Here is a 72,089-nt window from a genome sequence, read left to right as displayed (position 1 = left end):
TCCCCAAAAACTATAAAGGCTAGGAAATGGGGGAAAATTAGTAAAAGAAATTGAAAATGTTGACTCTGATATAAAATATGATAGGGTAGTTTGTTACACCTATAAAGAACCTCATGATTAATTTCTCCATTACTCAATCAAACAAAATCATCATTCATATATCATATTGTTGCTGTTTTTCTTCTTCTTCTTCTCTTTTTCACTTTTGCTCTGGTCTCCAATATGAAAATATAGTGCACAAAATACATTATTTTATTGTATTTTTACAAATGTATAAAGTTATTGACGTTTTCATAAATTACAACAAGTTTGCGTTGAAGTCACACACACATATGTCACACACAAAAATGGAAAGTTTAAAATATTTGATCTCAACCTTCTAACCTAACCCTAATTAATTTTAATACCAACATTTACCTTTAAAAAAATGTAAAACCACTCTAGTGGAATTTACAAACAAATAATGATATTAGAGTGTTTATGTAACATCAACACCTCTAAAAAAATACATGTCTGTGTCTGTGTTTGTATTGTGTCGAACACTTATATCGACATTTGTAATTATATTTAATTAATTAATTTTTTAAAAATTATTATCAGTATCATCGTGTTAGTGTTAGGATGGTTTTCGACGTGTTTGTGCTTCGTAGTAGAGTGTTTGTTTAATATATCTAATGCATGGAGGAATCTAAACCAAACTTTAGGCTAAAAACTACTTTATTCTATATTTGCTAGTTAATTAATTAATTGTCATGATTTGTTGCAGAGTTGAATGTTTTTAGTTTGGTTGGTGAAGTTCAATTATTTTCTCGATTGCTATGAATATATTTCAAACTATATGCTTCATTTCAACACCCAACAAGTTATAGAAAGGAAAAAAAAAATACTACGTACAAATATGTGGCGAAATTATTGATAAAAATAATATAATTTGCACATGGATCCCATCAGAGAGGAAAATGAAATTTGGATATTTCCCATGCTAAAGACAAAAGTCTTTATCTAGGCTGATTAACTAATAATCTCCCATGGCGTAAAATGCGGATAAAATTAAGTCTTAAGTAGGGTATAAAACTTGGCAATTTAAATTGACTTCTTGTTTGATAGATGGTTAAAATATAAAGTGATTTGAATTTTAGAAATTCATCAAGATCATAATCAATTTAATAATTTAAAGAACACTTGAAAAGATATATTTATGAATCATTCATCAAAAGATCACCAAAAAATTCTCGGAGTGTTAAGTAAAACGAAAATTTGAGAAATTAAGACTGTTCGGGATAATATCAGTCGTAATAGAAAAAAGAATATCATCCCACCATTATCTATAATTTATGTCTAAATCAAGAGTTGCCACCTTGTCGGTACAATGATATTCTTCACAATAAAGAGGGGAAACCATTAAAGACATTTTAGAGATTAGAAACAAACAATTGGACCATTTGTTTTTAAGCTTGTATGGAACAATTGAGATGGATGTAAACACAAGTGTGACCAATTTTTTTCAAAATATTGTAACAAGTTTCTTTTGATTGAAATTGTTACTCCATATGAAATTTCTGAACAAAAGTTCAATAGATTAGCTTACAAACAATGAATAGATTTAAATGTTGTACAAAAGCATGTTCTAGGCCGCAAACTTGACTAATTAAGATCTATCAGCCATTGAAAGCAAACAAAGACTTCCAATTGTGAAGAGAAGCTTTGTAAAGTGTTAAATTTTGATGAAGGCAAAGTGACAATTAAAAAGGAATAAGTGTTCAAGAAGACTTGCATGAAGTGCTAGTAATCAAGACTTTGAGATTAAATCTTTGATCAAGGTACCTCAAGTTTCAATTCTCTTAGTTATATGATTAGATGCTCAAAGAAAACTCCATCTCATTTGTTCTTAAGTTTCACAAATAATTCTTGTGCATACTCTTTCAATTCATGGTTTTTCTAAGGGAAAAACTCAAGTTTTCCACAAATACAATCGGTTACACTTATATGTCAATCAATTACATTTGGTTCTATCTTGTTCAATTTTAATTTTTTTAACCCAGTATAATCGGTTACACTTATATGCCAATCAATTACACTTTATGCTAACCGATTACACTAGTTCAAATTTGCAATTTTTGAACGTTGCACTGAGTGTAATCAATTACACATTTTTGCTGACCAATTACACCTACTACAATTTTGAAAAATATGTTTTTTTATCATACCTTTTCATTCCATTAATTCATTATACTTTTTTCTGAATTGTTACCATTTGCATCATGAATATTTCTAAGCATTGTCATTGCTTTGAAGAGGTATCTTAAGCACTATATAAACCAAAATTTTAAAGTTTCAAATCACCTATTCCATTTTCAAATTTTCTCAAGCAATTCAAATCTTTCGTACTTTAACTTTTTCTGCATAACTTTCATATCAGTGAGAAAAGTTTCGGAGTAATCTAATTGTATTCTATTTGAATTGTTCATGGGAGAGAAGATCAATCTCTATAGAGAAATTGATTCAATTGCAAAAATTTATACAAATATCTATTCTCTAAATTACGTTTTTGATTTAGTGATCATTGTGTTGTATTAGTAAGTAGTGTGCTTTCTATTCAAGTGTAAACTCAGAAGGTGTTGTGCATTTGTGATTGTGTTAGAATGTAAAGAGAGTCATGTGGATCGGCTGTAACATTTCTAACATAGTAAAATCTCTCGCGGGTGTGAGTGAACTAGACGTACCCTTGCATGGAAAGTGGAACTAGTATATATCTTGATGTTCTTTACTTTCAGCATTTATTTTTCAGCATTTTACTTCTCAAACTCTTCAAAAAGTTCAAGAAAAATAAGAACACTCAAACCCGTTGTCTAAAATTGAAAAAATATTGATAAATCTAATTTAGCCCCCCTTTTATATTACAATCTATATTTAAAATTGGCTTTAGAAGAGGTTAAGGTAACTTGCTCCTAAGACCCAAAAGTTGGCATCCGCAAATTCGATTTTTAAAGGCGGTGGTAGCAACAATAAGCCTTCTTTGTTATGTGACAAATACTATGATTTTTAGAAGATCTGTATACAAGCACATCTTGAAGCACAAGGAGATGAAGTTTGGCATTCTGTAGAAAATGGTCTGTTTGTTCCCACAAGTGTTATCAATGACATTGGTACAACCAAGATCAAAAGTTCTTGGACTGATGATGATAATAAAAAAGTTTTATATAACAAGAAAGCGAATAACTTGCTTCAAGCAACCCTTAGTATGGATGAATTCTTCCGTGTCTCTCAATGAAAAATAACAGAGGAAATATGGGATACGTTAGAAGTCACTTGTGAAGGAATCATGAAAGTGAAAAGATCAAAACTAAATACATTATCTCAAGAGTATGAAATGTTCAGGATGCAGCCCGTAGAATCAATTCTTGACTTACAAAAAAGATTCTCACACTTGACAAACCACTTGGCAGTGATTGGTAAGTATGAAACTCAAAAGAAGAGTCTAAAAAACGACGTCACCAACATTTGATGAACTTAATCTTAAAATCCTTAGATCTTTAACCAGGGCATGGCAGCCGAATGTGACAGCAGTATCAGAAAAAAGAGTCTATTCTGTAAAGTCACTTGTGAAGCTTACACCGATTTGGCCATGGGACAGTTGTGGAGCTTATTCTGTAAAGTCTTGCTACGAGAAACTCATGCAGGGACAAAAGACCTCTATGCTTGATTCCACATGCAGACATTGTTTGAGTGTTGTGTGGGATTCGAAAATTCCGCATAAGGTCAAAATGTTTGGTAGGCGGCTGTTGCAAAACAAATTAGCTACTCGTGAACAATTGAATCGAAGAGGAATCATGGAAGGCGAGGACAATTGTAGGTGTGCTTTGTGTAATTCAGCTTACGAAAGTAGTGATCATTTATTTTTGGGATGCAATTGGGCAAAACGCATATGGGCTGCGGTTTGGAGCTGGTTAGGTGTTCAGCCAATTATGGATAACTCTGATATTAATTGTCGGAACCATTTCTTAACTAATTTTCATGTTTTGGAAGGGAAAGTTGGTAAGGGTAGGGAAGTTTTGATTTGGTTGGCAACAGGGTGGTGTTTATGGAATGCTAGGAACGAGATAATTTTCAATAACGAAGTCTTAGATATTGATGAGATCATTTTCAAAATCAAGATGATTTCTTGGTGGTGGTTGCAAATAGGTTCAATTCGGTTAAATTGCAATTTTTATGAATGGTGTAAAAACCCATTGGACTTTCTGTAAATAGTTGGTTTTGTTTTGTTTGTAGGTTAAGTCTTGCCTTCTTCTTTGTATTTGGGTTTGAGTTCCCCTAGAACTCAAAGTTTGAATACAATTGTTGCTTATCAAAAAAGAAAAGAAAAAAGAGTCTAAAAAACGATGTCACCAACATTGTTCGGAAAACTTCAAGAGCATGAGATTGAACTTATAAGACTAGAGAAGTATGAAACTCAAGAGAAGAAACAAAAGAGTATTGCTTTAAAAGTTGATTCAAGGGAAAAAGTGGAAAAGACATTCTGGATGAAAATGAGAACATCACTCTTCTTGTGAAAAGGTTTGACAAATTTCTCCAAAATGATAAAACTTTAAATTTTAGCAAAAGGAGGAAAATTTTCAAGAATAAGGAAGCATCTACTTCAAATAAGAATTTTACATTATTTAATTTAGTTAATATTTTAAAATTACTTCAACTTTTAGTTATTTTATTACCTCTAAAAATACAGTTTTTTCCTCATTGTTGAACCTCACAATTTTAATCTGTTCTCTTTTACCGTAACTCTAATTTGAATGGAATCAACGCCAAAGCGACCGTAAAATATTACTAATATTATCCACCAATTTAATTTCTAATTTGAGATACGTTTATTTGGCCTAAAATTTGAAATTGACATTTTGAGGTGTATTCTCATATTTAATTTTATACTGTTAAATTGAATTGTTTGAAAGACGACGATTCAATCAAACAGAAGATCTTTGTCGGTGGATATGGATTCGCGTGAGAAAGAATCAAAATAATTCTTAAATGAGTCGTATTCGGGTGAATTGTAGCTGGTCTTCTAAGTCTCTCCACTAGATCCTCCATCATAATTCTTGTCTATAAATTTTCAACTAGACATAAACCATTCACTTGTTTACATATGAAAACTAAATAAACCCTCTTACGTACCTTATGGAGACAAAGTAACATCTATAATACTCACCCTATGTAAAATTATTGTTTTAAGTATAAAAGAAACCCTTAACTAGTTGGATGGAGTATATTTATTTTTCTAAGTTACAGAACCTATCTATTTTAGTACTTTTAATTTAACAAGATGCTCTCCTTCAACTCTTTTAATGAAAAAGAAGAACATAAACCTTAATATAATTGACTGCATCTTCCGGTTACTTGATGCTCTAAAGCAACAAATGGAAGAAGTTTTCTAGTTCATCCTTTCATTAAACCTTTCCAAGAAACAATATTTATCTATCATTTTGTTGTGTGTTACTAAAAATTTAATTTTCTCATGGATTTATTTAGTTACAATTTTGCTAATATAACCTTCAAAATATATATTAAGCTTGAATAGTTTTTGGTCACTGTATGTTGGCGTATTTTTTATTTTCGTTCATGTATTTTATTTTTCTTGAAAATGGTCCTTAAATGTTAAAATCATTTTAGTTTTCGTTCTTAAAATTGAAATTTAACATTTGAGGACTTTATCCCTAAAAATAAAAATATAGGGATGAAAAACAAAAACAATCCAACTTACCGGGACCAAAAGACTATTTAAGTCTATATATTAATTTAACATCCAATAAGCTTACCTTAAATGAATTACTAAAAAAGTAAATTAAGTGCCATATCATTAGTTTAAACGCATCATATATTTTTTATGCTAGCAAATAAAGCAGTTGCTACTCTGTCCCAATTATCATTAACAAAATATGATATTCTTATCTCAAATCCACAAGAAACACAATCTGATTTTAAATTGTTTGGATTCAAAATGAAGAAAGCAATTTTATTCGAGCATGTTACTTGAGGAATTTCATACACACACGGTTGGTGATTATATATCAAAAGATGAAAAAGATTCAATAATATTAATTAGTTGCTAAAGAAGACAATTATTCGTTGATTGATCTCAATTAACAAGCATAATAAAAGGTTTGTGCAAAAAAAGTGCAGATTAAAATATTGCAAGTTGAGTTTTGAGTATATTAGCTTTACATATAAAAAGAACTATTAAACAAAAAAATTAAATATAAAATCCCACTTGGACTTTTTGGCTAGTCATTCTAAGAACTTTCTCACTACTTTGTTTTATTTTTTAAAAAAGTAATTATTTTGAATGGATAAAATAGATCAACTAATATAAATAAGTCGTTGATGTTAATAAAAATTAAAAGTAACTAATTCATAATTGAACAATTATTATCTTAAGTTGAAATTATAAGCTGGCCATGGTGATCTTTATCCAATAGTTTTAATTTATCATCTAAGCATACTTGGATGTGTTTTTAGGATATGTCTATATCATGGTCCATAGTAAGCTAGTGCTTTTGGAATGACTCGCTCTTACACTAGATTGTGATTGATCTAGTATTAGTATGGAACAATTGGTTTTAAGCCTTACATTGAATGAGTTAGATCATGTTTGGGTGTTTGACAACATTGGAATTGGCGTGGATGATATTATAAATGACAATTTTTTTTTTTGGAGTCACACTCATTTGTACCACACCTTTTTTTTATAAATAGAAAATGCAACTTCATTAATAGGCAAATAAGTAAGGATTACATATGTTTGGAGACAATTGAAATGGAACATACTCCATATATAGTCTAAGTACAATTTTAAGAGAAAACACTATATAGTCATAAGAGTTATTATATATAGAATTTTTAAAAGTTAAGGCACAACAAAACCAAAAGCAACAATATATCAGTCAATAATCCACTCTCTTGCAAACACCAATAATGACAACGTGGAAGTGAGAATCCATAGTCTTTTTCCAAATTCAATTAAGGATGATTACTTTGACTTGTGTTTGCACATTTCGACATTTTTTGGTCTCAAAACTGCCCAACTTTTTTTAGTGTTCACAAATTAATAGATGACTAGAGATAGTTATGAAATGGATGTTGAACTCATAAACTTCCTAAATCACTATTAAATGCCAATAGACACACATAACCATGCTACAAGCCACAAAACTCTTTTAAGACATTTTGTAAAACACCAAGAGTGCATCATTTACTGCTAAAACACAAAAACAACAAACAAAAATTAAGAAAACAAAATCCAAAATCTCTGTTAGAATTTGCATACTACATAACCATGGCGGCTTTGGTGGTGGACAAAAACTTCTGGGCAACAGGGTTGTAGGAGCAGCTACCGTAAAGAGAGATGCTTCCGTTGTTGTCGCATTTGAGATGTGCAGAAAACCCACAACAATTTGTCTTTTCTTGGTGGTGGTGGCTCTAGTGGCGGCCGTAAAGAAAGAAAAGGACACTTTACGGTTGGTAGTGATGGAGAGAGGGAAATTCTGGCGAGAAGCTTAGTCATGGTAAGGACATGAGAAGGAAGATGGATGGAGAAGAATATGCTTTCGAAAGAGAGGGAAGTGACCACCATAGAGGTGGAGGGAGATGACCACCATAGAGGTAGAGAGAAACCACCAAACCCTAGAGGATTGGGGGAAATTTTTCTAGAGAGAAGGGAGAGCATCTCTCTCTAAAAATATGTCTGACAACAACACAGGTCATTTATACCACACCTCGAAACTTATTCATTTTGTTGAAAAAAGACAAATTTTTTGCCTTCGAGTCCTTTTTTTAATTTGGTGACGAAGTTCCAGTTGAGTTTGTATTTTCTTTTTTAGTGGATGTCACACATTTTTTATTTATTTTTATAGTAAATTTGAAATGCCTTTAAATTCAAATGCTGAGTCAAATTTCGATATGCAAATTGACCTCAAAATTTGGTGATGGGTTGATGACGTTCTCTCTCAAGGTGGCTTTTGGTATGTCTCATCTTAAGATGTTGCTCCCCTACTTCTCCAATTAGTGACCTACGAGTGTATAGGAATTAATGAGTCGTATGCGTGTTGATCTAAGCCTCACCACAAGAGTTTAATATTGTACATATTTGAGGTGTATGGGTCGGCCCAGCAAGTCGGCATGCGAAGGAAGGAGTGATAGCGGAGTAAACAATTAAATCCAAGGTTGGGGGAACCCTCAACTTAACTCGGCACCAACATGTAGTCGGAATGGGTCCTCAACCTGGACATTAGTGCCTAAGCCAGTTTCGGGTGGGCGCTACGAGTCGGTACGAAACATTACAAGTAGACCATCGATGTTCCACTAAAGCCAGTCATAACCGCCCCACTGTTATGGAGGTTACAGTTCTTTAAACGACCAAAACGGCAGGGGTTACAACGACTCGCTCATTATGTAGGGAATTCAAGGTTCCTCTATCAATAAGAGCAATAATAACTCCAACAGCTATAAATAAGGCTCCAAAGAGGGATAAGCAAGATGCATATTTTCTTGAGCTCGCATCAGCTGTGCTGCTCAAATCCCTATAATTATTCATCACAAACTCATGTGTGACCTCGTCGGATTCGCTTCCGGGAGGTAATCAAAAGTATTCTACAGGAATAAATATTATGTCTATATATTTCTCAATCTCGTGCACTGCTTTCTCAATAACAAGAGAAATTTTTTTCACTTTCACTACTTCATCTTCATCTTACCCATTTTCACTTTTTTTCCCCGCAAAACACAAAAACATACATTATTTACTTATACTCTAGAACTTTGATCCTCTCTTTTAGTTACATACGTCTTCGTTAATCATTTCACCAATGTCTTTGTCTTTTTCGTTTCCATCCTATTTTTGGTGAATATTCTTCTGGTGATTTATTTTCCATTTTGCGTTTTAGGGTTTTCATCATTGTAAGTAATGATAGTGGGATATGTTTTACCCCTTGAGAACCTTTTGCATGCATTGTTTATCATAGGTGCATGGCAGTGGTGGTTAGACTACTTTTGTTCGCACTTTCACACAAGGGTCTGAATGTGAGAAAAATACACAAGAAGGTGGGTTGAATTGTGTATCTGGTAAACTTTTGCATTTTAGAACAACAACTTCTGAATCTTTCTAAGTTCAGATTCCAAGGAAGAGTAAGTAGCAGCGGAAATATTGAATGCATAAGAAATAAGTAAAAACGCACACACAAATTATCCTGATTCCTCTCCAAGTGAGAGTAGTCTAGTCCCCTTGTCCCACAAGAGCTTTTTCACTATAATCAAGACCTAATTATAATCTGCTTAAACACATCAGTCCAAGATTCCCTTGCTCAATCACACATGAATGAGACATGCTTGCTCAAGCAACCTAGCTCAAGACTTCCTTGCTCAATCAAACTGAAAGAGACTTCCGTCCATAAACACACTAGTTGAGGACTTCCTTACTTAAACACTCAATCTAAGACTTTGACAAGTTCTAAACAAAATATTTAGGATTTACAACAAGTTGTACTTGATATACAATCAGAGGTATAAAGAATAAAACACAAATAATGACCTTGTTACTTGAGATTTCTAAGATATACAAGTGTAAGAAATCTCAAGTCTATTTAGAATACAACAACTATGTACTAAAGCTTGGTGATCAAATTGATTCTAGTTTGTTGTTGTAGTTTCTTGTTGTTTGATGGTGTTACTTCCTTTGAATCTTTAGTACCTTATATAGATGTAACAAAAGAGTCATTGGAGGATAACTTGTATAAGTTTCTTTGTTAAAGAAGGATTTTCCAAGAGAGAGACGTTGAGAGTTGGTACTGTTAGGATTTTCAACGTCTGAATAAACTCATTGTCCATTGTGTCTTTCTCAAGTAAGGAAACCATAGGGATGTTGGAGTAGATTGAAGAAGTCGTATCAAACAACCTTGAGCCTTGTGCTAGAACCCCTAATTAACTTTCTCCATAATCTGGAAGTTGACAAGATGGATCCGTTTTAATACAGAGTATAGACCAGAGGCGCAATACTATGTGTCCAGGTCATTAGAAGTTGAGTCATTTGATGTTGAGGTTCCAAGTGATGACCAGATCCTGATCCATCAGAGTCTGAGTCATAAATACTTCTCTTTATAAGTTGTTTAACTCGGTTATAACTAAGTTAATTATGAGCTTAATGATCCTGCACACTAAAATAAATGTTAGTATACCCAATTGTTCTTTAAGTACTTTGTTATCATCAAAACCAAAGAGTATAAACAGATTTTGTTTCAACAGGGTCAAAGGATGAATTGTCGGAGTTAACTTTAACTCATTCTTTTATTCTATGTAGATAGATTAAACACGAGGAAAAAGATTTCATATTCACCAGAACGATATATATATTTCCTCACTTTTTCTTTTTTGCAAAACACAAAAAGTATCATCTTCATAAATTCTTTGCTTGTACTCTAGACTCTAGGATGCTCTCATTCATTATCATAGATCTTCATGCATCATTTCACCAATGTCTTTGTAATTTTAGCTTCCATCATATTTCTGGTGAATATTCTTCTTCTTCTTCTTCTGGTGATTGATTTCCTATTTTTATGTTTTAGGGTTTTCCTCATTGTAGGTAATGCTAGGTGGAGGTGTTTTACCCCTTAGGAACCTCTTGAATGCATTAATTATCATTGGTGCATGGTTGTGGTGGTTAGATTTTTGCTTATTTCGTGTTTTTATCAAGAGGAAATCATGTTCATACTTTCACACGCAAGAGTCAAAAGGTGGATTGTTTGGGTAAACTCTAACTGAATCTTTTCTTTTGTGTGGATTTCTTAAACACTGGAAAAAAGATTTCATATCCACCAGAAGGCTATATGTTTTTTCACACTAAAAAGTATTATCTTCATAACTTTTTTGCTTATACTCTAGACTTTTGGATGCTCTCCTTTAGTATCATACTTCTTCATGATTCAATTCACCAATGTCTTTGATTTTCCGCTTCCATATTATTTTTTGTAAATATTCTTCTTCTTCTTCTTCTTCTGGTGATTGATTTCCTATTTCTAAGTTTTAAGTTTTCTTCATTGTATGTAATGCTAGCTGGAGGTGTTTTACCCTTAAGAACCCCTTAAATGCACTGTTTATCGTCGGCACGTGGTAGTGGTTATTAGATTACTTTGCTTATTTTGCTTTTTTTTTATTAGGAGGAAAACTTGTTGGCACTATATCACTTGGGTTAGAGGGTTGATTGTTGGAGTTAAATCTAACTCACTATTTTTTCCTGTATGGATAGATTAAACATGGGAAAATGGTGAATGTCTAACTCGCATGTCCTCACACAAATGGCAAGATCTATTGAATTTCACGAGCACGATAAAGAACTTCTTATTTTTATGGTAACTTAGAGTAATAAGGCAAGAGGATGATGATGATGAGGTTGAGCCATCAACTTAATGAGTTGTAGGTTAGAGATGACAATGCTTATCACTTGTGAAACATATATTTTCTTGGCCTGACAACGGGACATGTTGTCTGACCACCACATTGTCAGAAAGACTTTCGATACAAGGAGTTGGTCCCTTAATTGAATCATCGACTCTGATACCACCGCTGAATTATCATGAAGAGTTTCCACATTGAATTAAAAGCAACACACATCTCATTTATAAAGTGTTCAACCTCTACTTTTCTAAATAATATGGAACTTCAAACTCAGGATAACACTAACATGGTGTTGAAAAAGCTCGTGCTTTTAGAGCGACCAGCTCAAATGTGACAAATGTTATGATAAAAATGCAACATTACAATTTTAATAAAAATGAATAACGCGATTTTTTTTGTGTGTAAAAAAAAGAAGTAAACATATACACGATATACACGATGCTACTTGCCTTTGTTTGCTTTTGATGTGAAGGCACTCACCCAAAAATTGCTTCACTAAGATTGTCATACTATTTTGAGCAACAACAAATTCAATCCAATTACCAAAAGGAAGTAACTACTTTATAAATAAATAGGAAACTAGGATTATGAAAAAAGTGGAAAGAAAAATTGATGAGAAGAAAGGGACTTTAATCATTTTAATACACGAATACCTTCTCCATAATTCAAGGAGAGGTTCCTATTTGCCAACCTTTACTTTGTTCTTTAATTTCAAAGACAACTATGTTATCAAATTATTAAAATCCCATCTCTTCTGTTTTCTTGTCTCATTTGTTATTTTTTTAATGGAAAATATTATAATCTAATACAAAACTAATATATAAAAAAAAAAACAAAATTAATATTATAAAAGGCCATACAAATAATATATTAATGAATAAATTCACATGGTAAATTACTGTAAGATTAGACAAGACTCACATAGTAAATTAATTAATCAGTCTCAATCACTCTCACAAGAAATTCAGATCTCAATCTCTTACTAATTTAAGTAGTAATCCTAATTTTTTAGATTTAATTAGGTTTTAGTGTTTGTTTTTTCAGAAAATAAAATATATTATTGTTATATTCTATTATTTTTATATTAACCTTTCTGTTGAATATTTCCACAAGCTTTATATTTATAAGTTGGTGGGAGGATCACAGTTTCAGTTAAGTACTCGAGCCAGTTTTGATATCAGTAAATTCAAAGAAGCAAAGCTTGTAAAAATACACTATGGCCAAATTAGATCCTAATTACTATGGTTTGTATCAAAATCACAGCAAGAGAAAATTCTAAAAATAAGAAAAATCATAATTATAGGAATAAATGTACATATTGTTGTTAGTTAGTCAATTCTAAATTGTTAGAAATTAGTTAATACGATAGTTAAGTAGTTATAACTAATTTTATATGTGATTATTATTAATTGACTGTATGACTAGAATTTAGTTATTTAGTAATAAGATGAATATTAAATTTGACATAACTCAATCTTAAAAAATCGATTTGTAAGGTGAGATATTACTTTACATAAAGTCTTTTCAAAAAAAATTCGTATCGACTTGAAATTTTTCCAATACATCTCTAACACCCAATACAATTGAACATACAGACGGTGTAAGTTCTGCATCTGATACTATATTGAATGATTATACAAGAATCACATGATAAACTCAATTAATTAATCTCAATCTTCCAGTTTTTATTGACAAAAATGTTATTGTAAGATAAAATAAAACTCGCAATCTAAATTTAACCTATTTCATCTCAACCCTTAACTTGTATCGATTAATTTAAGAAGATCAATCTTACCGTTCATATGCGGGAAACTCCCCTTAAAACACAATAAAACTCTACATGAATTTGACCCAACACATGAATTATTTATAATTAATGAGATTTAAATCTAGGACATCGAGAGAAACACACTTAGGCCTCAAGTCTTCATCACTCTATCAACCTTAGAGTATGTTTGGATGTAGTATTTTAATTAGGGAAAGTAATTTTTTTGAGAGAATTGAAAATCATTTGAACAAAATCTATTGTTGGGATAAAAAAATATGGAAAATTATTAAAATAATGTATATTTAAGATGTATTTTATTCAAGTCAAATTTAAGGAATTTCAAATGACACCAAAAAGTAAAGAATTTGAAATTGCCTCTTCATTCTATATAATGTACTCCCTCCGTCCCAAAATACAAGAGAAAAAATGCATTTTTCTTGTCCCAAAATATAAGAGAAAAATCATATTTTATTTTTTTCAAGGTAAAATTAAATGCAAATTGCATTTAACTCACATTCTCTCTCATCATTTCTATAACCAACAACCAATTAATTTTTTTTACATCTTCCAAAGCACTTTACTTAAAGAAAACCATAAATCAAATGATTGTGTTTTTACTTTTTTTTAATAAGCGTGATTTTGTTTTTTTCTTTTATAATTTGGGACAGAGGAAGTAAATGTTAAATTGGTTATTATTAATTTTTTAAAATTTGTAAGAAGGTCCTCAAATTTTATGAAAGTTTTAGATTCACCCACCAAATTTTTCAAAAATTGCAAATAAATTCTTAATAATTTTTAAAATTTACAAATTAATCCCTTCAAATTTTCAAAAATTGCAAATTGATCCTTATTTTTCATTTTTTTAAATTTGACCTAAAAGTTTTAGAATTTATGAAAATGATCCCAAAAATTTAACAATCAATCATTTTAATATTTCATCCAAACAAATAATTTTAAAAATGAACAAATTTCAATTAAATCATTTGAATTGTTTAAAATTTTAAATTCCTTAAAATTCTCAAGTATCCCATCCAAACACACTCTTAGGATTATTTCACTAACAATAATATTATGAAATTATTTTAAATTGCACTCACACAGAAAATAATAAAGATGTCAATCTTAATTTATCTCTCATTAACTTAACTAAATATTAATCTTTACCTTTAATTAGGTTTTTAGACCATTATATATTTTTTGAAGTCATTTATGTTTATTTTAGAAAAATAAGGTTTATTATAAGGATATCAAATGGATTCGGCTCGTCGGTATGTCAGTTTTGTTCGCATTTTTATGTGAACTAATCAAAGTTATAGACCTTCATCATATAATATGTCGGTACCATTCTATCCCATTTCTTTGCAAAGGTTTTGTAGATGCGGACATCCAATTCTTCACCCGTCCTTATTTTTTTAGGACACACTAAAATTTTAGGTTTCCACTCTCAACTATATCTGTCTCACTCCATCTATATTTATCGAGTCGTTGTAATTTAAACGCGATAAAACATACTAGTTTCCCACCTCTAATTTATTAATGTATTATTGTAATCCCACATTATTCACATGTTATTCCATTTCATATAATTCACTACTTTACACATTACAATATACATAAAAAAAAAAAAAAAGCATTTTCAATTAATAAATGATTATATCATTCAACAATTGTCCTTATTATTCCAAACCCAACAATATAAATAATTGTCCTTCCCCTTCCTTTCCTCACCACACATTTTCTCTCCCCTTTCCACCTCTTCTTCCTCAACCCAATCATGAACAAAATAAAACAATCCCTCGCCGGAATCTCAAACTCCGGCAACAACAACATCAACAAAAAACTCATCTTCACCTTTTTCACATCACTTCTCATCATAACCACCATAGTAGCCATTGTCGCAACAACAACAACATCCAAAAACAAAACCAAAACCAACAAAATCACTTCATCTTCTCTCTCACTCTCTCACCATTCCCACACCATCATCAAATCCGCTTGCACCACCACACTCTACCCTGACCTTTGCTTCTCCGCCATTTCCTCCGAACCAAACGTAACTCACAGAATCACCAACCACAAAGACGTTATCTCAGTCTCTCTCAACATCACAGCCAGAGCAGTCGAACATAACTTCTTCACCGTGAAAAACCTCCTCACGTTGAAAAACCTCACGGAGAGAGAGAAAACCGCTCTTCATGATTGCTTAGAAACCATTGACGAAACGCTAGACGAACTCAAAGAAGCTGAGAAAGATCTCGCGTTGTATCCATCCAAAAAGACAGTATATCAACATGCAGATGATCTGAAAACGCTCATCAGCGCCGCCATTACCAACCAGGTTACTTGCTTGGACGGTTTCTCCCACGACGGCGCTGATAAGAGAGTGAGGAAGGTTCTAGAAGAAGGACAAGTCCACGTGGAACATATGTGTAGTAATGCATTAGCCATGACGAAGAACATGACAGATTCAGACATAGCAGAATTTGAACAGACAAACGGTAGGAAATTATTGGAGGAGGAGAATGGAGCTGTGAGGTGGCCGGAGTGGTTAACGGCTGGGGATAGGAGGTTGCTGCAAGGGGGAGCGGTGAAGGCGGATGTGGTGGTGGCGGCGGACGGGAGTGGAGACTTTAAGACGGTGTCGGAGGCGGTGGCGGCTGCTCCTTTGAAAAGTAGTAAGAGATTTGTGATAAAGATAAAAAGTGGGGTGTATAAAGAGAATGTGGAGGTGCCGAAGAAAAAGATAAATATAATGTTTTTGGGAGATGGTAAAACTACTACTATTATTACTGGTGATAGGAATGTTGTTGATGGAAGCACCACTTTTCACTCTGCTACTGTTGGTAAGTATTTTTTCACCTTGCTATTTTTTTTAGAAAATTATTTTTGAAAATTATTGGAAAATGTTATTGATATTTTAGTTGGTGAGTGGGTTTTGAAAAAAGAAATGGAAGATAATATTATATGGTAACGGTCGAATATATGAATGAATATTTAAATGTTCCCTATATGGATACAATGAAATGATGTGCATGTGGTGTCCTTTTGAATATGGTATGTTTGATGATATATACGTTGGAATAATACAAGAAAAACTTAGTTTATGTTTGAATATGGTATGCTAGTTTATGTTTGAACATGGTTTGTTTGTTGATATTACATAGTATAATGATACAAAGAAAAATTTTGTTTCAAATTTACAAGCAAAAGCCAAAAATAAAACAATAAAAAAAATATAATGGAATAAAATGGATATATTTGAGGTTACATACCTAATACTTTTCTAAAAAAATAGGGCAAAACAAACTTGTAGATATTAAATCTTTTAAGTTTAAAAATTATAAAATTTATGTAAAAGTTCTTATAAAATTTATGTAAAAGTTCGTCTCCAAAAATCAAAAATAATAGAGCAAACAAGACATTCAAATTAAAATATCCGAGTTTAAAATCCTAATACATCCCATGCAAATTCTACGCAAAAATACAGATAAAACGAACATGACAAACGTGACAAATCTATTTTATCATCTTTAATGATAACCATTAAAAAGTCACGAACAATTGTGAGTATCAAAAATTTAAATCTTAATAATGATATCTAATTTAATAATATCCATATTTTTTTTCTCTCACCTGTAGAAATTAGTCACAAGGTAAATTAGGAAATTTTTTTAATATTATATATATTTTTATATACTGACAAAAGTGTCCCCCTATAAGTACATTTTACAGTAGAAATATTGAAAAAGTTGTTTAGCAAGTTGAATGAATGAAACATTGAAGTGTGAATATGAAATCCAATAAGGCAAAAAGGTATTGGTGTACTTTTCAAAGAGCTTGAATTATAGTAACTTCACATGGCTGGGCCTAATATTAATTACATATTGGTTGGTACCACTAATTAACATATATTTTATTCATCAGATTTTAATTTTAAAAAATCAACAAAAAATTATAAATGAGCTGTGTTAGCTTTTATGGATATGAACAACAATTCTATGTTCATCATAATTATATTTAGTATTTTTTGTCAAAAAGTTTCATCATAATTATTATGATTAAGAAAATCTGTTTCTTTTCCAGGGGTCAGTGTGCACATGGATATTTATTTGTTGTTATGTGTTCTCTGATATTAGATATTATTTTTTGGTCAAATATATGGTCTTTTATTGTGTTCCTGCTTTGGTTTCATGAAATATATATTAATTTAATAATTTCCATGTGCATGTGAAGTGATGTCTTACAAAATAAATACTAATATTCAAATGCATTTTGTAAATTAAAAATATTCTGCAAGCAAAACATAAAGTATCTTTTATTTTTCACTTCCATCAAAAACAAAGTTGCCCCTTTTGTCATGTTCTCTCATTTTCTGATAAAAGTGATGGCTCTTTGTAATATGTAGTTTGTACTTTATGTTATAGTAAATATTATTTTCTATATATACTGCAAATGTATCTGTCATTGAAGTAAATTAAATGGTTAAATATATTTTATTTACTAATATATACTTAATTTTAAATTTTAGATCCTATAAAAAATTTATTCATTTTTAGTCCTCATATTTTTAAATATATTACTGTCAAACAAAATCCATATATTTTAGTTTATTCCCACAATGTTGTTTCGTTTAAAATTTAAAATTTCTATCTTTTTAGTTTATTCCCATAATTTTTTTTTGTTAAAAAAGTAATACTCTTTATATGTATAAGACTAAAATAAGATAAAAAAAATGTTATATGTGAACAGAGAAAATGGATTGGAATCCAGCTAGACAAATTTGGGTTTAATACATATTCGAATTAGGTTCTGAGTCTCTTTCAGTTTTTTAATTTGCTTCAGCTTCAAGTTTGAATTTTCAAGCCATTATACTTTTTAATTTGCTTCAATCATGCATGGCTAGTGGCTACCTATACATTATAAACATAATCTTGCATGACATTTGGGCTATTAATTTAATCCTAAAGTCACTTTCACATTAAAATCTATTGCTCTCCTGTCATTATCTTGTATCCTATAAAACATCTTAGAGACTAATCTTATCATATTCTTCAATTATACCTAAAATCCAAAATATAATCTTATATATCGCATATCATGCCATAACTTATGCAAATCCCACTTCTCAAGTTGTCCTCTAATTAGATGTCTTTTCTAGTATATCAAATCTTAGTTTAACCAAATAATATCTAAACATATTTTTATCCTAATATGTTAATTTTAAGTGTCTATTCTCACAAAACATAGCATAATTTTGGATAATTCAATGCACACAAAAATTTAGTTTTTTTAAAATTTATTATTTTAGTTAACATTAATCGTTTATCTACATATACTCAAAGAAAATGAGCTTTTAAATATGCTAATTGGCTATCTAGATTTTCGAAAAGACCAAATTTAAACGTAAAAATAAGTTATTGATAGACTATAAGTCAGAATAAACTTGACAATTAGCTCGGCCAGTTTATTCTCGCCGCAGTCTTAGTCACCTTACACTTTTATTACCTAATCTATGGAGCATATTCAACCATAGTTGGCAAGAAAAATGTAGTTAATGACTAAGGACATAACTCATCAATGTCCTCTCAAGTCTCTAACTTGCATTAACAAATTAGTTTATTCATGACAAATTAAGTGTCATGCTAGCTTTTAGTTGTTCAACTTAATTGCAACCAATTTTGTGTTCCATTTACTAACTATTAGAGATGTTAACCATGACACACAATATTAGTTGAGCACAACTCATTCTCCACCACAATTCACAAACACTAACAAGTGAACACATCCTTTTTGTATTGTCAATTTCAACATCCTAAATAAAAACAAACATATGTAAGTAAAACAAAATCTTAGTTTTTCTTTTGCATAGATTATTTGTCATCACATAATTTGATATTTTCTTTTTAGCCAATTAATTTTTTGAACTTTATCACAAACTTAATCATCATATTCATTCATAACTTTTCTATACATAAAAAGACTAGTATACTTATGTTATATCTGAATAGAGAAAAGGGGTTGGAATCCAGCTAGAAAACTTTTGCTTTTTTTATTTTCGAATCAGGTTGAGTCACTTTCAGCTTTTTTGCTTAAGCTTCAAGTTTGAATTTTGAAGCCATTATGCTTCCTAATTTGCTTCAATTATGCATGGCTACCTAGACATTATAGCCATAATCTTGCATGACATTTCGGTTATTAATTTAATCCTAAAGTCACTTTCACATTAAAATCTTTACCTCCCTTTTCATTATCTTCTCATTTCATTCTTTAACTATTATAACTAAAATCCAGCGTCTAATCTTAATTATATACCATTGTCATGCCATAACTTCATGCATATCTCACTTCTTAAATTGTCCTCATGTAAAATGGCATTTTCTACTATATGTTTAACCAAACACTCCCTTTAATATTCAACAATAATTTACAAGAAAATATAGTTAATTATTGTTTTCAATGTCCTCTCAGTAATTTACAAGAAAGTAATTTCACATTTCATATAAAAAGTGATTTAATTGAATATCGTGTCATTAATTTTTTTAAAAAAATAAAAGAATAATTTAATTAAATATCGTGTCATTATTTTTTATCGACCAGTAGAAATAAATGAGTGAATATTTTGTATCGAAAAATCTTATCTCAATTAACAGAAACTATATCATCAAAATTATAATTAAAATATTTTATATGTAAGTTTATAGTCGTTATTACTACTTTGTTTACGTATAAAAATAAAAATATGAAATTTCACATCAATTTTTTCTCTTCAAATTATATGTTTCCTAGGACTACATCCTTAATAAAGTGGCTAATCATGACCCACAATATCGGTATCCTATGACTACAATCCTTAGTAAAGTGGCTAATCATGACCCACAATATTGGTTGAACACAACTCATTCTCAACACTATTCACAAACACAAACATGTGTTCACATGTTTTTTTTTGGTTCCATGTCTTGCTACCTTATTGTATTGTCAATTTCAACATCCTAAATAAAAACAAAACACATGAAACTAAAACAAAAAACAAAAAACATTTTTTCTTGATTCTCTCTCCATGCATTTTTGCAGCCATAGTAGGAGCAAATTTCCTAGCAAAAGACATAACGTTCCAAAACACAGCCGGTCCAGCAAAGCACCAAGCAGTGGCCCTAAGAGTTGGCGCTGACCTCTCAGCTTTCTACAACTGCGACATCATAGCATACCAAGACACCCTCTACGTCCACAACAACAGACAATTCTTCGTCAACTGTTTCATTTCCGGAACGGTCGACTTCATCTTTGGAAACGCAGCGGTCGTCTTCCAGAACTGCGACATCCATGCAAGACGTCCTGACTCGGGACAGAAAAACATGGTCACTGCACAAGGGAGAGTTGATCCCAACCAGAACACTGGCATTGTGATACAGAAATGTAGGATTGGTGCAACTAAGGATTTGGAGGGTGTGAAGAGTAGTTTTCCTACTTATCTAGGAAGGCCTTGGAAGGAGTATTCTAGGACAGTGATCATGCAGAGTGTTATTGGTGATGTTATTGAACCTGTTGGATGGCATGAATGGAATGGGAATTTTGCTTTGGATAGTTTGGTTTATAGGGAATATTTGAATACTGGTCCTGGTTCTGGGACTTCTAAGAGGGTGACATGGAAAGGGTTTAAGGTTATTAGTAGTGTTGCTGAGGCACAGAGTTTTACTGCTGGGAATTTTATTGGGGGGTCTAGTTGGTTGAGTTCTACTGGGTTTCCTTTCTCTCTTGGGCTTTGAATTGGGCCCAAATAGTTATTTTTTTCATTTTTATTTTGTTATTTATTAAGGGGGAGAGAGTAACAAAGTTGACCAGATAAAAGTATATATATAAAGAGAGCAGAAAAATGGAAAGTGAGAGAGAGATATTAATGCTCAAGATCAAGTTTTTTGTTTTTGGATTTGACTTGAATTTATTGGATTTTGGTAAAAAGGCCATGATCTATATGTGGCTTGGGTTGAATTATTGTGATATTGGCATTGTTTAAATGGAAAGAAATGTATTTTTAATTTATTAAGCCTTTGGTTTGATCAAGAATGTAATTTTGTTTTGGTTTTATAGTTTAGATGTAAAGCTGCTTTGTCTTATGATCAGGTTCGTAAGTCTTAACAAAGACTAACATCACAATTAACTATGGAAGAATATTAATGGATACCGGTGATAAAACGGGTCTGAAGTATCGGGCAAGTCTGTTTTACTCACATATTTTGGAGGATAGATTAAGATTTTAAGCCTGCTCCCTGTAATATATCCGCCTCTGACTCCGTTTCGTTTTTTTTTTATGGATTTTTGTTGACGTCGGATATTAATATACAATTTTTTTCTTTAAAAGTGCAATGTCTGCGGTGCCGTCCACCCTCATTATTTTGTGGGGCAGGTTAAATAAGATTTAGGACCCTCAAATATACTTGTCTCGCTATGCCCTATTTTTACGAGTAGGCGTAAACGGAACGGACGCGCTCATTTAACAATCTCAAAGAGAGGCAAAAGAGTATTAAGTGAAATAGCTATACAAGAGGCTAATGTCAGAGTCTTAAAACCATTACATTGATCCTTTGGTCTAGTGTGTGGGATAGGGCGATTTCTTCAAAATTGTCGAGGATGTTGTGGAGAATGTTTCACAACGAAATCCCAACCAAAGACAACCTTGTTGGAAGAAGGGTGATCGATTAGGGCGTGAATAAATGTGTTGGAGAGTGCGACAATGAAGAGTTTTGTATCTCACTTTTTTGAGTGTCTAATTTTTTAGGTGTGTGGAGTCACACCTATTAATTACTTAGATTATCACTGTTATGCATAATGATTATTGGAAGCATTTAGTGCAATCCGAAGGGCTTTTGGATAGACGGAGTCAGACGTCTTTGAAGATTATGGAGATATGGTTTGCTTGTGTGGACAATTTAGAAGGTTAGGAACGAAAAAGATTTTTCAAAAAGAGAAAATTATCATTGCAAAAATCATTAAAGAGGCAAAATTTCTATTCTAAAAATAGCTTCAATTCAAATCAAGTGAGATTGTTGATAGTATGTCTCAGTGGTTCAAATAAAGTCATTTTTTATTTCGGCTTGTGTTGGTGATGTGTTAGAAGTATGTTTCGGTTGTTACAAGTATGCTTCAATTGTGTAAGGATCATCAGTTGCGGTAGTTCTGACGCATACTGTATTATTCATTGAGACCCTCCTTTATCACTAAACCATTGCATTGCTTGTGAAAACTTGTGAACGTTATAGATTATATGCGTTCATTATCATCAGATGTAGAATTTTATTCAAAAGGTATTTTTTTATCAAATGACATGAACTTCTCTATAAATAGAGGCACTTGGAAATCATAAAATACATATGAAAATAGAAATATACACACTCATTTTCACCATTTCAATTATTCTAAAATCATCCTTTACTTTATTAATGCATAAGTAAAGTGTAGGAAACATTTTTTTGTAACCTATTATCAAAAGATACGTCGAGTGTGTTTGTGCAATTCCTATTAAGGAATTCAAAATATCCTAAAGGAAATTTGCTGTTAATCTCAATTGCATCCAATATACTATAATTGGTGGAGGCGAATTGATCCTAAAGGTTAGTGTGAAATTCACACGCTTTGAATTTTCAAGTACGATTTTCATCGACACTTTCTTTGTTCAAGGGCTACCACATATCCACTAACAACCACAAATCTCCAACAATTAGGATCAATTTTTTACTTAATCAATGACGACATCACTCAAAGAAGTGACATCTAATTTTGTAAAATTAAAAAAAATTGATGGAGGTAACTTTATTTGTTCGCAGAAAAAGATGAAATTTTTGCTTACAACTTTGAAAGTAGTATATGTTCTGAATACAACAAGAGTAGTGGAAAGGAAAGAAGAATCCATCGTTGAAACAAGAGAGAGACAAAAATGGGGCAATAATGATTACATTTGCATGAATGATATTCTAAACGGTATTTTAGATTCCTTGTTTGTTATCTACCAAAGCAGTCAGTCTAGTCTTATTTATAAAATATATTTAATAAATAAAAAATTAATATATAATCTTCTAATTAATAAACATTCTAATAATGCATTGACCTCTTCGAATTAATTTCATAATAATTGACATATTTTTATTGATTTATTTTTATCTATTACAATATATTAATTAAAATTATTATAATTAAATTTAGCATAAAAATATATCTTTTCATTCATTATAAAATCTTTCAAATGTATAAATGACATAAAAATAATTTTAATAAATTTTTGAAAAGAAAATTTAATTATATTAAATCAGCTCAATTAGAATTAGTAGTTATATAATAGAATATCTACATATTTAAATTCACCATATCTCAGTTTTGAAGAGTAAAATTCGGTCAATAAACTAATAAATTAATAAAACAAAAAATTAATTTAAAAACACAACTTAATTTATAATATTCTATTCTTAAAACAATATACTAACTAACAATGCTTTTTAACATTTTCTTAAATTTGAAACTTTTGAAGAATTAAAAACACAAATTTAAAAAATATATTTTATATTTAAGAATCATGCTAACGAGTGCCCAGGAATATTGGTTAAACATTTCAAATAAAAAATATTTTAAATTCATTATATTAAATATACACAATATTCTTTAAAAAAATTAATTATTTATGTTTTTAATGCATTGAATACATATATTTTAGATAAAAATATTTTTTTTATTTTATTATACAATATTCAACTTATTTTTTTAATCTCTTAATCAGTGTTAATATTACCCTATATTTAATATTACCCTATATTTAATTCAGAAACATATCTTAGTTGAAATAGTAGTACAGTATCAAATATCTCATCCAATTTGCTTATTCAACTTTCTTGTTTTATATTTAAAATAAGATTTTGTTAATAAGTACTCCCTCTGTCCCAAATTATAAGAGAAATTTACTTTTTATATTTATTGAATATTTAATGTATCTAGTCTATATATAGACCAAATACATTAATTATTCAATGAATCTAAAAATGAAATTTCTCTTATAATTTGGGACGGAGGGAGTAAGTAGACACGCCGGGAACAAGAAACAAATGGCATGCATGCGTTTTAGCGCAATTAGCGGACGCGGCCTGCTGTTCTGAAATTGCCATTTGCCTGTTTCCAATACTATATGAAACTTACGTTGAATTTTTCTTTTTGTATTGGAAAGAGGTTTTTTTTTAATGAGAGAAAATAAATTTCAGGATATATTTGGACGGTTGATATGTTATAATAAAAATTTAATAAAAAGAATGGTCAACTCTCTTAATTTTGAGGTCTGTCTTTAAGACATCCAAACTTTTTCTTTCAAAAACATGAAATAGAGTGAAGATTTTACTCGATTGTTTTAAAAATATGTTACAGAAAGTTAATGGAATCAATTGAATAGATTAATTATTTATTCAATTTCATTTTGCCTAATGTATGAGAAGACAAATCATGATAAATAATGAAATTGTTGGTAAAATCGATAAATAAGACTAAGGGCCTAAAAATGGCATGATTAAGTAGAATTAAAAATTGAAGTTCCTTGCAAAAAGGAGGAAAGAAAGAGTGTGAGAGAAACATTTGGTGATAAGAGATTCTCACGGTAGCTAATGGGGTTGAACCGGCATAGACTAAAAAACCAATAGAGGAACAAAAATTGGAAGATGTTATTGATGACTCATATAGATCTTCAAATTTCAAGTACAAAACGATGTGGTTCCTAAACTCAGGTTACAATAATCACACTAGTAAGATACCCGTGTTTCCGCACGGGTAAATCTATTTGATATTGTATAAAATTTAATTAGAAATGTATTAATTTAAAATGAATTGTTTAATTATAAATGAAAAATATGATATAAATTCAATTATATTAAATAATTAGATAAAAAAAGTTGTAAGTTGGAGAAAAAAAATAAAATTTTAACATTTAAAAATAAAAATTATCTCTCAATTAATAGTAATTGTTGATTAAAATAAAATAGATATTGTATTGATAATGACCCATTCAATAAAAAAAAAATATTTGATGCGATATAAAATATATTTAAATACAAATGTAAAATGAACAATAATCATATAAATTTAATTGCATTAAATAATCATAAAAAAAAAATTGAGATGGAGAAAATAAAAAAAAATAAGGATATTATCACTCAAATAAAGACAATGATTGATTAAAATAAAATAGATATTGTGTTGATAGTGACCCGTGAGAAAACAAAACTTTTAATTTTATTAAAATTAAAAAATAGATTTTTTTAGGAATAATAAATAAATAGAGACAAAAATTAAAAATGAAAGTAACAAAGTGTGAAAAAAAATGTGAGAGAAATTTAAAATTTTAATTAAGATAGAGAAAGTGTGTGATGATCAATTAAAGTAAATTAAATATTGTATTGAGAGTGACCCGTAGGTTAAATAAATATTTAATTTTATTAAAATAAAAAAATAGATTATAATTTTTGTGATAATAAGTAAATGGAGAAAAATTAAAATGAAAGTAAGAAAGTGTGGGAAAATGAAATGTGAAAGAAATTTGAAATAAGAGAGAGAAGATGTGTGTTGGGGAGAAAAAGTTGAATCCTAAATATTGCAATTGACATTTGGTAAAAGTCTTCATTTTCATTGGACAATAGAAAAGTGATAGGGTGATTTTGTTAATTACTATTTTGTCCAATTTGTAGTGTAATATTTTTTAGTGAGAAGGATAATTTTGTCATTTTGGTCAATTTCTTAGTAATATGTAGATAGTAGATGACTGAGACCTTTAGGCAAGTTGTGAAGCTTGGTACCATATCCAAAATGAAATTTATTTGAAAGGGAGACATCAAATTGAAAGTCAATGGATGTTTTATATTCCTAAACTTAAAAATCACTTGCGTAATGTTGGTTAATTAAAAGAGAGAAACCAAACCATTCTTATTCAACATGAAGTGTGTAAAAAATAATATTCCAACAAGAGGATTAGCCATAAAGACTCAAATGTCTTCTAATATGATGTTTGTGTTTCTTACCTTACTACCAACTAAGTATCAAGCTCCAAATATTATATGTTTTTAAACTACACCTAAAGAGACAAATCACTTATGGCACAAAAGATTTAGGCATCTTAATATCAAAGGTTAAAAAATTTGTTATCCATGAATATGGTGAAGAGTGTGCCTTCTCTCAAAGCTTCTTGAAAATTATGCATTGATTGCATGGTAGAAAAACATCATCGAGAATCCACCCCAAATAAAATTTTGTGGAGAGCTTCTCAAGTACTTCAACTTGTACAATAACATTTAAGATCCTATTACATCGGAGTTTAATAGTCGAAAAAGGCACCTTATAACCTTCATTAATGATTGTAGTAGATAATTATGGTCTTATATTTTATATAACGGGTCAGAAACTTTTGGTGTGTTTAATAGTTTCAAAAAGCTTGGTTGATAGAGGCGAAGGGTTTACCTTATTGAAATTCAGCTAATTTTGCAACTCATTGCATCTTACACCTCACTACAAAATGAGTTTGTCTAGCGAAAGAAATGAACAATCATGAACATGGTACATTGCAACTTGTCAGGGAAACTTTTTATAAAGAGTTATGGCCTTAATTTGTCGATTGGACAATTGATGTCCTCAATCGATTCCATACATTAATGATGAAGGATAGAACTCCAAAGAAAAAAACATGGTAAGATTTTAAACCTTTTGTTTCCTATTTTATAGTGTTTAGTTGTATTGTTCATATACATATTCCTTACAAAATACAAAAGCTTGGCGAAAAGAGGACGGGGAGTGGTTGTTAGTGCATGAGGCATAACAATGAGACACTCCCGAGGCCAATATGGCGAGGAGTGAACGCCGAATTCACATCAGAATGAGAGAGATCTTGAGGCTGTGTAGGTATGGGAGTGCATGGCTGAAAAAGACTTATAAAGATTGATTGGTACTACCTTTACAAACAAGATGCGTCTTCTTTTCAATAGCATAACAGATAAGAACTTCATAGTTAAACGTGTTTGACTTGGAGTAGTATTTGGATGGGTGACCTTCTAGGAAGTTTCTCAGAAAGCGTGTGAGTGAAGACAAAACATGATGAAAAGACATGTGCTTGAGTTGAAGTAGTATTTGGATGGGTGACCTTCTAAGAAGCTTTTAGGAAAGAGTGTGAGTGAGGACAAAATATTTTGAAAAGACTCGTGTTGGTTTGTGGGTTCAATCATTAATCCTGAAAATAATCTAGGGCATTATAAATGGTATCATAGTCAGACCTCTCCCAGTATGATGTGGTTCGGGGATGAACCAAGTGGAAGCTGGTGGGCATGTAACACCCGAGGTCAATGAGGGCAGGGACTGGTTATCAATGCACGGGGCATAACAACGAGACACTCCCGAGACCAAAAAGGTGAGGAGTGGTCGCCGAATTCACATCGGAATGAGAGGGATCCTGAGGTTGGACAGTTATGGGACTGCATGGTTGAAGGAAAGCTTATAAGGATTGATTGGTACTACCTATACCAACAAGATGCATCTTCTTTTCGGCAACCTAACAAATAAGAACTCCACAGTTAAGCGTGTTTGACTTGGATTATTATTTGGAAGGGTGATCTTCTAGGAAGTTTCCCAAAAAGCGTGTGAGTGAGGATAAAACATGCTGAAAAAACCTGTGTTGGTTTGTGGGATCAGTCGGTAATATTGAAAGTAGTCTATGGCGTTACATTAAAACCATTTTTATGATACGTCTTCTTCAGGCTTGCTATTCAAGGCTATGTTGGTTCAAGTTATGGTGCTTGAAGATTGATCAAGTTATGGTGCTTGCTATATTTATAAAGTGATGGTGTTTTGTATATAGATTAAGTGGTGGTGCTTGATATGTTTACTAAGTGATGGTGCTTGAAGATCAACATAAAACATGAAGATCATTTAATACAATGATCAAGTGAATGTGATTAAATATCAAGTTGTGGTGATAAATATTATTATACTTGAAGATCAAGTTATTTGTGGCTATGTATGGAGATAACACCTTATGTTAAGCGATATTTGGTGAAGTCGGTAAAGATCTTTGATTAAGCAATTTGTGTGATGACGGAGTTTATCATGAAGATTTATCTCAAGCCTCGTAAGAAGAAGATGCAAAGTTCTAATTAAAGTTCTAAAGTCAAAGATAACTTGGCGAGAAACCATAAGCTTGAGAGTTATGAAAGAGAGGAAGTGTGAAAATTCACTTGTATCTGTCGAGTGATCAGTGTCTGTAAAGGTATAAGACTAAATCTGAATTATAATAAGGAGAATCTCTCTCTCTCTCACTCACACACACCCACACACACACACACACACACACACTTAAACCTTTTGAAAAGCCTCTCTTGATTTTATAAAATCACTTAAAAATGTTTTAAAAGCCTAGCAAATTGATTAAGGAACTGAGCGATCAATTAGAAGCATGTTTTACAAAGGGTTAATCAATTAGACCTTTTGGATAATTGATTATTTCACTTTGTAACATCTAAAATTGATTGGAGAGGTCCCATAAATGATTGGAAACTACTTGTAGATCTTCGTACTTAAAACTCTGTTGTTGGTTGGGAAGTTAGCCATTAAAAAACTCTAATCCTTGTAAAAGGAAGTTAATGGGTATATTCAGTTAAAAGCTCTTAAGATAGTGGAAACTCTCAAGAAGGATTTCTTAGGGAGAGGATTAAGTCACTTCATTAGTACCAAACCTCTTTAATTTTGGTGTTTTCTCTTATCCCTTAACTCGTTAATTTTTATTCATTTATTTATGTTGCTTTTACTCTATTCATTTTACAAAAGCTTTTTTAAATTTGGTGTTTGTAAAAGATTTTGTTTTGAAAATGGATTTCAATCTGACAAAATTCACCCTCATCTTGTGTTTGAAGTTTCATGTCTAACATCCAATTGTTCAATAAGTCAAACTTGTGAAAGATGAATGTAATACAAATGTTGATGTTGTTGCTTATAATAAAATGGGGTGCACTCTCTTATATTTAATTACCACAAAACGAGACCTGGCATATTTGGTGAATTTAATTAGCTAATTCATGAAGAGGCCAACACAATTGAAATAACAACTTGCAAAAAGGACCCTTTGATGTTTAAAGGGAATTGTAAAGTTAGTGATTCTTTAAAAGAGAATAGAGTTTAATGGCCTATATGAATAATGAATATGCCTAAAATATCGAGGATCGAAAGAGTAAGTCTAAATATGTATTCTTATTTAGTTCATGTGTTGTGGTTACTGGTTAGGTCCTCAAAGAAACAACCACAAGTCACAATCTCCACCGCCAAAGTAGAGTTCATAGTTGTAGCTTCTTGTTATGTCAAGTTGTGAGGATTCATAAGATTTTTGAAAACTCTATCGTGAATAAGGTAAGTGCACTCTAGTGTTTTGTGAGAATAGTTCACAATTAAATATTCTAAATTCCTATTTTTCATGGTAGAAGTAAACATATTGACATAAAATTTCATTTTCTTTAAGATTTAACAAATAAAAAGGAGTTGTGAAGTTGGTGCACTGTGGTTCAAAAGATCAAATTGTTGATGAAATAACTAATCCATTGAACGTAGAATCATTCTTAAGATTAAGAGATTTATTAAGAGTGTTCTTGGCACCAGAAGTAAATTGACAGCAAGTTGCATGTTAGTTTAAGGGAGGATTAGATGGTGTGTGGGGTAACTAAACTAGTATTTGTTAGTTGAGCTAAACGAGTGCGAGCAAGTAGTCAAAGGTTAAATCCCTGACATAAGCATTTATAAATATTTTCTTATAATGTACTAATGTAAACAAATTGTTGGTAAAATTAGGCAGTGAGACTTAGTCAATTCTATGTTAGTAGTATTTTTTTAAGGTTTTAGTTATTAAGGGTTGGTTCTGCTTTTATTTCTCTGCAATAACAATGTCTTTGAATGTATAAACATTAATGCTTACTTCTTGACTCAAAATAAGCCTATATAAATGAGATAAACATCATATTTTGTATTTAATTTATTATTTCTTTAAAATAATGAAACAATCATTGTTAGGTATAAAATTTGTTAAGTTTAGAATAATAGAAAATCAGGTATGGTTCTTATAAATGATTTTCAGTTGTAAGTTTGTTGGGTGTGTAAGCCATACAAATGCCATTGACCTTAGTAAGAAAATTATATGTTGAAATGTGTAGCTTCTTGTTTGTACTAGTGGTATAAGATTGGCTATGCATTCAACAAGTTTGGAGTGACTCTATGATCATCTTTAAGTGCACCATTGTGGGTAAGAAACTCGAGTGTTGTGGTACTTAAGGCGTATAGTGAAATCTAGAGGATTCCTGAATGTGATTGTTGCCACTTTCCATGTCAAACAACAATTATGGCTAACCTTTCATTTTCAAAATACGATGACCATTATTATCATTGGGCCATGCTTATGGAGAATCTTCTGCGGTCAAAGGATTATTGAACCAATATGAAGCAAGGTGTTCTTGTTCTTACTATTGCACCAACACAAGAACATAAGAAGTTGGTTGAGGAAAGCAAACTGCATGATCTCAAGGCAAAGAATTATTTGTTTCAAGCAATTGGAAGGAAAATCATTGAAACAATTATTGACAAGATTTCATCCAAATGGATTTGGAATTTAATGGCTAAGAAGTATCAAAGGTCTATAAAGTTGAAACATGCATAATTATAAGCCTTGCAAGGATAAATTGAGCTTTTTCGCGTGAAAGAATAGGAATCAGTAGATGATTACTTTGCAAGAACTTTATCGATAGTCAATAAGATAAAGATCCATAGTGAAAAGGTGGAGGAAGATGTATTAACAAAGAACAAGTCTCAACAAGAGTGTCATAGAATATTTCAAATGTCATAAGTTAGGCCATTTTCAATATAAGTTTCCTAATATTAAAGAGTATGAAAATTATGTTGAGTATGAGGATGAGGAAGATGTATTACCCATTGCCTAAGAAAGCTCTGACAAGAACTGCTCTAAGAATCACATTTGATTCTTGAACACTAGATACAGAAACCACATGTGCAGAATTAAAGCACGAGTTTCGCTTCTCAATTCAAAATTCATAAAATTTGTGAGATTGAGGGACAATTCACAGATGCAAGTCATAGGCAAAGGAAATGTTAAGTTACACATCAATGGCATTACTCAAATTGTCACTGATGGCTACTATATTCATGAATTAAAGAATAATTTGTTGAGCATAGGTCAACTTAAACAAAAGAAGCTAACAATTGTGTTTAAGTATAATGTCAAGGTTTTTATCAGGAAAAAGGATTAATCATGTCATTTCAAATGGCCTTAAACAAGATTTTTCCAATAGTTACTAAATTTGAAATAGTGTCTTTCCTGAAGATTGAATGTGAATATACAACATACCTATGGCATTGTAGGTATAGTCACTTGAGCCTCAAAGAACTATAAATGTTTGACAAGAGGCACATGGTTAAAGGGTTGCCTAAAATTGAAGAATCAAAACAAGTATGTTCAGACTTTAGGGTAGGAAATCAACATAGAGAAAAAATTCCAAAGACTAGTGACCGGAGATCAAGAAAAAAGATTGGAACTGGTTCACTCTGATATATGTGGACTTTCATAGATGATTTAAGTAGGAAAACCTGGGTGTATTTCTCGAAGGAAAAGTTTAGTGCATTAGAATACTTTAAAAAAATACAAAGTAATGATTAAAAAAGAAACTATAAGCATGACTGGTTGCCTACTGACTGGCAGATGAGGAGAATTCAACTCTTATAAATTCAAGAAAATTTGTAAATAAAGTGGGATAAAGAAATAAGTCATTGCAACCTACACTCATTTTTATAATGGAATGGCTGAAAGAAAGAATAAAACCATCATGAACATGGTTAGAAGCATGATAGTATGGAAAGAAATACCTAATATATATTGACCTTAAGTTGTGTACTGGGAAAATTATGTTTTAAGAAAAGTCCTAATGCAGCCATTCCAAAGATCACTCTTAAAGAAGCTTAGAGCAAGAAGACAACAATGAAAATTGTTTAATCATCAACGTATATGTGAATGATCATATATTCACAAGAAATGACAACATGTTCAAAGGTTTCAAAAAAATTAATGTTAAATACATTTGACATCACCGACATGAGAAATATGAGACACTTTATAAGAGTTGAAATTATGTAGAAAAATGAGGGCATATTCATATTTTGGCAAAAATATGCCAAGGAGATACTAAAAATATAAAGATAAATAAAAATACTTAAAACATATTAGATGAAAATAAGATAAAGATAAATAAAATAATAAAAATTTAATTTTTGGATGCCAATTAGATTAAAACTTGAAACACTTTACTTCTCACCTATAATTGCGCTATCTTAGATAGTAATAATAAAAAAAGTAAAAATAAAGTTTTTGCATGCTAATAAGACTCGAATACTAGATCTTGGGCTACATAATATATATGCCTCCAATGGCCTATTAAAATATTAAAAAAAACTATTTAAACATGTAAATATATTATAAAAATGCATTTACAAGATTTTTTTTTGAATAAAACACTTATCCCTTTAGTCAAAATATCTCACACGTTTTTCATCTTGTTTTTAGGAAATTGTTCCCATCAGCGACAATTCAGTCCAATCTTAAGACAAATTTCAATTTTCTTCTTTCAATTCAAAATTCACTCCCATCCAAACATCGTTGATTTATTGTGTCAATTCCGTCCTAACCCTAAATTGATTTATTGTGGTCCTCCAAACCATAAAATACTTTGTCGTGTGACATGTCCTCAATCCTTCTTCAAACAATGACTGTGGAGGAGATGAAGTTGACAAAAAAAGTACTTCAGGTTATGTGTTCATGCTAGGGTTTGGCGTAGTGTCTTGGTTAACAAGAAAATGACCTACTGTGATCTCTTCTGGACTGAAGCTGAATTCATACATGCAATTCACTGTATGTGTCAAGGTATATGGTTGCAAATAATTCTAGATAGCTTGAGACTAAAGCAAGACATGTGTTTAACTGTTTTCTTCTGTGACAATAACTCCACTATCAAGCTAAGCAAAAATCATGTCATGCATGAACATTGATATAAGGTTTCACTTTATGAGGAATTTAAGTAAATAAGATAAAATTGAATTGAAGTTTTGTACCTCACAAAACCATTTTCCTGATATAAAGACAAACCCTTTAAAGCTTATATTGTTTGAGAAGCTCAAGAAACTATTTGGAATTTGCAGAATCTCAAAAACTTCTAATTTTAGTTTTTGATCTTGTATTGTGATTCTATTTGTAAACTAGTAGATGGTTGGACAACTTGATTTAAGAGAGAATTTTTTAATTGTAGACTTTATTAAGTTTGTTAGAATTACTAAAAATCAGTTAATGTTGTTATAAGTGATTTTCAGTTGAAAGTTTACTTGGTGTGTAAGTCATATAAATGTCATTGGCCTTAGTAATAAAAGCATATGTTAAAATGATAAATTAAAGTAGTTTATAAAAGTTAATGTAATTTTACAAAATTACAATGATAGTATGATACATTATAATTTTGATAAATTCACCAAACAGTCAAATACATATTGAATGTTATGTGAAAATAAAAAGTGTATGCATTAATATAATAAAACAATGAACTTATTTGTAATAGTTACGTAGATGGTTTGACTAGTAAAGTGAATGCGTGTGGTTGAAATGGAAAGTCCTTTTACATGCAGGGCCAGAAACGGTTGGGATAGTGTACACAATTGCATCATCTCAAGGTCATACTCATACTCATAAAACACAGCTCAGCCTCACTAACAAAACCGCGGCAATTTACTCTGCCAATGCCAGCCTTTACCAAACCGTGTACAGTTCTTCATAACTTCACCACAAAATCACCACATTTGGCACCACTAAACTCTAACTAAGACTATTACTTACTACTATTATTTCTTTAATCAATACTGAGTCTAAGTACATTCTTAAACATTTTATTATTATTAAAATTATTAAAATGTAGTCACTAGTGTCCAAAATGTGCCAACTTTTTGATGGTTAAGATGCTGAAGATGGATTAATTATGTTCTCAATTAGCCAGCAGTATGATGTTAACTTGTCGATTAATCATAATTATTAAAGTAAAAATGAATTTGTTCTCAAATGCTGTCTGTTAGCCTCTGATTATGGAGAATGGATCGTGACATAGAAGCATCGTAGAAAGAAGTCAAATACAATTCAACACGTTCTTCTCATCATAGCAAAACCATTTGCTGTTGTTTTACTTCTGATAGATTTTGTAATTTAATGAGTTTAATTTCATTTTGTAATATTTTGTTTTAATTATAGTTAGAAAGTAGTTTAGCGAGTTGAGTTACAATAAATAAAAATAACTTATTTTTAATGATGATATAAAATAGTAACAAATAATTAAAAATAAATAAAATAGGTGAATTTTTATCTACCTAACTCAAAAAGTTGGGTAAAGTTACCTCCAATGTAAAATGTCTTAAAAACATCAAATAATTGTATTATTTTATAATTAATTAAATATGTTAAAATTAAATGGAAAACATTAATTAATTAATTATATAGTTGTTGAGTGAATACGATTTTCGGTAGAGAAATTGTCTCCAATAAAATAATGTTCAATAGTAGCTTCGTTTTGATCCGTTCTGCATAAATCCATAATAAAATAGGATGGAACATGATAAACATATTTAAAAATACTAGTACATATTTAAAATTTTATTTTGGTCTGAAACAAATATAAATAGAATAAAAATAAATATTACATTTTTTTAATTTAAAAATATAAAATTTATATTAATGTCCATGTCGGAAAAAAACAATGTCAGAAGAGACACATTAAATTTTTTAAAGACATTAATATATGTTTTAATAAAAAAATAATATTAATAATTAAAAAAATTGAATATGACAAATAATAAAAGAAAAAAAAATCACTTTTTCTGTTGGAGTGTGTATAAGAATTTATTATTTCCTCTCCTACAAAATCTATCTTATCTTTCCCATATAAAAACCCAACCAAACTCCCACACAAAAAACTCAAACAAAACCCATAAACAAAAACAGTTTCATATGAAAAAACACACACATTGTTGATTCCTCTGTTTTCACTCTTTTCAGCAGATACTATTATAAGATAAGCTACTACTCTACAAACCAAAACAATGGATACTATCAAATCCTTCAAAGGTTACGGCAAAGTAGACGAACTAGAACAACAAGCATTCAAAAAAAAGACACGTAAGCGCATCACCATCATAACCATCTCCTCCCTCATTCTCATCGCAGTCATCATAGCCGCGGTCGCAGGAATCCTCATACACAAGCGCAACACCTCATCAAACCCCTCCTCCAACTCCCTCCCCAACACCGATTTAAACCCTGCCACGTCACTCAAAGCCGTTTGCGACGCAACTCAGTACCCCAACTCGTGCTTCGCCGCAATCTCCTCCCTCCCCGAATCCAACACCACCGATCCGGAGAAGCTCTTCAAGCTCTCACTCAAAGTTGCCATCGACGAACTCTCCAATCTCACGCGCTTTAGTAATAAGCTCAAAGCGAGTGGAGACACGCGCCTTGAGAAAGCTTTACGTGTTTGCGGCACCGTTCTTGGAGATTCTTTGGATCGGCTCAATGATTCGATGTCGACGGTTATCGCCGATGAGAAGATTCTCTCACCGGCGAAAGTCCGCGACGTCGAAACATGGCTTACCGCTGCTTTAACAGATCACGATACGTGTTTGGACGCTGTTGGTGAGTTAAACTCCACCGCCGCGCGTGGTGTTTTGAAACAAATCGAGACCGCTATGAAAAACTCTACTGAGTTTGCTAGTAACAGTTTGGCGATCGTAACAAAGGTTATAAGATTATTATCGAATTTTGAGATTCCGAGTCACCACCGGAGGTTGTTAGAGTTTCCGGAGTGGTTAGGAGCGGCTGAGAGGAGGCTTCTGGCGGATACGGTGAACACGACGGCGGATGCGGTGGTGGCGAAGGATGGTTCTGGACAGTATACTACTATAGGGGAAGCGTTGAAGAATGTGAAGAAGAAGAGTGATGTGAGATTCGTTGTGTATGTGAAGAAAGGGATATACGTGGAGAATATCGATTTGGATAAGAATACGTGGAATGTGATGATCTACGGTGATGGTATGACGGAAACCATCGTCAGCGGTAGCCGGAATTTCATCGACGGCACACCGACCTTTGAAACTGCCACCTTCGGTAAATATTTATATTTATATTTTATTTTTTTATTTATGCAAAAATGATATTTGAATATTACTAAAATTGAAAAAAAAAATGATATTTGAAAATTGGTTTGTTTGACTTGTTAAGGCAATTTATGCTAAATACTATGCAATATTAACTTCTTTTATTAAACACTGTAGTTAATTTATCTGTGTGCAAGATATTAATTAAACACAAATGCATAAAAATTGAGTGGTGTTTTTGTTACCTTGAATGCAAGTGGTTATTTATATAAAAGTACTAATAATTGTTTTTTCTTAATAGTTTGTAATTTATTGAATGACTATGTGAATTTATTGTTAGTTAATTTGATTGTACTTCAAAGAGTTTATAGAAAGTCTTCAAATTTAAAATGTAATAATGTGTAAAAAAATTAAGGGTTAAATACATTTTTATTTTGTACAAAGTTATGAGTTTTCAAATTTAATTCCTATTAAATTTTAAGTGAGAACAAACTTTATTTTAATTTCTTTATTACATAAGAGTAGATATTTTTAATCTTTAAAGTAGTTCTCATAAAATACAAATAGAAAATAAAATATGATAATTATTTTCTATGGATTAAATTTGATAGCTTGTAATTTTGAAAATTAATTTTAGATTCAAATTTCTAACTTCTAGTTAGAATTAGTTCTTGAAACAAAGTCAATTTTAGTCAAAATTGCCTTTTATATGAATTTGTCTCCTCTGGAATCAATTTTTACTCTTTAAGAAATTGAACCAAACATACAGTTGGGATTTGAGCAAATTTGTTGAAAGGACGAAATTGATAGGAATCAACTTGCTTGTTTTATTATCATGGGAATAAATTCAAGCTTAATGCTGGAGCATGTGGCATGTGCTTTAGTGGGAAATATCTTTGTTTGTATGGGGGAATCACATGGTTAGTTTCAATATCATCATGTGAACTTGATCTGATCGTAGGTCCATGAGATTTGTTGCCTGACCCATCTTTCATTTTCTAAGCCACCAAGAATCATGCTGTTTTGTCTATGAAAAACAGATATTTTTGTTTAGGCATTTTTCCCATCTTCAATGTGCATACCCTCCCATGTGGATTCCTGTTTTACATCCACATCAATAATTATATCTTTATTATCCACAAATGTGTCTGGTTGGATTTGCATTAAGTTTGTCGAAATCACAGTAGGACCGTGTTTTTCTCGAACCGGGTGGCACACCGGGGTTCTGCAAATGTCACTGTCTGTCCACACATCAAACATGGATGTGCTTTAGGAGCTGACCTTTTCTTTTGTTTGAAATATGATGTTGTTTGTTGATTCAAAATTTTCCTAATGTTAACTTAGTGAACATTTTATTTGCAGCATCATTAATATCATACAATATTTCACTATAAGATCATGATGCATTCATACTAATAGATGTCATGTTGATCTTTTTTTTGCAGCTGTTAAAGGCAAGGGGTTCATTGCCAAGGACATACAATTCCTGAACACTGCAGGTGCATCTAAGCACCAAGCTGTGGCATTCCGATCCGGCTCAGATCAATCTGTGTTCTACAAGTGTTCATTTGTGGGATATCAGGATACCCTTTACGCACATTCAAATCGTCAATTCTACCGTGAATGTGAAATTACAGGTACCATAGACTTCATATTTGGAAATGCAGCTGTTGTGTTCCAGAGTTGCAAAATCATGCCTAGGCAACCACTATCAAATCAGTTCAACACCATAACAGCTCAGGGTAAAAAGGATCCTAATCAAAACTCTGGAATTGTGATCCAGAAATCAACTATTACGCCTTATGACAATCTCGTTGCACCAACTTACCTTGGTAGGCCATGGAAAGATTTCTCCACCACTCTTATCATGAAATCAGATATTGGCTCATTCTTGAAACCAGTGGGGTGGATAAGTTGGGTTGCTAATGTGGAACCTCCAAGTAGCATCCTATATGCTGAATACCAGAACACTGGGCCAGGAGCAGATGTAACCCAAAGAGTCAAGTGGGCCGGTTATAAGCCGGCTATCGCAGACGAAGAGGCGTTGAAGTTCACAGTAGAGTCCTTTATCCAGGGCTCTGAGTGGTTGCCAAATGCTGCTGTGCAGTTTGAATCTACCTTGTGATTTCATACATTACTGACCCAACACCATCAAATTTATTGTCCTATCACACCTTTGTAAGCTGTAACTTATATTGCACTCATTTTTTTGACCTGCTTTTGTATGGTTTGTAAAATTAATAGTTTATGCAGTTTGGAAAGATATTTCAAAAATCAGAAAATCGAACATATTTTAAAAGGTTAATAGCATTTTTTCCCTTGTTATATGGTTGACTTTCTTTTTTTCCATGTAAAAAAAATTGAAATTTCAACTTTGTCATTTGAAAAGATTATGTTGTTTTAGACCTTTATGTGTTTGATTCACTCAATGTGTGTTTATGTGGTGTGCTAACAATGTAATTTTCCTTCTAACATCTCCAAACAGAAACAAAAATTCTAAAAACCGTAGAAGTAGTCCAATATTTGTAGTTCATCATTCGTCTAAAATTTTATATTCTTCCCTATCACAATATCTCTATTTAAAAAAGTTGTTAATATGCTCAATGATCTTTATTTATCATTGCACCTATAACTTTCACTTATATTTCTACACTTACATTAACTATTTTGACAATACATGGTATGCATTAAGCCTACCAATATTCTGACATTACCGCGAAGAAATTAGATTGACAAACACACAAGTTTTAAATGGAGTCGTGTGAACTCTATCTATAAGGACACTTGTAATTTTTTCATCCCGATGTTGATGAGGGCAGCCTAATATAGGCTTAGAGAAATGTTAATTGATAAAAGTTCTAAATGCGATACAATACAATCTTGTCAACTATTCACAGAAAATTGCATGAACGTAATGAAAGATGAATTTCGTAAATCTAACACTCACAAGGTAACAACTTTAGTGTGACAAGACTTATGTTATAGTGTTTAATAGACAAGTGACCACAATGAAAGAATATCAATGGGACATTATAGGATCGACCTATAAAATAGTTGGCGCGACTACGAAAGTTTTTTTTAGCTTTCTCAATGTCTTGGTCATATGTCATTGCATCATATTCCAGTGTTCGGCTAAACACTTTGGTGCATTTGTTCAGTGTTTACAAGATTATAAATCTATTTGACGTCCACAAAGAAAACTTTCCAGTGATACTAAACAACGAGTATTGGTTTATGGAAAATGCTAAGGAGTGTTCCTGGGACACTGATTAAGAGATTAAAAAGATAAATTCAGTATTGTTTAATAAATTAAAAAGATAATTTTTTTATCTAAAATATGTATATTCAATGCATTAAAAACATAAATAATTAATTTTTTTAAAGAATATTGTGTATATTCAATGCATTAAATATATAATATTTTCTTTATTTAAAATGCTTAACGAGTACTTAGGACACTCGAAAGGGGTAACTTTTTCATAATGAAAAGATGCGTGGAAACATGTTCACCCAAACAACACAAGAATTAGAATTGATAAATTTAAAAGAAAGTATGAATTATGTTGTCTTATTATAAGTCATGTCAGCAGTTCAAATTCGACATGTGTATCTATTAGAATTATCATTTGTTAATAAAATCAACTACTAGTCAAATGTCATTTTACTAATACAATTAAATATTTTGATTACAACACAATAAAGTTTCAACTATAAAAGCATAATAACAACAACATAAAATACAATGAAAAAAACAGTTAAAAATTAATTTTGGAAATTTATCATTAAATTTTTATTTACTTTTAAATAATTATTTAATATTTATTTAACTATTTGTCTATTTTTTGTTTGAAATTAATGTAATTTAGGAATTTACTAAAAATGAAGTGTATTTTGGAAATAAGTGGGAAAATAGTGGTACATGTGAAAAAATGGATTTGGGACTATCTCTATCAAAACTTAAAGGAATTCAATCACCACTTTCCACAACATTCTTAATATAATGCTCAAGTTTTTCAATGCATAGAACAAGTAGGTAATGAGATATCAACACACACACACTTTGAGTTATTCTTGAAACCACTCCTTTGGTTTTTGTGTTGTGTGTACTTGCAATTGTGCTAGGGCCACCAAACCCTTGATCTATGTCGACAAAGTGTTTATTTTAATGAAAGTGTCAAAAACGGTGCCCTCAAAAGGAACCATAACTAAGGCATCTTATTATTACTAATTAGTAGGCTTAGAGATTTGAAACTTAATTAACAAGTCTAATAAAAAAATCGGTGGTTTAAAAAGTCCTTAATATATGCACTATCTAGATAGATAGGTCCTTTCTAGATAGCTTAGTTGGTAACATAATTACTAACTTTATTGACATTTTTGCCTAAAGCTTACGATGGTTATAGAGGCCACGATGAATGCATATTACGTGCAAACCTTTGTAATCAATAAATACACTTTGTAGCACTTAACTTAGTATGAAAAACCAAAGGGACTTCTAAATATCGATTTCATTCTCAATGCTTATCCTCACGTATTTGCCACTAGAATGAATTAGGTTAAGCGATCAATTCTCAGCATGGTCCCCGGTTAGAAGATTTTGAAAAAGGTAACAGCATCAAAAATATTTAAAAGGGTGATATTGAATGGAGAGGAAAAAAAGGTAGGAAAATAATGAGAACAATATAAGTGAAGTACTTTGTAGTATATATTCGATTCGTGTGCAGTAGTACATAGATGGACGAAATTTGATACTAGAATAATAAACATGGACATTGTTGAAACGTCCCAATGACTCATTAGTTGTTTGTTTTGTGTTGCAATTCAAGAGTTTCACGTAAGTTTTCAACTTTACACGTCACATTACAAACCAAACCAAACATCTAACATCATATCTCTCGATATAAAAACCTACAATGTGGAAAGAAACATCATCAGTGTCCTTATCCTCCACACTATTACATTTTACCTCTTATTGACTTTAATTTTTGCCTTTGTTCAATTTCTTATTTTGACCATATGTAATATTTATTTATTTATATTAGGAGTTGTTATGGCCAACAGCAAGGCCCAAAAGGCACAAAGATCCAACACGTGGATGGGGCAAAATTAGACGAAAGTAGATAAAGTACGAATTTCATTATTCATTCACAATTTTTCTCTCACTCACTTAATTGACCGTTATAGTGTTAATCTTGCAGGTTTGTCTCTCTTCACTGCATCGGAACCTTGGATCACTGTCATATTGTATTAGTTCGACCAGTGTATGCAGAAACGAGAGTCATGACGTAAAAACGTTCGATTTTACGTTCCTTTCACATGCCGCCGTGCTGCGAGTATGTTGAAAACGAAAGAATAAAACTCGGTAGAATCGTACGATTTATTCAAGCAAAAACGTTGGGCCATTGGAAATCTAGTTGCCCAATTTTTAAAAAACCCTAATTTTTAAGTGGACATGGATCCGAGTCGGGTTGTATTAAAAAAATTCAGAATTTGAAAACGTCCGCTTACAATTCTCTTCCTATTCTCAAAAAGTAACTGTATGCCTTTGCCATTAATACTATTAATATTAGTATCAGTATATCATCATTATTATATTGTCTCCGACCCAGGCCTTGAAAGAGTAACTTTGATCCACTCTATAATAATAATTATTGTTTTCTAATAATATTTATCTAATTCCTTTTTCACGTCTCTTGTACTTAATTATTATTATTAATACACCTCAAGTATTCCTAAAAAACTCTAACAAAAAAACGTAGCCGCAATAATATATACAACTTATTATTCTTCCTATTCTTCTACTTATTTATTGTTATTTATTTTATTGGTTCTGTGTTTTTCAGCTCTAAACAATATATATAGCTTCATTTTCTTCCATTTTTTTAGAACTTATTTTCTTTATATATATGATTATTTTTAACATGTGTATAAAATTATGTATGTATAATTTTTTTTTATCAGTAGTAGAAACTTACGTTCTGTGCTATGATTCTTGAGTTACGTTTTTTCAATCCTATACCATTTCCGTGTAAACTCTAGAGTTTTTAAACATTGAGTTCAACCTTTTAGATCATCGTTTGGTCCTCAAATGGAACATTAAAGCCATCTGTGAAAATTAATCTTTGATTCCAACAATTACCACATTCCACTGGTCTAAGATCCTTAAGTAGTTTATCTTAGCAATTGACACCGTCTTAAGCATGCTCTACGTGGGTAAGTCAATGAATATAAGTGAATGATCCTAGTTTTAGATGAAATAATTAAAAATAGGGAATGCACCTTCTAAGTTAGGTAACCCTCACCCAGTCTCTTAACCCAAGAGTTGTAGAACCTACAAAAATAGAATAAAAATAACTCATTGTTAGTTGGTTTTTTGATGTAGGACTTGGTAAGACGGATTACGGTCCGATCCCCCGCAACTAAAAGTGGGTAAACTATGGGGTACACCACTTAAGTAAGAGAACCTCGTGCAAAGGACCAGAGTCATTAACCGATCGCCTGTGGGTATGTACGGATAACGAGCTTAAAGTGATTGCGCCTGAATGAAAAAGAACAGAAATATGGGATGAGTAAGTTAGGCCTAAGCACAATAACATTATCCGGATTGGTTTGTATAGGAGGGAGACTTATGACCGCAAAAGTGGAATGTGTTATTACGATATCCTTAGTTTTCGAGTTAGTACCTATCAACACGAACCAAAGCAATGTAAAAGTTTATAGCCTGAAATAGTTATCTTAACACCGTTGTTTTCCGTAATGTTTTGCTTAAGGATAATCAAAGGTTCTAGTATGGGAGAGTTTGATAACGCTGAAAGGCATCACATATTTGACTCAATTTGCACATGTTTTTATCATTATTGTATTGTTATTCCTAGTATTATGCCGGTGTTTTGTCTGTTTTTCAGGTAACTGACCTTATTAGGAGCTTACGCGAAGAAATGAAGCAGATTAGGCGAAAAACGAAGGAAAATAAGCAATTTGCACTAAAGGCGTTCGAGATGGAGTTCACTATGGAGAAAGCCAAGAGGAGAGCAACCTGGTCCACCCACTAACAATGAGGAAGACTAAGTCTTCCCACTTTTGAATATGGCGTTCGCCATGTGGGGGTGGTGCTCGCCACCCTTTATTTTTCCAGGCAGTTGCAAATGTTGACCTTTGGTCTCCACTCTCTTCACTCGTCCCTATATTTTCTCACACGTTTTTAACAACCGCCAAGGCATATTCTAGAGTTCCTATGCACTATAAATAGGAGTTACTTTTCACTTTTTCATCCATCCAAACTTAGTACAACTTAGGCATAAAATCATATTCAAAAAGGCTTTAATTCTTCACAGCGGAGGATTATTGTGTTGTTATTGTTGTCGAGTTTAGAGCATTTTTTTCAAGCAATTTATCTTTCCGCATTTACACTCCGCAGAAGTTTTATTTCCCGTATTTACGTTCAGTCGAAGTTTATTTTTACTGTACCAGATTCAAGCCTAAGTTTGGAGCAAGTTCTTATTTTAATTTAGCTTTATATATATATATATATATATATATATATATATATATATATATATAATATCTTCTTTACTTTATTTTGCACACTTATTTTATCGTAGGTTCTTATTTATCACTATGTTTAATTCCACACTTTAAACAAAAGCTTTTATTTTTACCGCAATTATGTCCAGCTAATTTTCTTAAGTGCTTGAATGTGAGGACCGTCGATTCGACGGTACTCTTGACGTTGTTTCTTTAGGATTACAATTGAGGGCTATTTTGCTTTTAACCCAAATTTACTGAACTTTATTTGATCGGTTATTACGAAAGTAAACTTGTGAACATGTCGGGTAAGATCGAAAACTGTCTGATACTAAAGAATAAAATTGGTTTGTTTTTTCTTAATAAATACCGCGAAAGAACTTTGTTAATCAATTAGGAAAGCTTAATATTTCTAGAAAGTGATTTTAAAACTATTAGCAAACGCGTCCATAGGTTTAGGCTCCGGTTATCCGAGGATTTGTTGGAAACCCTTTTAAGTTAAACTTTTCAAGCAAAACTACTTTTCAGTTGAGTCAAAGGTTTAATTTCTTAAAAAGGGATTTACTACTTTAATGTAGTACGCAATTGTGGAAGGTGACAACCACGATAAAGATTAGAGAGTAAAATTCAGTTATGAATATGCGAGAGTGACAATTCCTATTCAATTAAGTCTTTTTCAAGGTAGAAAATATGGCCCCGTAAGTAATCCTAATTAGAAACAATAAGGTAGAAAATATTCCAGTACTATTTCTTTGAACTTATTAAAAGTAATTCTTTTACATTGTTCTGCTTATTACAAACCGTCTAACGATAGTCTTAGATAAACACCTTAACAACAGAAAATGATAGATTGACCATTAGGTCTATGTGGATTCGACAACCTTTTATATTACTCTGATACACTCCGTATACTTGTGGATACACGCGATCACTTGCCATAGATAATGATGCTAACTGACTTAGAGTTTAATCGAGCCTTGACTATTTATGAATTTTCTACATAATTGAACCTTGTGCTTGCTTCAATTTGTTTTAGTTTTGATTTGCTTCTTTTTTACTATGTACATTTTTGGCTATGGTGCAAACGGAGCCGAAAGACCTTCCCAACGACATTGCTGTGAACTAACCGATTTCATGTTTGTCTTAGGCCGTTGTGCGTGCATATAGATTGAACATGACTTGAACATTGTAAATTGGTTCTTTGCTAATTTTGTCATGGCATTAGTTTTTATTATAGATTTTGTGGCCTTAATGTGTATTATGCAGGTTCATAAAAACGCATAATTGCTTGGACAACAAGAATGGTTTAGCAGCATGGTGCAAATAAAGTGGATTGCAGAACTTTTTGTGATGAACGTCCTGTTGTAAACATAAATTGAATTGTAATCCACCTAGATTATTTTTGTAAATTAGGGAATCTTTTACTTTGTACCAACATAGCCTTGTCTTTGTAAAAGTAATGAAAAAATTGGGGGAACATTGTATTCATATTTGTTGTTCAATGTATGAATTGTTTTTAGTGACTTGCACTTATAATAGATATTCAAATATGCATTCCTTCTATTTTTCACTTTGTGGCTGTTAGAATAACAGAACCAACAATTAATAGAACAAAAAAGTTAAACATGCGAAAGTATCTCCCGGTTTCCTAAGCCATATGTGAGAATATCATATTTCAAATATTGGGTTGAGCTTAGCAAGCATGTTGTATTTAAAGATCTTACACCCTCCAAGTCCTTATAAGATACAGTCTCATTCGTTAATAATGACAAATGTGATGTTTCGACAAAATGTAACATCATCGAGTAGAGTAGCATATCTGATTTGTGAGTTTGTGTAACCCAAAAAACTTCTAAGCCATCACTACTTAATAGTGAAAATTGGAGAGAATGAATCTTAAAATCTTCTTAGTTTAGAGGTTAGCGATAGATGGTTCAAGTCAGTGAGAATAATTTTTCTTTCATTTTTGCTTTAACTTTGTGGTTTTTGCTTTGGGTGAAGAATTTTGAACTCCTAATAAAATCAAGGAAAATTTTTCACTATGCTAAACTCATATCGATCCATGTCCAATCCAATCTTAAACGAACTTCTCCTCAAAAGAAACAAGACTTCAAATCAAATACTTGAGATGAGAGGGCTATTATACGATGAATATGGGATAAAAAAACTTTAACTATAGAATAAAAAGCTTGGGAAAAATGAGGGAGTGACACAAGGCATTAAAGGATCATTTATGATGCACTGGAAAGCAACTTGGGAGTCTAATTCTACCCATATTTGGACCAACCTTTAATTGCTGCAAGCTCTAATGCTACCATAATAGAGAGGAACTCGGCCTCCAAAAATGTATGTGGCCCAAAGTTCGTCGAAAAAACGTCCAGGAATTCTCCCCGATGGTCCCTTGCAATGGTTCCCCTGCAGCTAGGTTATCTCTAACGGAACCATTCGTGTTGATTTTTTTCCAGCCCTTCTATATTTTAATTCAAGCTACAATCTGTCCAATATGTATAACTCTAAAGTGAGATATGCAAACCATCCATATGAAAGGGAGGAGCTCAACTTAGTATGAGCTAAAATGGCTATCACGATGAATTGTCTGGGATGCCACCCTAGGTTGGTCATTGGCAGAAGATCCTCAGTAGACTTTGGTAAGATTCAAATCCCAAGTCTAGCAAGGATCTCTTTCTAGATAGACACTGCAAACGGACTTTCGAATATAATATGGGATGAAGACTTTGTGTGATTATTGCATAGGCTACACATCGAAGCCATATTACAACCATGTTTCTGCAGATTCAAATCACACGAAAGCTTTTTAAAAATTATTCTCTACAAGGTGAAAGACACCAAGGGAGGAATGAAGTCTTGCCATATCATTTATGCTCATTCAAGGGGGGGTTGGGTATCCGCTAGGTATTTGTGTGCCTCTTTCACTAAAAGTATATCATTGCTTGTGTGCCTCCAAACTAATAGGTCTTGTAGCTGATTGTCCGTCAGAAGGTAAATCTGAGTAATGAAGAAAGCAATTTCCGCATGCTCACTTGAAATTAGGTTAGGAATAATCAACCTCCCACCCTCAATAAGGTCACTAACTATAGTAGATAACCTAGTGCGAGTGTGTACTTCAATGTTTATAATCTCACTAAGCGGATCACTAAACCAATTGTCATTCCAAAAGTTAATATTTATCCCACTACCCATGAACCATCTAGTATCCTCTATCACCGTATTATAATGTTGTTAAATACTAGACCAAATGGACAAGTAGTCAAATGGACGAGGTGATATGTTACATCTTCGAGCAATTATTAGCCAAAAACTGGCCTTACAAACTGTAGCACACTCTTCATTCGATGAAAAAAACTGCCAAGTCAAATTGAGAGTTAGGGCCTCATTCATCTACTTTGTTAATCTGATACCCAGCCCGCCCTGCTCCATCAACTATCAAGCATTTTTCCAAGTTATAGTACAAATATCCTGTATGAGTATATCACCACTCCAATTAAAATTTATAAACCATTTATCCAGTTGGGTCAGAACCTTCACTAGTCAACAATAAAGATGAAAGGAGTAGACCATCATGCTTTGGAATATCGATTTTATCAACCGAACTTTATAACGCGCCCTTCCAAGATGTCAATTTTGTATTAATTTTATGTGCTAATCTTTGGAAGTGGAGAGCCTTTGGTATGCCTTTAAAAATAGGGCACCCGATGTAAGAAAGCGGGATTTGCCGTTGTTGAAACCCTAGCCACAATTGTATGATACCAGCGCGTTGCAACAACATGACTCCGGCATAATTTTTTACTTTTTTCTTTGTTTATGATCTACTTAGAAGATGTTTCTCAATCATTAAAAAATTTCAGGATGCATTGGATACCCTTTTTATTAGCTTGGCAAAACATCATGATGTCATCAACATAAAACACATGGGTTGGGAGAGCCACCCCTTGTAACACGCAAATGTTTACTATTTCCTTGTTGAGAGGCAATCCTCAAAGTTCAACTAAGGACATCTTTCAACTATGCAAAAAACATAGGAGATAGAGGATCCCTTTGTTTCATCGTCCTTTTGCATTCAAAGTAACGTCTTTGGTGTCCGTTGACAAGCTTCAAAAGTCTGGTGGAAAATAAGATTTTCTTGATCCAGCCTTAAAAATTTTCATTAAACTCGAAAGCCTCTAGCACCTCAATTAGGATGTTCTGGTATAAAGTATCAAAAAGTTTCTAGATATCAATCTTTAATATCACATTTCCATCCAAATTCGTTTTATCCATCACATTCAATGCCTCCAAAGCCAATATTACACATTCTTCAATGTGTCGACCTGGAATAAATTCTCATTGATTAGTGAGTTAAACCCTATAATAATGCAACACTATTATAAGGGTCATGTTATATTCTTCGTCGCGTCATAATATAAAATAGTTTTAATGTATATATAACTTTTTTGAAATAAATATTTCAAATATACATATATTAGTTGACAATAACTTATATTTTGGACAAAAAATTATTAATTTTATGTGCTATTACAATTACCAACCTATCATTAAAAAAATCATCAAGTCTCCCAAAAATTAACAATGATATTAAATTTATAAAATTCAATTTTCAAAAAATGATTGTTTATAGATAAGTCCATAAAGTTTGTAAAAATAAGCCCAATTTGAATGAATATATATTTAATATTCGTTCAACAAATATTATAGACTAAAAACCACCAATAACATGGGCGGCTGTTGGAATTGTTAGCTACGTATTTCCATTCCATAGGCTGTTTCCTTGTGCTTCAAGAGTTTCTAGACACACACGCACGCCCACGTTGCTCTTAACCTTCACATCACACTCACACACACCAAAAACAGAATCAAACACCACATTTTCTTCTTATATAAACCCACACAATGCGGAAATCCGCTGCAGACAGATTCAGGCATCTTTTCAACCGTTCACTCGTTACTTATCACAATCAAACTATACATCATCGAATTAATCCTATTCCCTTTCGATCCTCGTCTTCCATGGCTTCCAATTCTTCTCCTTTCCCTGTTACCGCTCAGAATATCAACCCACAGGTTTTGTATATTTTCTCTGATTATCGATTTTTTTATTTATTTACTATACCTTTTTGTTTTCAGATTTATGATTTTTTTTTTTTTTAATTTCGGTTTTTGATCGTGTGGATTTTGATGATTCGCGAGGGTTTTAGGTTTTTTTTTTTTTTTTTTTTTTTAAGTTTTTTAGGTTGTTTGTGTTTTTTTGCATGGAAATGAATTTGTGTTGTGTGATGATGTTTTTCATAACGGTTGTCTTTTGATTGAGTTTTTGGGGTTTATTAAGGTTGTTTCATATATGATGATTTAAGGTTTGACTTGATATCTGTTTGGTCGTGGGACCGAGGACTGATTAATTCCCGATTTCTGTCGTGTTATGTTTGATTCAGTGATTTTTGCTTTGTGATTTTGTGTACTGGATCATTGAAATTATTTGTGGTAAAAGCAAGATTTTGAGTAACACGATCATGATGCGATCGCGCACAGGCTTTCATGATTTCGGTCGGTACAAAGGTTATTATATTGATTGGGATCACGATGATGTGAATTAACATTTCATCATAAAAATGGTTATTAATGGTATAGGTATCGGTACCTTCTGATACCGTTTTTGTTGCGGCCATAATTCATATTTTGTGGAATAGTTTGGCGACTTACGATATATCATAGTGAAATCACACGGATAGAATTTGTTGAAGCTCGAAAATGTAGTGATTATGTTAAACTCACAGTTAATCTAAGCATGCACCTGCAATTAGGCTATTTAAGTGAGTTTTTCTTGTATCAACGAGAAAATTTTCTGGATTTGTGAAAATGTTTTGGATCAGAATGATTGCTCCACTTTACTGACAGTAATATTTAATCTTCAGTTACTTGTTTGAAACATTGGTTTCTTTTGCTGTTTAGGTTCTGAAATGTCAGTATGCTGTTCGGGGCGAGATTGTTACACTTGCTCAGGTACGGTGATTTTCCTGTATTATTGTGTTAGTGAAATCAGGTTTCATTGAAAAGGTATTTCTGTCTCAGACAGATTTTTCTGATCGAAACATTTTATATATTTCACCTGACTAATTAACTAAGAACAGTTCTTACGGTGCTCTTCTAACACTGTATAGCTTGAACATTGAAATTGTCTTTGCTGTTTAAAGTTTGGAATTTTTATCTAACTTACAATGCCTTAATACTGCAGAATTTGCAAAAAGATTTGCTGGCCAATCCAGACGCTCATTCTTTTGATGAGGTATTTATTTCACTTTTTCAACTTTATAGATAATTTGGCTGTTGTTGTTGTTTCTCTCCTCACTTTTCTTTTATCTGAAAATAGATCATTTACTGCAACATTGGAAATCCTCAGTCTCTTGGCCAGCAGCCAATAACTTTTTTCCGAGAGGTTTGTTTTTTATAATTCTGTATGGTGAATGCATCTGATTTGATATGAATTGAGTACTGATTATTTTACGATCTCATCTCTGACAGGTTCTTGCATTATGTGACTATCCAGCTCTTTTGGACAAAAGTGAAACTCAGGGTTTATTCAGGTATTAGGATAAAATGAAACTTAGTAGCAGCATCTAGTTTGCTAATCATAGTGGAACAGTAATCTTAGTGGTTTGGTGATTGAATAGTCTATCCACAACATCAAAATTGAGGGTTTTTCCATGCGAGATTGACCTTTGACATATTGCAGTGCTGATTCAATAGAGCGAGCTTGGCAGATTGTGGATCAGATTCCTGGGAGAGCAACGGGTGCCTATAGTCATAGTCAGGTATTGATGGGGTTTTCTAATTTGGTTTATTTGATTATTATCCCTTCACTGTATACTGGATGGACCTTAAATTTATTCTTATTTCCACATCAGGGTATTCAGGGTTTGCGTGAGACAATAGCTGCTGGAATTGGAGAGCGTGATGGTTTTCCTGCTAATCCCAATGACATTTTCTTGACAGACGGTGCAAGCCCAGCAGTATGTATCTACTTTGCTTTTGATAATTGTCTACTTTTTGATTTATTGAGATTTAAAGGAGAACTACAAAAATTTAAACGAGCATTAGAAACTCCAAGTAAATCTGCAAGAACTAAATCCGAAATCTTATGAGGGGTCTGATCAAAGAGCTTGGAACCACCCTTGAAATCACAACCCAAATTTGCAAAACCATTGACAACTATATTATCCATTCTAGACATGTTGAATGTTAACAGTCCAATTCAACCCAATCAAAGTCTTAATCCTACGATCTAAACTCCAAGCCTGCGCACTGCCAACTACATCACCTGTTAAACACCAGATAACAATCTCAGAATCCATATTATGCAAGATTTGAAGACTGATTATTGTGAAAACCTTTTTGGCTTTAAATGTTGATAGTGTAAACTTATTTTTTATTTGAATTTCGTGCATGGTTTAAAGACTGATTTTTGTATTTTCAGGTCCATATGATGATGCAGTTACTCACTAGATCAGAAAATGATGGTATTTTGTGTCCCATCCCTCAGTACCCTCTCTACTCTGCCTCTATTACCCTCCATGGTGGCCACCTGGTAACCCTTTCTCTATACAATCACATAATTCATAATTTAATATAGATTATTATTTAGTTGCAGTTCAGATATATGTATATGTTGACAACATTATTAATTAGTAGGCTATAATCCATCTTTAAGAATACATATCAGAAAAAATGGTCTATGGTCTATATATATGTTGACTATTTGACAAGTATATTTGTATCAATGGCAAGCAATCACTTGTTACTTTGAAAACTTGAATTTGAATTATGCTTACTTGGATTGGATGGAATATCATATTGATGTTGTTTCTACAGGTACCTTATTATCTAGATGAAGAATCTGGTTGGGGGCTGGAAATATCCGAACTCAAGAAGCAGTTGGAAGATGCCAGGTCCAAGGGCATCAGTGTTAGGGCTTTAGTTGTTATAAATCCCGGCAACCCAACAGGGCAGGTGAGCTGCAAATTACTATGTAGTGTTAATATAGGAGGAAGCATAATGATTAGAATATGAAGCTAAGCTTATCATATTTGGTAATATGAAATTTCTATCTTGTCTGTAGGTTCTTGCTGAGGAAAACCAAAGGGATATAGTAGAATTTTGCAAGAAAGAAGGTTTGGTTCTTTTGGCCGATGAGGTAACTTAACTATTTTTTGGTTAAGAAACTCATAAAGGTTGTTGAATAGTATCTGAACTTTTTCAGATTGTCAAGATAAAATATATTACTACTCAATTAGGGTTGTTAAATAGCAGTGCTATAGCATTGAGAAGTTTGAAAATTTACTATTGTTCTATTATACGCTAATTATTAGTACGAAATGTTGTGAAATAGTGGCAATTGACACGTCGTGTGCATGTAACAAGTGTTTTTGTTGAACTATGTGGCATAATACCATTCTTATTCTGTGCATGAAATTCATTTTGTAGGTATATCAAGAAAATATTTATGCTCCCGAGAAGAAATTTCACTCTTTCAAGAAGGTATCTCGATCCATGGGATATGGTGACGATGATATCACCTTAGTATCTTTTCAGTCCGTATCCAAAGGTAAGTTGGTATAACATTCAACTTATTTATAAAGAGGGAATATAGTTTTACTCAAGTAGGTGATCCATACTGATTGAAAATTGTCTTTCTGGTTGGATTCAGGCTATCACGGTGAGTGCGGAAAACGTGGAGGTTATATGGAGGTAACTGGGTTTTCTCCAGATGTGAGGGAGCAGGTTTATAAAGTGGCATCTGTGAATCTCTGTGCTAACATCACTGGTCAAATTCTTGCAAGTTTGATCATGAGCCCACCTAAGGTTAACCCTTCTCCTCTTAGAAGAGAACATGTATTACTAGTTTGATATTGAGCTCCTCATGTAACATTCAGTGAATTCAATGAATGTTTTATGCAGGTTGGAGACGAGTCCTATGAGTCATTCATGGCCGAGAGGGGTGGTATTTTATCTTCTCTTGCTAAGCGTGCAAAGGTTAGTCATACGGCGATATTTTCGAAGGGAATAATTTCCTAACACTATTATGCTAAAACCATAAATATAGTTAAACATTTGCAAATTTTACCATGTCATCCCAACAGAGCAATGGTTTAAAACATTAACGAGTTTCCTGACGCGTTTTTCTACATAGGCACTAGAGGACGCCTTGAACAATTTGGAAGGTGTAACCTGCAACAAAGCAGAAGGGGCAATGTATCTGTTTCCTCGTATCCGCCTGCCCGAAAAGGCTATCAAAGCTGCAGAAGCTGAAAAATCAGCACCTGATGCGTTTTATTGCAAACGCTTACTTAACGCCACTGGAATCGTTGTTGTTCCTGGTTCTGGTTTTGGACAGGTTAGTTCATTTACATTTTAAACTCATTGTCCTTAATCTTACATATGCGCTATATACTCCACCGTATCCGTCTTATTTTATATGTCAAGCTTCTAAGAAGAATATGTTTGTGTTTGTGTTGAAGGTACCTGGCACATGGCATTTTAGGTGCACAATATTGCCACAAGAAGATAGGATTCCAGCCATTGTCACCCGTTTGACCGAGTTCCATGAAAAGTTCATGAATGAGTTTCGTGATTGAGTAGTAGTTCTTGCATGAGTTTTCCCCCTAAGGGGTGCCCAATTGATATTTAGAGTTGATGATTTTCGAGTTTTAAGAAACTAGGCTCTTTTAATTATGTTTCTTGATGAATAAATTTTGTTATAATGCAACATTAGTTGCATGTTGAATATGCAAGACTTGAAATAATATATTTCTCCTACCTTCTTTTCCGTCCTTTAATAAGTCCTATAGTATTAAATATTAGGAGTGATATGGGAAAGTAATCAACATTGAAGTTGCCATGTGACTTGTTCATTGGTCCTGCCTGCATTATTTAGCATTCTGATATGATAAAGTTTATAGAATGCATTTATTGAGACCCTTTGACCGTGGAATTCAACTTTTCTTATTGGACTTATTCCTTTTAGGTGGCACACGTTATTCTCTTGTGTCTAAGCTCGTTCTTAAGGTGAAAGGAACGCTAGAATGTGAAAGGAATGATAGTTCATGGATGGAAAGCACAAAAATAAACTTTCTTCAATTTGTTTCAACAGAATTATAAGAGAGGAAAGAAAATGTTTCTCTCCAGTAATGTGTGGAGGATTCAAGATGCCATCCTCAAAATTATATCTGGCATCCTTAATGATGAGAATTATTACTCTTATGCTTTTATAAATTTTGTTTGAAATTTATTTTTGTGTTCACTGAAAATATTCAATTTTTCCGAAATTTCTGAAAAAAAATCGGATTTTTTGAAAATCTGGTAGTGGTAGTTTATTTTCAATGAAAGAACATTATACTACTGAAAATTTCATAATTTTTAATAAATGACTACATTTTAAAATTTACCAAAAATTTCGATAAATTTTGAAATTTTTAGTGGTATAAATTGTTTTAAAAAAAATTATCGGAAATTGTGAAAAATTTAATAGAAATTTTGTTTTTTGCCACTCCAAATTTATTAATAGGAATTTGAGAATTAAGAAAAGTTAGGGGTGCCAGATCTTAAATCCTCTAATGAGTGGAAAGTTGGAAAGAATCATATTTTTGCATTGTTCTATTTTTTGCCCGGATACTAAAAAGTAAATTGTTAAAAGTAATTTTAGTATTTTTATTTAATTAAAAATAAGGTAGTTTTGGTCATTTTTAATATATTTATCTTTCTTTCCTTTCATTTTGAAAATTTCTTTGGCCACCTCCCTATAGGGGTCACCCCCAGCGAAAATCCAAAAATACCCCTGCTTCGGAAATGAACTTCCGAAGCGCTTTTTTTTTAAAAAAAATTTCCTTATTTCGGAAGTGCATCTCCGAAAACACCTCATGGGGGGTATCTGCGGAGATGAACTTCCGAAAACACCTTTGTTCAGATTTTGGGGGGTTTCGGAAGTTCATTTCCGAATTATGCAGAAACTGTGTTTTTTTTTATGTTTTATCTAAAACAGTCTCGCATTTTAATTAAACGTAAACGCCAAATAAAATAAGCAATAGATAAACTGAAAATACTAATATGATAAATAAACAAAAAAAAAATACTAATCCGATGAAAATAATATATACAAACCGAAACAAATAAAAATAGTGTGCTAAAGATACAATCCGAAAACAAAAAATAAATAAACCCGACCACTACTGGGTGTGTCTAACCCTCTCACCCTGGGCCCTCCTCTGCCGCCTGTACCCCGCCGCACGGCCCGCATCAGTGACGATCATCTCCATCACGGCGACTGCCTCTGGACCGCCCCGCTCCACGATACCTCGATCCAACGCGTCCTGCCCAATCATCGATATCCGCTGGCAGATCGGCATGAGATCAATGGCGTGATCATCCTCGGCCTGCTGGTTCTCCAGGATCTCCTCGTGTGCTGGCCTAGGAGCGCCGGGAATGTCGGGTCTCAGAAGAGGATGTGACACCCGGTAGAACCATGTGACGTATCCCTCCTCACTGTGCCAGTCCTGGGTGACCCGAGTGAGACGGTACTCCAGCGGTACCACATGATCCTCCCAATGCTCCCATATGGCAGTGAGTTGCACTCGGGTCACAGTGTCGGGAGCAGCCTCAAAGGGTGACCTGGGTATCCGCTGCACGAATTCGAAATGACGCATGCACCGCTCAGGGAGATATCGAACCATGATGCCGGTCCCGCAAGCCAACCAGCCAGAATAAAGTGCAATGCCGTCAAAGGGGACAATCTGAGCGTAGTCGATGAACGGCCTCCAGGTGACGTCGTCGTGCAGAGTGCGGTCCAGGTATCCACGGTATGGTCCCACCGCATTGTTCCCCCTCTGGAGAAAGTATCTGGCGGCCCTGGGCAAGGCGTCCACGTGCGCAGGATCGAGGTGGTAGCCGTGGATGCGGGAGAAGTAGGAGATGATCCAGCTCTGAAACAGAAACAAGATAATGTATTAAAATTAAATACGAAACATATATAAATAAATAAATACGATAATGTATTAAAATAAAACGTACCGTAAGCAGTGTGCAGGATCCGACCAACTGCCTCGTCCTCCAGTTGGAGGCCTCATTCAGCTTCTGGTAGAGATATGCCAGAGTAGCTGACCCCCAGTTCCACTGGTGAACGGTATCCAGGTCCATGAAATAGCGGAGGTAGGCCACGTCGACGTACCTGGCACTCTTGTCCACAAAGCATGCAGCGCCTACCACATGCATGTACCAGCACCGGAGAGCGCAGCCGCGGTGGTACTCCCTGAATAGGTCGTTACCCTCCTGCTCGGCCTCGGCCGCCGCGTCCAGGTGGAACTCAAAATAGAGGCTCAGTGTGTTGAACCGGACATGACACCCAGAAGTCGAGACGCACTCCAGGTGAGCAACCTCGTGCGGCATGCCCAAATAGTGCATCATCCACTCAATGGCCTCGACCCTCTGGATCCTGGAGTGGTCCAACAGCCACCCCCTGATGGGCAGGTGGAGAAGACACTGGACGTCATGCAAGGTGATCGTCAACTCCCCCACAGGCAAGTGGAAAGAAGACGTCTCCTTGTGCCAGCGCTCCACAAATGCCCCCTGCATGCCGGTGCTGATGGTGGTGTACCCGGTCATGCAGAGCCCGCTAAGCCCTGAACCTCGCACATGGTCGTTAAACCACTGAGCTGCTGGTTTAAACAGACCGAAAATCTTCCTGGAGTGGTTCACCATTTTCAATGGCTCTCTCTCCTGTTACAAAAAAAAACAAATAAGCGAGAAATAAACGGTAAAATTATAAAAAATGGTGACAAATAAACGGCTAAGTTAAAAAAAATACCTCTCCCTCCCAGATCCGCCGAGCGACGTGATCCTGGTAGTGAATCAGCAGGGAAGTGTCAAAAGGCCCTCCCGGATAGCTATCCACTTCCTGCTCCTCCTGCTCCTCCTCCTCCCCGACTGGAGGGTCAACATCCGGTATCACCTCCTCCTCATCCTCATCCTCATCCTCCTCCTCTCGCTGGCGGGAAGAAGATACCCGAGCCAGCCTACTCCTAGAGCCTGAAGCAGATGAACTCTCCACCAAGTCCTGTGGAACGCGCACACGGCGTCCCCGGCCCCGCCCGCGTGTCGACGCCAGCTGCGCCGCCGCCTGCTCGCATCTAGCCGACGCAGTCTGGGACTCCCTGCCCTGTCTGATGCGTGCTGGCTGGTTGCCTGACATGTTCCTGTAAACAATCGAAATCGATTAATATGCGAGACAAATGAAAAAACAAAAAAAATGCACTTCTGATACAGTTCGGAAGTTCATTTCCGAAACTGGGATGGAGGTGTTTTCGGAAATGAACTTCCGAAACACCCCTGCGCAGAGCTTTTCTGCAACCTACAATGGCAGACCCCAAAATCAAAATTCAAACCTATGTATACACATTCTAAACATCCTAAATATCACTATAAACCTAACCTAATACATTTTTTGCTATTTGTAAACACCCTAATATACATTTTAATCATAGATCTTAAAATCAAAATGCTTACCTATTGAATAGATTGGAGGACTTTAGAATGTAATAGAGCAAGTAGATGGAGCCTTTGAGGTAGCTTGGAACTGGTTTGCACAAAAATCTCTTTGGGGTTGAGTTTGAAGAAGATTAGGGTAAATGATTGGGGGGGGGGGGGCTGTTTTGGTTAATCTGCAAAACGCGCAGTATTTCGGAAATGAACTTCCGAAATGGTGTTTTCGGAAGTGCATTTCCGAAATAAGTCAAATTTTTTTTAAAAAAAAGGCGCTTTCGGAGATGCATCTCCGAAAACACCTTTTTCCTGGATTTCGGAAGTTCATTTCCGAAGTCAGGGGTATTCTGGGTTTTTCACCAGAGGTGGACTAGAAGGTAGGGAGGTGGCCAAAGAAAAATTCTTCATTTTTTATCCACTTTCACTAAAAACAAACAACTAAAAATTTTATTTATTTCCCCTAATTTTCTTACTCATTTTCATTCTTCTAACATTCTTTTTTTCTACTTTCGTCTCACTTTAATCTTTCATCCAAAAAAAAAAAAAGTCTAAAAATGATTCAGAATACAAAATTAACCAATATTGTTTATTATAGGTAATTTTTGTAGATATTTGAGGTTTAAGGGACTTTCCCTTGGATCAGACATGTAGTTGGTGAATTTAAAGCATATTGTAATTGGTGTATTTAGAGAGCATATCTATAAATTATAGACTATAATGACGAGCTTCTTTGAATACTAAATATTTTTGTTTTGATGTTAGTAGAGAATGGTTAATATCAAACTATACTTGTTAAAAATACAACATGTAACAATCCCTAGTGATTAAGGGACGTTAGAGACTTTGAGCGTTTATTATGAGGTTTAAAGTTGGCTCATGTATAAAGGTGAGGAGTTTTGTATAATGTGTTTGCGTAAAATAAAATTGAATCTTCTTCAACCTCCGTCTGTGTTGAGGTATTTAAAGAGGTCTTTGAGCCTGAATCTTAGACTCCTATGAAGTAGCAACCGCTCTCAGAAACGTGGGAATGTGTAGTTAGTCCTCTATATTCAGGACATCGTGGTATATTTCTCCCTTGACTCCCTCTTTCTCTCTGCATAGTTGTGAATTAGAAACATCATTTCCATATTTCTCTTGGAAGGCAGATGATTTGAGAAATGGACGCCACATTTAAATGATGGGTGCCCAAACTAATAAACGGGAAATCATTGGACAATACGTGACATCCTCCACCTTTCACGTCGCCTTTTACGGGCCCTTTGCGGATATACCAATACACAATCCCTCAAGCCCGAGGTTTGAAAAGGACGAGTTTATTTAGTCTTGTTTTTCCTCTCCTTATCTGAATGTGTGCATATGATATACCTAGGGAGAGTCCCTCAAGTATGAGGTGAATCCCTCATATATGGGGCAAGTCCCTCATATATGGGGCGGGTTCCTCGTGTATTGGATATGTCTTCAGGTGTTTGTGACGTGAATCATATGTTAGCTGATAAAATCCCCAAACGTTAGTTGATGGAAAAACATGCGAGGTATTAAATGCGATTAATGATGATTAGTCTTGGGATGCCAAATTGGTTTTGTTCTCCCACACATATCAGAAGCATGCATAAGCTTTTGCGTCTGATGGGAAACCTAGAGACCTTTGATCACCCTTAGGCTCCAAATCTCAATTAAAGGGATTAAACTCTAACTCTTTCACTTGTTCCCGCACTTTCGTATTGAAGTTCTTTGTAAGCCTCCTCTGTCTACTTCATTATTTCTTCAACCATCTCAAGCTCAGATCCCCTTTTTCAAGTACATGTTCAACACTCTTTCTTCTCCAATCTCCTTTTATGACGGTAGTTATAAAGTTAGATGAGAATGGTAACTTAGAGTCCTCAACTTACGATAAGCACATAACCCTTTGGAATTACTATTATAGAAATGTCAAACATTATGACGAGACAATTGATTGTAAATGAGTGGAACTAGGCATATTTGATAGTTGTTAGAGTTCCATTCGCTCTAATAATAATAGCAACAGTGGTAGAGATTGTGACTCTTTTTTTCCTTTCTGTTTTCTCAAGAAACAAGAAGATAATGGCCACCTCTAACACTAAGTCCAAGGACGTCGACGATTTTGAGTCTATTTACATCATTGAGGAAAATATAACACCTTTTTGGCAGCAGGTTAATCTCTCCTCTTCAGGTGACGAAGAAGAAGGCATCATTGAGACGTGCTCTACGATAGAGAGGGCCAACATGGCTATCTCTGATGACTCTCCCAATTTCTACATCTACCTCTACCTCCCCGTTGTTTGTGACATAGAAGTTCTACATCGCTCCATCTCAGATCATACTCAATGACTTGAGTCTGATTCAGGCGTTTAAGATCATATGTCAATGACTAGGGGTTCATCTTACCATAGGGATATTCTTCTTATTCATTGGCACCAAAGAGGTTGTTCGCGGGGGCAAGGTGATCCTAAGCGCCTTACTTGGGAGAGCTTTATTCAAATCATACTCTAATAATTATATGAATTGAAAGAACAAGTTTGCAAGAATGAAAGGGCGGAATGGCTCCTCCACATTCATTCGCTTTCCTCTAGCCTTGACTGATAATTCAGTGGCGATCACAGGGTACAACTTTGACTACCTCATTGCTAAAGAGGTGGAGGTGGTCCAGCTTTTGGACAAGTTTAAGGTCATGGATTCTAAAACTATGATCGTGTTGGATTAAAGGGACGATAAATACATGGATAAATATCTAAGTAAATTTAATGTAATAAAGACCTTTCTTTAGGATTTTTTGCTGGTCATATGACTCATATTTGTTATTCTTCTTTTTGCAAAAATAAATGTCAAAAATCTTATGGACGAGAGGAATGAATGCTTGACAAAGAGAAAAGCCGAGCGCTCAAGACGCTAAGAGAGCAATAGAAACCACAATGAAACTATTCTAAGAGAGTAAGGAGAGTTTCAGCAAGAGAATAAAAAAAAAAAAAAAAAAAATATGATTTGCTCTTATTTATACACCTAAGATCGAACACAGAAGGTGAAAAGAAAAAAAAAATACAACGATAAACCTGAAATCCTCGAGTCGAGACCACTCTTTCACCAGCAATCGGATTGCATCACCAAATCATAATATTTATCTATATGTTTTTACAAATTTTTTACTTTATTACCCAATTTTTCCAACAAAAATCTCATTTTACCCCACTTTCAAACTTAAATTCCAAATTATCCCACTTAAAAAAAAAAAAAAAAACATTTGTATAAAGTATGCTTTCCAAAATTGACGGCTCCTCTTGATTTTATAAACCGTGGTGTTTATTTTTAGTAATAATATTTTAGTCTCCTAAAGAATTTTGTGCAAATTTTATATTTTAAAGCTGTTTATCTATATGATTTTACTCTCAAGCTCTATCATTTCCTTACAACACACTGTCTTTGTTTATCGGTTCACAAATGTTAAAGCTCTTTCCATTTCCATGTCAGCGTTACTGCATTATTACATTGCTTTCAATAAAAACAGACATCTTAAATACGCTGTAACATCAAACCAAACCTATCTTCTTTGTTTAATATAATATAATTCAATCCATACAAAGAAAGGTAAACCAAAAGTAAAAATAAATGTCACATTAGAAACACCACGAGATCTAATAGTTCACTACACGCCTCTGGCTCTCTGCGTAGCAGTGAATCGCCATGTTTATGTAAACTCACTAGTCATCACAGAGAAATCTGAAAAAGCAGAATACTCTTTTATTTCTTACTGTGACAAGTGATTTTGAATATTAAGAAAACGACACAAGCATGTGAACAGGTACATAAAAACAATAATAGCCGTCACTTTCTTCTTGTCATTTTTCTGCTTCCAGAACCATACTGTTCAGTCTATGAATTTAATATGCTCCATCTTACTTGGATTTATCTATATTTTCGTACTTGATACTGTTTCATTACTTCAATTGCTAAAAATGTTTTTTTCACTGTTTTGTTTTTGATAATTTATTTCTTTTTATAACTTACCACTGTTGAATGAGATGATTTTTTTTTAAAAAACATCTCATAAAAAAAATAGAGAATATCTCATTACACTCTTTGAATCTCTTAGACATCTAGCAAAATAATGCATATCTAGAAGTACATTTTTTTAAAAAAAATTAGCTTTTTCGTAAGTACATCTACGGAACATGTTAAAAACAGAGTGTTTCGTTCCGTAGATGTACTTACGAAACATTCTGCTATATTTTCAAATCAAATACATTTCACTCTAAAACTCAATTTTTATAACAAAAATGGAACATCAAATTATAGTAAATTAAAGTAATACAATTTAAAGGCAACAAAATATAATACACCAAAAAAATACATCGTATAAATCATTGACCATAATGTCAAATACATAATCAAATTAACGTACATAAATAAAATTAAAATACAGATATCAAAAAAATCACAAGCATCACTACCACTGTGTGTCGGACAACATCTTCTGCCTCTACTCTTTCTCTGGCCCCGCCTCTGCGTCTACGTCTTTGTTGGCTACTCTGCCTCTGCTGTCAAGTGCCTCGCCTGTCCTGGCACAGTTTCCATGGAACAAAAACGCCCTCTCTGCCACCCTCATGATACCATCCAATACACGCCTGTGATCAAACCCTTTAAGGAAGAAACCAGCGGCAATGCCTGCATGCGCCATGTCAAGTATCTCACGACAACGAGGAAGAACATCGTCAGTGTGGTCCCACTTAGATTGATGAGTCCGTAAAATGTCCTCGTGGGGTGGTCTGGGTGGTGATCTTGGTGCAGTAGGAATCATGTATTGGTGTGACACCTTGTAGTACTTGGTGATGTACTCGTCGATGCAACTTCAGTCTACCTATGATCTGGTCGCCCGAGCCTCGTCATGAACCATGTGATGCTTAAAGTCTGCAAAGACCTCATCTGTCTACCGACGGGTAACGACGATAGGAGCGGAGACGGAAGGGTGGCGAGGTATCGTCTGACAGTAGCCGAACAGCCGCATGACGCGCTCCGGAAGATAACGAACAGTGATGGTCGAATTGGTAGCCAACCATCCAGAATACAGGGAAACGTCATCCCACGCATGACGCGCTCCGGAAGATAATGAACAGTGATGGTCGAATTGGTAGCCAACCATCCAGAATACAGGGCAACGTCATCCCACGTAACCGTCTCACGGTGAGCAGCATAGCAGTCGTATCAGAGGTCCTCTGCAGCCATGCAGTCAAGATAGTGCATGTAAAGATCTAACACCTTGTTCCCTCTGAGGGGGATGAAGTCTCTAACACGCGACATGACCTCAGTGTAGTCCGACACCTCTCCCGAGCCAATTATGTTTGGGAAGTGCTGTAATATCCAAACCTTGAAAAAAAGAACAGGGATCAAACATATTATCACAAATATATAATAAACTTTGAGAAAAAGTAGAATGATATAAGATTGTTACCACTAAGAGGGTACATCTGCTAGCCACAGTCCTTGTCTTTCACAGGCATCCCTCTTTGAGTTTATGGTAGATGTACGCCAGTGTAGCCGCTCCTCAGTTGTACTCATGGACACGTGCGGTATCTGATAAGTACCTTAGATAAACGACGTCTATGTACGACGAGCTCGTGCCTACAAACAGTTGGGTGTCTAACAAAAATAGTAAGTAACATCTCAGCACCCGCTACTTGTGTATATCTACCTCTGCCTCGTCACCATCAGCAGCCTGTGCTGCAAGGAGCTTGGCCTCATACTGTCACCCCAAGAAATGAAACCTCATATGCGCCTCGCAGGTCCTCTACACCTCCTCAAGCGCGTCCTCAGGATCATCCCGAGTTCCTCAATCAACATCTCTCTCGCTTCCTTCTTTGTCAGCCTACCGTGACCAAGGAGGGTACCCCTGATAGGTATATGCAGGAGGCATGCGACGTCGTCAAGAGTGATGGTAACTTCACCACGAGGAAGATAACATGACGAAGTCTCTGGATGTCACCTCTCTGCAAATTCCATCATTCCATTATGTATCTTGTGGAACCCGACCTGACAGAGGTCCTTCATCCCAGAAGCTGAGAGGACATCCTGGAACCACGACTCAGTAGGCTGCACGAGATCGACAATCTTCCGACAGTGGTTGTAGAAAAGTTAGAAATGATTAATCAGCACTATTAATAATAAGAAAAGTTAGAAATAATTAATAAGCAAAGTCTACAAAATTTTACCTCCCCGTCCCAGAGATGTTTGGCTAAATGATCTGCATACCCTCTCAATAGGGATACATCTATAGGACCCCGGGTAGAAGACAAGCCCCTCAACCGCGTCAGCCTCTTCGTGCAGCTCAGGAGGTGGCACCGGAGAACCAACATCGATCGTCATTGGCACAGGAGTAGAAGAACTGACTCGGCAACCTCTGCGGGCGGAGGGCGTCTGTGAGGAACCCTCACCATCATCCCGAGGCCTCTAGGATGAGGTAGTAAATTTGGAAGGCCCTTCAGCTGGAACAAGTGTAGCAGATACATCTGCTGGAACGACAAGTCCATCAATCACCTGTGACACTACCTGCATCCATTCACGCCGCACATAGGCATGTTGTGCTACCCTCCCACATATAAGTTTGTCCGGATGGTCAGCTATAATGTATGCATTGTGTTACAAATAAAATTAAGTTAAATACAATTTAGCTATAACAACAAAAGGGAAAAAACAAATTTACTTCCGAATGTGCACATGCGGAACTCTTCCGTAGATGCATCTACGGAAAGACTTAACGTTTCATTTTTTTTAGATGCATTTACAGAACATTCTGAAACCTCTAAAACGCAAAAATTGCGCCTAGTCACTGTTGCAGAGGGTTAAAAACCCCACTTTGGTGGTTTAATTATCTGTTTAACACATTAAACAATATCTACATTGTCTCAAAATTATGTTTTTAAATGTAACTAATGATTTTTACACCTAAAAATCGATTCAAACTCTATTACGAGATATACTCTAAAATAACTTAAAAAATCGAAAACTTACCAATTAAATTGAGTTTTGAAGTTGTTGGATTGTGTTGATCGTTGATGTTGACGTTAACGGTCGAACTCGGGAGAAAAAAAACTTGGTGGAAGTTTGATTTTTGAGGTTGAGAGAGTTTGAGAGTTTTGAAATGAGAAATGTGAAGAATGGGGAGGAGAAGAGTCTGGCCTCACATTCATTTATCTTCGTCAACAATCATCTTATTCCTAACAAGAGCCAAAGCATGCAAGTCCAAGTCAAATGCATTTCTTGTACACTCAAAACCTACCACTACTAAACATGTTATGTCTTAACCTAAATGGTTCAATTATATACAAAATGAGTACAACTCTATTATGAAGAATGAAACATGGACCTTGGCTCCTCTTCCACCAAATATACAATCAATTCGATGCAAGTGGATATTCAAGGTAAAAGAAAAATATAGATGGCAGCATCAACACGTATAAGGCAAGACTTGTAGCAAAAGGATTCCATCAACAAGAACGGTTTGATTTTCATGAGAACTTTTTTTCTTGTAGTCAAGCCCACAACTATCAGGGTCATTATGTCCTTAGCTCTTAAGTACTAGTCCATACTACTTCTAAGTTATTAAGGATAAATTTGTAAGTATAAGAGTGCGCCTATGAGGGGGGGTGAATTGGGTTTTCAAAAATTTAATCGGTTTTATGAGAATACTTCTAATAATTTTTGGTTAAGTGTTTGAAGGTTTTTGTAAGGTTCTTTTCTTTTCTTTGGTAATGGTGATGAATGCAATAAAGTGCGGAAAAGTAAAGAACGCAACGATATATACTGGTTCCCCTCACAATCCGAGAGTACTCCAGTCCCCTTTCAAACACGAAAGAGATTTCACTATAGTTAGAATTATTGTACAAGCCTATGCCTACTATCTAACCTATAGGGTGATCAAAGGTTCTTAACACCTTTAAGATCAATCAACACTAATGTGTATGAAGAACAATCCTCTTCAAACACAACACTTACTTCCAACAATCCTGGATAGTAAGGAGATAATACTTTTGAATTTATACAAGAGATTTAGATGAAATTTGTATAGCACTATCAATCTTGGATTGATCTTCTTCTTCAAATAAACAATTCTAACAATGAATATAAATGTTCACAATGTATGCATGAAACTTTGAATAGATTTCTCAATGAAAATGTGTATGGAAAGTTTCACTTGAAAATGAGAATTTATGAACACTTGAGAATATTGAAAGATGAAGAATATGGTTTATGAATTGTTAATGAAGAAGGTGATTTTTGAATATGAAAGATGTGTAATATATAGTGTGTAAAACACCTCTTCAAAAGGTTATTTTTCCATGAAGCAATGCAATGTTTAAAAGGTATAAAGACAATTTCGTTTGAGTGTAAAATGCAATGGAAAAACACACTGGTTCAGTAGGAACCGGTTCCTGTATAGGACAACCCGGTTCCTGCTGAACGTTACAGCAGAAAATTTGAATTTTGAACGTGGGAACCGGTTCCTGCATAGGGACAACCCGGTTCCCCATAGTAAACCACAGAATGCTGAAATTTGAGAATGCTGGGAACCGGTTCCCCCATAGGGACAACCCGGTTCCTAAAACCTTTATTTTGAATTTTAACTATGAAAAAGGTTTTAAATGAACTCTTTGATATATGAGACTTGTTCATGATTATGATATGCATGAGAGTATATTTTGTGAACAATTATATGTCAAAGTGAGTATTGTTTATACCTTTGCCATTTATTGCTTGATTCTTGAATCTTTATTATTTCTTCAAGACTTTGAAATTGTGTGTTCTTTGCTTAAGACTTGAGATACTTTTTGCACATCCTTTATGAAAGCTTGATGTCCATATTGTCTTCATCAAAACAAACTATGCTTGAGATGCTTTGCAATTACATTCTCCCCCTTTTTGATGATGACAACCAAGACTTGAAAACGTTTTTGAAGAGAGTTGTTTTGTGCTTTTGAAAAAGTGTTTGAATCAATGCAAGGCTCCCCCTATGTTAGAGACCCCCCCTAAATCCATGCTTCCTTGATTTATGGTGATGAGTTTCATTTGATAATTTTAACAATGGCCTGCATTTTCTTTGAAACAAAACAACAACAATACATGCATAATATCCTTCTCCCCCTTTGTTATTATCAAAAAGGATGGGGAAAAAGAGAAAAAATATATGAAATATAACACAATGTAAAATACCAAAAAGTTAACACACAAATGAAATACTACAAACGATACGAAACGTAGTTTTTTACGGTTACAACATAAAACAGAAATAGTCCTAAACATCACAAACATGAATGGAACATTGTCTAGAACATAAATAAAAACTTAATAATAAAAAGAAAACATGACATAGAATTTAAAGGAAATAAATTAGTCACTTTCATCCATGTGTTCTTCATCATCATCATCATCTTGTTCATCTTCTTCTTCATCACTTCCTTCCTCTCCCTCATAATGAGCTAAGATACGCCTTTGAGTCCGTTGAATTTCCCGCATTTGTCTTCTCATAAGGTTATGCTCATAGTTATTCTCCCTCTTGTTGTTATCAATGGATGTTTGAATAGAACAAAGCTTGGCAATCATCATATCCATTGTATATCCACCTTCGGGACGTTGAGGATCTTGTGGCACGGCTGGCTCAAAATCAACTTTGTAAACGAATCTACCTTCACGATCCGTAACTATTCCTGTGTTTTTAAGAGCGGTAGCAGTGGTGATAGCACACTCTTGTTCATCCATATTTTTCTTTGGTTCCCTTTGGAGGAGAACACCAGCATTCCGAACAATATGAGAGATGGCCCTTGCATAAGGTAAGCCTCCTTTAAGGGAAGCCATAAGCTGCATGTGGCGCATAATTGAAAGCGCCCAATTGACTTCAATACCACGCCTTAGAGCAAGCAACACCATCAACTCGAACTCATTGACCCTGGAATGGTTAGAATTCTTTGGAAATAAAACATAAGCAATGATAAGATGGAGCATCCTATCACTCACCGATAAGCTTGAACCGAACATGTTAAACTTGATAGCAAGCTGTTGGCGAACTGACTCACGTTGAGTTGGTCGGCACATATCCACAAAAACATCAATCTTACTATACGGTTGCCAATCCTCCGGTATGTTACCTTGAAGGAGCACTAAGCCTTGAGATGGAATTCCTAACACTCTTCCAAATTCCTCAACATCTAAGCATATATCCTTATTTGAAACTTTTGACAATAATGTGAAATCATCAAATTCATCGGTTACTATCCTAAGATTGTGGTAAAACTCTCTAACCAAATCCGGATAATAATCACCATGGTCAAGCACAAAATTAGCGACCCCTGCATTAGCTAGTCTGCCCGGAAAATTGAAGCTGTGATTAGGGAAATCGGGTAGTTTACCGTATTTTGCCGCAAGGAGTTTTCGACTCCGGATGTTGAATGTGAGTCTCCGACTCTTGACCGTTGGTTGAATCTCTTGAGGATCTTCACTTGTCTCTCCCATTTTGTTCTTTCCTTTTGCACTTCTTGAAACTTTGGGTGCCATTGTTGAAAGGAGTTGAAAGTTAGGGTTTAAGTTGAGGTTTTAGGATTTGGTAAGTGGAGAAGGATTTGAGTGAATTGTGTGAAAGAGTGGAGGATTATATAGTGTTTTGAGGTAGTGGGTATTTAATTTTGATAGTTATGGTGAGATAGTGGAGCTTTGAATTGGGTTGACAATGGAGGTGGAAGGTTGAAGAAGATGAAGATGAATGTTGAATGAGAGTAAATGTGAGTGAATGAGTGTAAATGTGTGGTGTGAAGTGATATAATGTGTATTAAATTAAAATAAGATATAAAAGAAAAAATATTCAAAACAATACTAGCCACACAATCAATTTCGTAACAGCTAAAAGATAAGCAAAAAAACTGGAAAAAGTACGTGGGAACCGGTTCGTCCCTACATGGGAACCGGTTCCTGAGACACAAAGAAAATACGCCTCTGGAAATTAGTATGGGGAACCGGTTCGTCCCTACATGGGAACCGGTTCCTGGACTGAAAATTTTCAAAAACTTTAATTTTATGAAATATAAAGCACATATACCATATAAAATTACTAAGTCATAATAAATGAATATTTATAAAGCATTTTTATCACATAAAGTGTTAGAAACATGTACCTTTGATGTATGAACAGATTTTAAACATCACCTTCGTCTAAAATTCCAAGCTCTCGTCGAATTTTGTAAAAAGATTCTTTTGGGAGAGGCTTGGTGAAGATATCCGCAAGTTGATTATGAGTATCTACAAAAGTGACTTCAACATCTCCTTTAAGCACATGATCGCGAAGAAAATGATGTCGAATGTCTATGTGTTTGGTTCTTGAATGCATGACCGGATTCTTTGTAATATTTATAGCACTTGTATTGTCGCATCGAAGAGGAATGCATCCGAGATCAAGTCCGTAGTCACGAAGTTGTTGCTTAAGCCAAAGAATTTGTGCACAACAACTACCCGCTGCTATGTATTCCGCTTCGGCCGTACTAAGAGCAACACATGCTTGCTTTTTACAAGCCCATGATACTAATGCATTTCCAAGAATATGACAAGTACCACTTGTGCTTTTACGATCAGTTTTACATCCTGCATAATCCGCGTCAGAATAACCAATTAAATTGCAAACACTACCTTTAGGATACCATAAGCCAACGTTGGTTGTTCCTTTGAGATACTTCATGATCCTTTTAACTGCCATAAGATGTGATTCCTTTGGATTTGCTTGGAAGCGAGCACAAAGACAAACACTAAACATTATGTCAGGACGGCTTGCCGTCAAATACAATAAAGAACCAATCATACCTCGATACTTGGTAATATCAATTGGAGTACCGGATTCATCTTGATCAACATATGTACCGGAGCCCATTGGAGTATTCATTGCTTTACAATTGTCCATATCAAACTTCTTTAATAGTTCTTTACAATATTTGGATTGATTGATAAAGATTCCATCTTTGAGTTGCTTAATTTGTAGTCCAAGAAAGTAATTCATCTTTCCCATCATAGACATCTCGAATTCTCCTTGCATCATCAATGAGAATTCCTCACACATTTCTTTGTTGGTCGATCCAAAAATGATATCATCAACATAGACTTGAACCAATAAAGTGTTACTCTTGATTTTCTTAATGAACAAAGTTTTATCAACCTTACCCTTTTCAAAACCCTTTTCACACAAAAAATTGCTAAGTCTATCATACCATGCTCTAGGTGCTTGCTTTAATCCATAAAGAGCCTTTCTCAACTTAAAGACATGTGAAGGATTCTTGAAGTCTTCAAATCCCGGGGGTTGTTTGACATAGACTTCTTCATTGATGTAGCCATTTAAGAATGCGCTCTTGACGTCCATTTGATAAAGCTGAAAATTTAATGAACATGCATAAGCAAGTAAAAGACGAATAGCTTCTAACCTTGCAACCGGAGCAAATGTTTCTTCAAAGTCGATTCCTTCTTCTTGATTGTAACCTTGGGCCACCAATCTTGCTTTGTTTCGAACAATTATACCATTCTCATCAAGTTTGTTCTTAAACACCCATCGAGTACCTATGATGTGTTTGTTACTTGGTCTAGGAACAAGTTCCCAAACTTGATTTCTCTCGAATTGATTTAATTCTTCTTGCATTGCATTTATCCATTGATCGTCTCCTAAGGCTTCATCAACTTTGGAAGGTTCAATTTGAGAAACAAAAGCCATGTGTAAGCAAGCATCTTTGAGATTTAATCTTGTTGCTACTCCTTGACTAATATCACCAATAACTTTATCAATAGGATGATCTCTATGAGTTCTCCATTCTTTTGGTAGATCATTGGTGTTTGATTCTTGTTGTACACTTTCTTGTTGAACACTTTCTTGTTGTACTTCCGGTGCCTTCATAATTATATCATTTGAAGGTTCTTCCGGTGCCTTCACAATTGTATTATTTGAGGGTTCTTCCGGGGGTAAATCTAAAGGATCATCATCATCACAAACAACTTCTTCCTCTTTGGAAGTGTTAGTCTCATCAAAAGATACATGCATGGATTCTTCAATAGTTAAAGTTCTTTTATTATAAATTCTATATGCTTTACTAGAAAGAGAATAACCAAGAAATATACCTTCGTCGGATTTCTCATCAAACTTACCAAGATTGTCTTTGTCATTGTTGAGAACAAAGCACTTGCACCCAAAAATGTGAAAGTGAGCAATGTTTGGCTTTCTTCCTTTGAAGAGTTCATATGGAGTCTTCTTTAAGATAGGTCTAATGATTACTCGATTTCCAACATAACATGCCGTACTAACCGCATCCGCCCAAAAATATTTAGGAAGATTTGCATCACTAAGCATTGTTCTTGCAAGTTCCACTAGAAACCTATTTTTCCTTTCAACTACTCCATTTTGTTGTGGAGTTCTTGGTGCTGAAAAATTATGAGAGATACCATGTTCTTCACAAAATTCTTCAAACGATGCATTTTGAAACTCTCCACCATGATCACTTCTTATGGATACAATCTTTAATGATTTTTCATTTTGGATTTGTTTTGCATACTTCTTAAAGGCTTTAAAAGCATCACTTTTCTGCACAAGAAACAAAGTCCAAGAATATCTAGAATAATCATCAACAATAACTAAAGCGTATACATTACCTCCGAAGCTTCTTGTCCTTGATGGACCAAATAGATCCATATGCAACAATTGAAGTGGTCTTGTTGTAGTCACCACATTCTTTGGTTTGAAAGATGATTTGGTTTGCTTTCCCTTTTGACATGCATCACATAATTTATCTTTGACAAACTTTATCTTGGGTAGGCCAATAACAAGATCATGTTTGGTTAACTTATTTAAATGATCCATATGAATATGGGCTGCTCTTTTATGCCATAACCATGATTCATTATTGTTTACCAAAAGACATTTTACTTTCAAAGATAAATCATTTAAAGAAATCATAAAAATGTTATTAATTCTTGTACCTTTGAGTTTTACCTCATTGGTGACTTCATCGATGATCAAGCATTCTTCCTTAGTGAATTTGATCTTGAAGCCTTTGTCACAAAGTTGGCTAATGCTTAGAAGATTATGCTTTAGTCCTTCAACATAAAGAACATCTTCAATGGATGTGAAAGGTGGTGCACCAACTTTGCCTTTGCCAAGAATTCTTCCCTTATTGTTGTCTCCATAAGTGACAAAACCCTTGGCCTTTAACCTTAGATCTGAAAATTGGTTTAGGTCACCCGTCATATGCTTTGAACAACCACTATCTAGATACCATAGGTTTGAAGTGGTCTTCAAGCAAACCTACAAAACAAATTAAGTTTTGTTAGGTACCCAAATGGCTTTGGGTCCATCATAGTTAGTTCCTTTCTTCACCCATACATAATGTCCACTAGGAACACTAAAGTTCCTTACATAACAAGCATTGGGTGTGTGACCAATAATACCACAATAAAAACAAGTAGGTTCAAAGTTACTTCTATATCTAGGAGGATAAGATTTCTTCTTAACAAAGTTCTTCCTTTTAGGATAATGTTGCATTACTTTAGGCTTGATCACTTTCTCTTGAATTGGTTG

The 72,089-nt window shown here is 33.7% G+C and overlaps 3 protein-coding genes across 3 annotated transcripts; all 3 read left to right on the top strand.

Moving 5' to 3' along the window:
* Positions 1–14,919: 14,919 nt before the first annotated feature.
* Positions 14,920–21,237, top strand: LOC131616475 (pectinesterase-like). The gene is made up of 2 exons (XM_058887811.1): positions 14,920–16,044; positions 20,276–21,237. The coding sequence occupies exons 1-2, from the start codon at positions 14,976–14,978 to the stop codon at positions 20,965–20,967; spliced, it is 1,761 nt and encodes a 586-aa protein (XP_058743794.1). The 5' UTR covers positions 14,920–14,975; the 3' UTR covers positions 20,968–21,237.
* Positions 21,238–35,218: 13,981 nt separating this feature from the next.
* LOC131616474 (pectinesterase 3) lies at positions 35,219–38,735 on the top strand. Its single transcript, XM_058887810.1, has 2 exons — positions 35,219–36,440; positions 37,876–38,735. Exons 1-2 carry the CDS (start codon positions 35,381–35,383, stop codon positions 38,553–38,555), a joined length of 1,740 nt encoding a protein of 579 aa, XP_058743793.1. The 5' UTR covers positions 35,219–35,380; the 3' UTR covers positions 38,556–38,735.
* A 9,943-nt stretch (positions 38,736–48,678) lies between these two features.
* LOC131616473 (alanine aminotransferase 2-like) lies at positions 48,679–53,779 on the top strand. The gene is made up of 15 exons (XM_058887809.1): positions 48,679–49,033; positions 49,919–49,969; positions 50,202–50,252; positions 50,337–50,402; positions 50,489–50,550; positions 50,700–50,778; positions 50,872–50,976; positions 51,441–51,551; positions 51,836–51,973; positions 52,083–52,157; positions 52,448–52,568; positions 52,671–52,825; positions 52,922–52,996; positions 53,154–53,357; positions 53,482–53,779. Exons 1-15 carry the CDS (start codon positions 48,863–48,865, stop codon positions 53,596–53,598), a joined length of 1,581 nt encoding a protein of 526 aa, XP_058743792.1. The 5' UTR covers positions 48,679–48,862; the 3' UTR covers positions 53,599–53,779.
* The last annotated feature ends 18,310 nt before the right edge of the window (positions 53,780–72,089 follow it).

The sequence above is a fragment of the Vicia villosa genome, linkage group LG7 (genome assembly GCF_029867415.1).
Source record: "Vicia villosa cultivar HV-30 ecotype Madison, WI linkage group LG7, Vvil1.0, whole genome shotgun sequence".
Taxonomy (NCBI): domain Eukaryota; kingdom Viridiplantae; phylum Streptophyta; class Magnoliopsida; order Fabales; family Fabaceae; genus Vicia; species Vicia villosa.
This window is presented reverse-complemented; position numbering and strand designations above follow the sequence as displayed.

Bases quoted from the DNA above. Each gene is read 5' to 3' on its own strand.
- LOC131616474 (XM_058887810.1), top strand. From the start codon at position 35,381: ATGGATACTATCAAATCCTTCAAAGGTTACGGCAAAGTAGACGAACTA. The intron at 36,441-37,875 runs GTAAATATTTAT...TTTTTTTTGCAG, and splicing joins CTTTGAAACTGCCACCTTCG to CTGTTAAAGGCAAGGGGTTC.
- LOC131616473 (XM_058887809.1), top strand. From the start codon at position 48,863: ATGCGGAAATCCGCTGCAGACAGATTCAGGCATCTTTTCAACCGTTCA. The intron at 50,779-50,871 runs GTATTGATGGGG...TTTCCACATCAG, and splicing joins GTGCCTATAGTCATAGTCAG to GGTATTCAGGGTTTGCGTGA. The intron at 51,974-52,082 runs GTGAGCTGCAAA...TCTTGTCTGTAG, and splicing joins CCGGCAACCCAACAGGGCAG to GTTCTTGCTGAGGAAAACCA.
- LOC131616475 (XM_058887811.1), top strand. From the start codon at position 14,976: ATGAACAAAATAAAACAATCCCTCGCCGGAATCTCAAACTCCGGCAAC. The intron at 16,045-20,275 runs GTAAGTATTTTT...GCATTTTTGCAG, and splicing joins TTTTCACTCTGCTACTGTTG to CCATAGTAGGAGCAAATTTC.